At 48.9% G+C, this 58,078-nt stretch overlaps 1 protein-coding gene across 1 annotated transcript; it reads right to left on the bottom strand.

The window, feature by feature from the left end:
* Positions 1-6,747: 6,747 nt before the first annotated feature.
* On the bottom strand, positions 6,748-38,031 carry LOC139048095 (BTB/POZ domain-containing protein 6-like). The gene is made up of 4 exons (XM_070522521.1): positions 37,715-38,031; positions 26,566-26,624; positions 10,490-10,713; positions 6,748-9,342 (listed from the first exon to the last, which is right to left on the bottom strand). The coding sequence occupies exons 1-4, from the start codon at positions 37,719-37,721 to the stop codon at positions 8,757-8,759; spliced, it is 876 nt and encodes a 291-aa protein (XP_070378622.1). The 5' UTR covers positions 37,722-38,031; the 3' UTR covers positions 6,748-8,756.
* Positions 38,032-58,078: the final 20,047 nt, after the last annotated feature.

The raw sequence follows: 58,078 nt of genomic DNA, 5'->3' as shown, positions 1-58,078 counted from the left end.
TATAGATTATACCGCGCGCACATGAGTGGTCCTGGCAGCACACCAGCGATGGCCGGCACTTACCCGCATCACCTGTTGCTGTTACAGAGCATCCCCTTGGCCTGTCTTCTGACGAGTGTTTCCTGTCTGACCTCTGCTTCCGTTAACGCCACGGTACTCCTTCGCTGGGAAGCTGCAGTTAATAGACTCGCCTGTCACTTCTCTTAAAACCTAGGAAGCTCCCGGTGACCATCGCCTTCCACACCGCCAATGCTGCTAATTACTCTCACCCTATCCGCCGTATCTCATCTCCGGTACGCTAACCTCGGCACACGCCGCTGACGCGACCTTTACATCATTGTGGTTGTTTAAAAGGCCAGATGTCAACCTTGGCAGCACACCAGCGACGGCCAGCACTTACCCGCATCACCTGTTTCGATTACAGGTAAACAAATCTTACTCGCTGTACGCGCAACGTATTCGTTCATGGCATTGTTAGTGCTGCGAAGCCCCAGTTGTTGTACTCCTATATTATGCGACTGTGCATCTGTACTCCTTCAGCTCTTGCTTCACGCGGGAAATATTGAGCAGAACCCTGGTGCTTCTGCTTGATCTAACCCTCAACCAGCCGAATCATCACGAGAAATCTTAACCTCCCTACACGAACCGCAGGCCACTCAGGCGACACTTTTGAACGAATTAAAACCTATACATAACAAGCTAAGCCGAAACGACAAAGCCTTAGATGTCATCAAATAAAGGCTAACCAAAATATAATCCGATTGCTCTACTCTCATTCCGCTCCATAGCAGAACAGGAAACGTGCATGCGCTAGCGTCGCAAAATTCACACCTAATCTCTTCGCTTGCGGCCAGGATAGACGATATGGAAGACCGAGCTCGCCGACCAAATCTGTTGTTCTTCGGCCTAAAAGATCACTGAGTCGTGGGCAGAATCCGCAAAGTTAGTAATGAGCGTTTGTCAGGAATACATGAACGTATCCATCGAACATAAAGAAACTGGAAGAGCACATCGCCTAGGCCGGCCCAAACCTAGCGCGGACAGGCCTATAATCGTTAGTTTTTCGCAATTCAAAGAGAAATAGCACGGTTTGCCAAACGCGGGAAACCTATAGGAACGAACTTCCGCGTTAGCGAAACCTATTCACCCAACACACGCCTTGCGCAGAAATAGCTATCCGAATTCGCAAGCGTTCAGGGCAAGCCATTTAGACTACGTCACAACAAATTCCTTATCTATAAAGTCATATATGTGTACGATAACTGCTCACAAAAAGTCACTTCTTCGTGATAGCCACCACCGACCTGTCATCCTGCCTGCGCCCAATTAAACTCTACCCCTATTTGCGTCATCTATACAAACGGCAGGACCATCGTACCCAAGCGCTACCAAGTTAGAAGTATTATTGAATCCACTAAATGTAAACTTGCTCTCATCGAAACGTGGCTAAACTCAACAGTTTCTGATATTGAACTGTCGTATTATTTTCCCGAGTTCGACATATTCCGCGGGGACTGCAAAGGCAGGCGCGGTGGGGGCGTGTTCATAGCTACCCACATGGATTTACACTGCTTTATTAATATTCAGTCACCATTGAGGTATTACTTGTATCGTGCGGTGAACACCAGCCTCCCACACCTGTCGGTGTGGTCTGCCGGGATACCGACGTAGGTGCACATTTCGTCGAAAAACTTCACTATGTTCTGAACACACTTTCTTACTCTCACCTCTCTTACTCTCAAATCAATATTACGGGGGATTTCAACTTTCCTAATATTTTCTGCACTGATCTGGCACTAACGTTGTCCAAGTCTGATGAGGAAGCTTATTTCGCTGACAGGTGCCTCATATTTGGACTAATGAAACTTGTTTGAGCGCCTGCAACAGTGACAGAAGATTCGTCAAACATCATTGACCTTCTACTTACATCGAACCCTGATATTTTATTGTCCCTTTCATGCCTTACTGGCTCAAGCGACCATGTTGTAATGCATGCTTCATTTAATATTATGCTACTAAAAAGGAAATGAAGACACTAACGCTTTACAACAAAGGAAATTAGGAAGCTATCAATGACGAGCTTTCTACCTTTTCTGACTGGTTCTTGCTTGATTTTCCTGAACGCGATGTTGAAACTGACTGGCGTCTTTTTAAGCAGAAGGTACACGACCTAATCGAAGAACATATTCCTACCGTAAACATGCCAAAACGATCTCATTGCCTGTGGTTTATTATAACATTGAAACGACTTATGAACAAAATGAAACGTCAATTCCGGCACGCAGAACTCCTGGAAAAAACACGTGCTTGGGAAGCTTGTCGCGACATCGGAAAGCTCTTCCTTTAACTCAGTGCTGATGCTCAAATATAATTTTTACTTCAACTTTACCTGATGTGATGCGAAGTAACCCAAAGTAGTTCTGGAATTCTATGAAGCCCAACCCATTTAACACCTTATTGTTGCGTGACGAGCAAGGTTGTCAAACTCCTGCGCAGGCCGTCGCGCATGTACTTAATACCGCTTTCTGTTCAGTATTTACCCTCGAACCATCTGACACTTTGCTTCCCTGCCCCTATGCATCATCCACTGATGCCAGAAATAGCGTTCGATGCTCCTGGCATTTCTAAATTATCAATTCTCAAACACTAACATCATCCGCTCGGGTCGATGGCATAAACACGAAAATATTAAAGGACTAAGCACGTTAGAAGCACTATTTTGACGTAAATATTTCAGCAGTCCCTATCCTCTGAAGTGGTCCCATTGATTTGGAAAGTGGCCAAGGTAATTCCAGTTCGGAAAAAGGGTAACCCATTGTTACCTAAAGATTTCGGTCCAATATCCCTGACAAGTGTTTGTTCCAAACTGATGAAATTTGTTGTTTATTCTCAAATTGTAAATTTCGTCCTATCCGTAACTTTTTTTTTCACCCTAGCCAGCGTGGTTTTCAAAAAGGTGTCTCGTGCGACACCCAACTTACACTCTTAATTAACGAAATCAGTTCTAGTCTTGACACTAACACTGCCGTTGATGCGTTGTTCCTTGGCTTGAGAAGGCTTTCGATAGAGTACTTCACAGCCGATTATTGAAAAACTTATTTACTAAATCTTAACGCCCGTGCAATTGAGCTGATACGTAGCTCTCTAACCAACCGACAACAATTTTTCTATGATTAAGTCTTCAGCCATTTCCCCCGTAGATTCTGGTGTTCCAAAGGGAATTTTAATTGGCCCCCGGCTTTTCCTTGTATATATTAACGACCTACAAACTAAGCTATCCTCATAAATACGCTTATTATTTTTGCTTATGATTGCATGCTCTATCGGCGAATTAACAATAATGACCACGTACTAGAGCTTCGAACTAATATTTTCTTCATCGAAATTTCGTGCAAAAAATGGGTAGTCAGCTTCAATAGTAACAAGTCACCCACTTATCTTTCCACCACAGGCCCTCCGCTGCCATCAGTGCATATGAATCAATGGTTCCCCTATTTCCTCCGTATCAGTTTTCGTTCCGATATGTCATGGTTCACGCACAATAATCATATAATTAACGATGCCAATGAACCTAATGATTAATGAACCTCCGTCTTCCTCCCGCCAGTGTCAAACATCTAGCATATTGTGCTTTGATCAGACATAACGTCGAATACGCATGTGCTATATGAGACCCTTACCAACTAATCATATTAACATGATAGAAGGAGTTCAAGTCGCGGAGCATGCTTTACTGTATTTTTTCTGAATATTCCTTCACTTCCAGAACTACAGAACTTAAGTCACGAGCTAACCTACCGCCGAAAGGTTGCCCGTCTCTCGCTATTCCCCAAGTTCTTCTACGCATCTCCCCGGACCTCCAGCATTTCGCTAGCTTACTAGCGTTCCAACCGCACTAACCATAACAAGGCCGTGTATCCTCCTCTAGCCCGAATCACCGCTCATAGATCATTTCTTGTTCGTATACCTCAAGCGACTGGACTGACCTTTCCGCTTCAACTGTTTTTCATGAGAACCCTCTTCATTTTAGACGCATCATCGAAGAACTCACTTATGTTAACATATCCACGCCCACTCCTCATGTTAAAGCCCTTCGGGGGCCTTTGAGGTATCAGAAATAAATACATGACTGAAAAAGAGCGTAACCTTTTAAACAGACGGATAGAGAGCAGACACGTACCTCTGCTGAATGATGGTGCAGTAGGAGGTGCCCTGTAGCATAAAACTATTCCAATATGTTTTTATTCCAAACGCCTGACGACAAATTTGCGTAACTGCCAACGAAAGCATCGGGCGGTGACCCGCTGCGTTGTCTGAACAGCCCAATCAAACACTGTCCTCGTTTAGAGGAGGTCACATTTCTTTGCTTTCAAAACGAATAACATTTCGTACATTTAATTGGCTGACGATAGGCGAGGAACCCGCGCTAGTGGAGAGGGCTCCGATAGTGGGGATCCAAAGCAGTGAAAATAGATAATCGGAAGAGGAAGGTGGTCACCGCGTCTGCGATTGGTCCTCTTCCCTTACTCGGCTTGCCGTAGCTGGTCGAAAATCGCGGCGGCGTGCGGGGAAATGTTAATCATGCCACTAAAACGGGTTCTTATCACAGAAGAGTTGGCAAAGTGATGTGCTATACTCGCCGTAAAGGCTCAATAACGTTATACTGCCACGCAAGAAGTTTAATATTCGCAAATAAATCTATGCTTTCCAGCAGATGCGAATAGCAAGTGCCTGAGCGATCGTCGGGTAGATTCTTCTATTCCTTTCGGGGCGCGGCAGTCTCCTGTTCTTCACAATAAAATTCATTTTGTTCGGCTTATTAATGCATCGTTATGCCTACACCTCACTTAGAAGCGGTGAGTTTTCGCGGTTCTATGACGTCGCGTTACAGACAGGTGAAGTGGTTTGTCCAAAAGCCCAAGTGAAAAGGCGCCGAACCATAAATAATCATTCTTCTTTTGTTCGGTCTATTCATGCATAATGAGTGTGTACACGTCACCGACGACACAGACGCTCTTTTTCCAGCCAGTTTCGGTTTCCAGGAGCCTGCCAAGGGGCACTAATTGTTCGCGTAGCTCCCATATGAAATCTGCTATTCAAAATTTAATCGTTGGTACAGGTGGTGTCGAGGACGGGCCCAAAAGTACTAGTTTGCTGTAGTCACCTATTGTTGATAATTAGAAATTTAATTACCGTAACTTCGCTTATTATGCAAGTAATTGCGGAAATTGCTCTGTACCTGAGGCTGCCAATTCATACACTCAAATGGTAAACATAACGTTACAGTGCTTGATATTTGTTTAAGTTTAAATATGTGGTGCAGCTAAGAAAGACACCCTGTAGACATGATGTCAGATGTAAGTTTAATTACAAGTAGAGCTATTGATGTGTCTGGAATAATTAGAATTATTAGAAATCACTATTGCCACGCACCAAAGCACAGAATCACAGACTTTAGAGACTCGCCACGTGAGCACCTTAGCGAAATTCTTGGAAACGCGGCAGTAGAAAGCGCAAGTAACGACGTCACTAATGACGTCAGACACAAGAATGTGGCATGATATTTAACCGGCTAATTAATGGAAAATAGTTGCCTGGCATAGACCGAACACCTGCCTAGCAGAGCGCATGTGACGTCACTTCCTCCTCTCTCGCTTCGCTTCTGCCGGCGCTCGCCTGCTCGATCGCTCGCAACAGCTTCGCGCGCGCTCTCGTTGCGTGCTCTGACGTCAGCACCGGAGATGGCACGTAAGGTGCGTTTCGTACGTCATTCGCTAGGGGGCTACGCCCCGCTAGGTTGCGCGCACTGTGCTTCCTCGCCCACCATCGATCCCCGCCCGCATATCCTGCCAGGGGAAAGACGTTCGTTCGCTTAACCTAAGGAACACCAACGCCGAGGTGCGAGTGCCACTATAGACACCTTAGTGAAAGATTAGGGTCACTTACCATTTCTTTATGTGCCAAGACCAGTCCAGAGGGGTCGGAAATGTCATCGATGCGCAGCGTAGGTGAAGGAGGGGAGTTGGAAAATTTTATTGACTCGGTCCTCGTGACTCGACTTGACCGACAGCGGTCGCCCACTCCGCGGCATCCACATTTCCATAACTGGTAGATTGAAATAGCGGACACAATAGTGGCTGCGACGCATACAGTCACGAACTCACACGAATAGCCATTTGGTTGCATCCGACACCAGAACGGGACTTCACAGGCTAAAGCAAAAATTATCATTGGCCGCGCAATTCGATCAGCAGAAAAAATCGCCTTTCTTGTACAACACACGTTCCCACGCTTCTCACCAAGCCTCAAGTGAGAGCAAGCGTTACAACGCACTCTTGCATTGTCTACGTCTCGGAATGCCGTACGCGCCCTGTTTTCTGCATATATTACGGAAAATACCCTCTTCAGACTGCGTACATTGGGCACCGCCCTTCCCCTGAAGCTTCCGTAAAACAAATCCTCACCAATTGTCCACACTTATAACAAACACCGCGAGACATTTTGTTTTTGTCATGACATCTCAGGCGTTCCTCATCTGTAAAGAAATCGCTTGGTATCTGGTCCTATCCCGATATACAGGACGCTGTGGAAGCCTTAAGCAATATTATTCTGAACAGCAGGCTCATAAGTTCCATCTGAATACACAAACATGCTAGTAACCTCGCTTTTTATCTATCCCTTACATTTTAAGAGTCATCGCGCTTATTTATTTCAGTTCAGTTTATTTGCAATACAATGCTGGGGGTCCTCCTGGCACAAAAGTTGTCATAGAGAACTTGAGGGGACCTGGGGACCATGCAGACAGCAGGCATAGTGACACATTCACAAAAGAGCAATGTGAAAGACTTTACACCACAGGTTATTTTGAAATAGTGAAAATCATATACAATGCACGATAAAATCAAATACAGATATGGCAGCTACTAACACACAATGAAAACGTGGAAACATGAAAAAATAAATATGCACTCGTATTAAAGGGCTCTTCACTCCTTCAACAAAAAACACCTCATTTGCGACTTGAATTTAAAGAGTTACATGCTAAAATTCATTTGTGAATTCACACGCTTTATTAGAGCGCGTATTTGATAAGCGAGGACAGCCCTTCCATAATTTGTACGTGTTCCTGGGGTTGTTATCCGTTCGTTATGCATTCATAACGAGCTGACTTTGTGTGTGCTGAATGTAACAGGTTATGTTTATGTATGTGCAGCAGGAGTTTGTAGTCATATATTTTACTCGCTTTGGAGCAAATTGTGTTCAATATACGAAGGATTAGTTGGTAGTTCTTTGTGCTCACCATGATCACTTTCAAGGATCATCAGCACTTTCTTCTGCAATACCTCCAGTTTGTTATAATTTGTAGTCGTTGTAGTGCCCCAAACTAGTGTGCAGTAGGATATACAGGAGTAGAAGTGGGCATAATATATCGCTTTCTTTAGCTGCAGAGGAATTAGATATGACAATTTGAATGATAAACCAACTGTTCTACTTAGTTCTGAGGTTAGTTTGTTTAGGTGTGTATTCCACGACATACTTTCTTCAAACCACGCACGTAGAAATCTGACATTTTACGCGTGCTATGACGGTGGCCTGGAATGTCAACGTGAGTGCACTGTCACATGTTTTGTTGGTGTGTTTGAACAAGACATAGTTTTTTTTAGGTTCAGCGCTAATTTATTTGCATGAAGCCAACTATCAAGCTGCATTAGGTAGTCGTTAGGCGTGTTCTGAAAGTCATTAAGTGTACGCCCAGAAAAAAATATGTTTGTGTCATTCGCATAAATTACTAACTTTGGTGAGTTAGGTATATCAAATATATCGTTTATGTAAAGTATAAATAACAAGGGCCCTAGAATCGACTCCTCAGGCACTCCTTGTTTTACTTTAGTAATTGCGGAAATAGCTTCATCAATTCTTATACTGTTTTTTGTAGGAAAGATAAGATCTAATGCAACGCCACAATTGCAGTAATCATAATGTTTAACTCATCAAATCTCATGGTTAACACAATCAAATGCGTTCATAGGATCAATGAAGAGACCAACGGTATAAAGCTTATTTTCAATGTCAATCATTATTTTATCTTTAACACGTAATAACGCTAGTTCAGTTGTTCTATTTTCCTGAAAGCCGTACTGTGCGTCATTTATTACTTCGTATCTGGTTCTAGAATTCACGAGACGCGTGTTACTAACATTTTGAAAGACTTTAGATTGCACGGGCAGCACCGAGATTGGTCTGTAATTACATATATCGCTAAGAAGCCCACACTTGTGTATTGGGCATATGCGGATAAGCTTAAGAGCAGAGGGGAAGATTCCAGTTTTCAGCATTCGATTAATTATATGCGTGATATCTTTTTCAGCGTGAGCACAATATTTTCAAAGAATATACAAACATACGTATTTTGCCTCTATGTGACCAGTTCTCATTAAGTATTCGCCAGAATAATGCGTTAGATTGCCCGCACAGTTACAACCGCCAATCGGAAGTTATGAGTCAGCATATTTACATGCACATACCGGCCCGAAATTTGTTCTGGGCATTGTCACTGAGATCTTTAAAATCCACATTGGCATAATCAAAGCAACAGTTCCTTAATGACACTTTTATTCTGATGAAGCTCTGCATACTGTGAACGAATCGTACCATTAGGCAAAAGTGCCTTTTAACAAAGATGGACGAGCCACAAAAAGTTCAACAGGCATCACAGGTCGCCGAGCGAAAAGGATGTCATTTCATTGGTTCATAGCTTAGAAGCGATCGTCAGTGACGGTGCAAAATCCTTCGGGTAGCGGCTGGGATCCATTCTTTACGATATTGCGCAGTAATGCGAGGTTCTCGGCATCTTCGAGCAGACCCCAGGAACCTGGTCCTACCACAAACTCTTCAGCTGTCATGGTCAAGAATCGCAACTTCGGAAAAAAAGTGCGCATTATCGCCTTCACTTCTAGCGGACTCTCCGACTGCAGGCTCTTGACGCACTGTTCCTGGGCCCAGCCGAACACGGCCTTGGTCACGCTGTCCTCGGAAACCTTTCTGATCCTCTCCACGATGTATCGAACGGTTTCCTCAAGGGCGACGTTGAATTCCTTCGAGGTGAGGACGTCCGGGGCTTTAGGTGACGTCAGGATCGTCTCCGCAATGGTGTCTATTTCTGGCTCGCGGCTTTGCATGAAGTAGTCGATGAACGAGCACAGCCGCTCAGCTTTGAGGTTTTTCTCAATATAGAGGCCGCAAGCGTCTACTAAGTCCTGAACCAGGTACTTCTTGGCGGCGAACCTTGCGTGCAGCGCGTCGTCGATGCTCTTCATCTTAGGCTTGCCGGAATACAGGTACCTACGTGGATAAAAGAACGAGCAGACAAGCGCTGATGCACTGCTTCATCTTGTAGGCTGATTGTTCCGATGTTTACACGTCAACATGAGCCACTAATATTTTTTTTCGCTTAAAGACAAGCGGGTAAGGTGGTCGACCATCGTCATCTTCGTAAGCCTTTTACCTGCACTGCCAGAAGAAAGCACCTGCCAGAAATCCCCGATTAGCGGTGTCTTGTATTGCTGGCTCCCTTGTACGCCTGCGCGTTCTATAATCTCATCATACCATGTAATCACAATCACCATCACACCAACTCTGCCACCCTCGACCGCCACTGCCTTGCGTTGGCACTCCTTCTGATGCTTTAACAGAACCCGAGTTATCAAACCTACAGATTGCATCACCTGTCCTGTCCAAACCTTCCACAACGTACACTGATTACCATGTTTTAGCACTAGCCCGCGAAATTTCGCACTGCACCATTCACTGCATTTCATTTGCGCTAGCATATCCAAAACTAGCACATTTATTTTCGGAGCTGCATAGCAACTACAGAATCTTTCCTGTCCTCATGGTGCTCTCAATATTTTCACTACTTTTCCGCACAACATCATGTCGTGTAAATAAATTCATCAGCGCAAACAGCACATTTTCTTCTTGACTTTTGCTTATGAAACACATCTGCCACATTTCACCAAAAATTACACATTTCACCACCCTGTATATTTTTCTTATTTTGAAGCCAACAAGGAAATCCGTTGACGTTTGAAGCTTCAGTGTAGTTTTCTTTAGCTTAATTTTTTCTCGCACATGGAAGTTTTCCTGTCAACTCATGCACTTCCATAACAACAATAGCAAGGTTTGCGGGATCACTCCTGTAAAAAGGTGAACGCCATGTGCTTGTCGGAAAATACTTCAGGGATTTACTGATTGACGTAGTAATTGCGTACTAGAGGTGGCATTTAAGTGTCGTAGTGGAAGGCTTCGAATAAATTCTGACCACCTTGTCCGAACCTTAGCAAAAGTGCTTTTGGTTTAACGCCAGTCCCGCAGAAATGAGGCTGGTGCTACATTAAATCAAATGCAAGACCAGTAACTGGCTGTCCAGTAACACCAGACTGTCCAGTAAGAAATGCTCTAGCAGGGCCACTCCGACAAATCATCTCACCTGAGCAGCAAGTCGAAGCCGTCTGGGTGGACATCCGTGATAACCACCTCGCTTTTCTCGGCAAGGTTTCCGAAAAACATGGCATGAAACACTTCATTTCTCATGGCCAGGAACAGTTTGTGTGCACGGAATCTCCGCTCGGGGATGTCGGGATGGTCCTCCGGCTTCACCCGGAACTCGAAATCTGTGAACTCACCGCTGTCCAGGAAACTCTCGATGCTGAACTGCGTTCGAAAAGGAATCGGTAAAAGGGAAAGTGCGAAAGATGCCATCAGTGTGCGGTGGGTTCAACAAAGCCTGGCTCACGCAATCACAAGCTCATGCGATCGGATTTCATCGTAGTTCATTCGATTCTAGAGATCGTGTTATTTGATAGTCGCGGAGAACGCTACCTACAAAAATTATTCTGCGCATCTAGGAGGAGGAAGAGGACGCGGAAAAGAAGGAAGGAAAAAAGGGAGGGCAAACAGACGCACGTCTGGTTCACTACCTTACACGGGGGAAGAGTTTGAGGAGATGAACAGAAAGGAAGGAGAGAGAGGTGAAAATGTACTCTAAGTGGGAACATGCGGAGTTATCCATCACTTCATGCCTACAATCGGTTACTGAGCCTAGTCGATTTCACGAATCGCACCAATGCCCGCGTCGCTTTGGAAGCCTGCGACGCGTGGGGCCATGGTACAAGAATCTTTGTCTCTGTAAATGGTCTGCTGTCTAATCGGTATAATACACTCCGGAGAACGTTGCGTTCGATGTCATAAAGATCACGGAAACACAGCACGTGCTCGGTCATCTCTTTTCGGTTTCATGAGTTACACATACGTTTGTCGGACATTTCAATCACGTCACTTGTTTCTAGGATCCTTGTAAAGCGATGCAATGGAAAATAACGTGAGCGACGCATCTCGGCCATTCGGCCGTAATTAGAAACTCACCTTCTGGTCCTACTGTCTAATATACAAGGCTGTTCGTGTGCCAACTGGGAACTTGTGCTTATCATACAAGAACACGGGTTTGTGAACTGCCTTCTTTTATGAACTTGTTACAACAGTGCGAAACTTTAACGAGTGCACATTGTGGTGCTCTTCAACACCTGGGGTCGGTCCTTCATTTTCAAACTGATAACTGCAATTCAATTTGTAGCGTGGTGCATATGAACTGTGTAGATTATGTTTTTCTTGTGTGTGTTAGAAAGGGGGCGGTATGGTCATTTTCAGCGGTGAGCACAGGAATCGTACCGATCGCAGTGGGCACTTGGGCTGTTCCGACGCATCGAGGGGGAGCATGTGCTTTTAAAAGTTAAGGAAGTGAGTTCGAAAGTGCTCAAGCCGTATATGGAGCGAGGTTAGGCCCACTACAACAAGGTGTGAGCCAGTGAGTGAACGGCATGAGAACCGTTCGGACCGATGATAGGAGCCGAAGAAACTCTCTTTTTTATTCTTCCATTTTCATCTCGCAGCTCGCAGCACGAGGGACCAGACGCACTCGCCGGAGGGCGCCATATATAAAAGGCGAACGAGGAAGAGGACTATGGCTGCTAGAGGCCTCCCTGCCACTCCCACTTAAGACAGAAGAGCAGCGGTGCCCAAGAAACAGCCTTTGATGCCGTGCTATAGGGGGATCTGTCGTTTCAGTGGTTGTAAAGCAGTTGAAAGCGGAAAATGGCGGCGAGGTCCCTAGGTAGGACGTTTTAACCCTGTCTATCGTCACGACTTCTTCACGTCTATTGAGGTCGATGGTAAGTCTTTTTTTCTGTCTACTTGAGTTCCTTGAAAGGGGCGTCACGGGGATGCTTAAGAAATGGTCGGGTGCCTTCACGCCGTACGAAGACGTGGCTCTCGGTAAGCATGTCTTCTGGTGTGGTAGCCAAGGCAAACCACCAGATTCTGTGGCAGGCTCTGGAGGAACGGTTCACCCAGCAGCGGGATGTTTGCGTCCAGCCTAGTCACTCAGAAACCGCCGCATACGACGTAACAGTTCCGACAGTGGACGGTCACCGAGCTCCTCTTCATTGAGGAGCTACTGGAGGCGCCCGCACACAGACACGGACTTGCGTTGCAGCACTGTCGGTTTGAAGTGTTCATAGGGGGTGGTTGTCGTGGGGTGCGTCCACAACGTTTTGGAACTCCTGGACCACCTCTGTAGAGACAGCGTGGAGGAACCTCGTGCGCTGCGAGGTTATGCGCCGAACATCGAAGATTGCCTCTGCCTGAGTAAACCAGGCTGCAAGGTTTTGTGGCCAACAGGACGGCAGGTGAATGTGCACCGTGGCTAGCCCCTCAGCGCTGGTGGGCGGTCTCTCGTTCATGCACTTGTTCATGATGCCGTGCTCGTCGTACAATCACGTCTGAGTCACCACGTTAAAGGGACCAGGGTCAGGTCCGCTGCAGCAATGTGTGAGTCAGCGAGTGAAAGGCCTGAGAACCGTTCGGACCGATGGCAGGAGCCGAAGAAACTTTTTTTCATTCTTCGTCCATTTCTTTCTGATCTCGCAGCTCGCAGCACGATTCACGAGACACACCTGCCGGAGCGCGCCATATATAGAGGGTGCCCGAGGAAGCTGACGATGGCTGTTAAAGCCATTTAGAAAAAACTCAATTCATTCTTAGGGTTTTCTCCGTCAATTAAACTTGCTACACTCGTCTCTTGTAGTTCCTATTCATTGGAGGAATATTCATGGAAAAAAAGAATATGTGAGCAGTGCTGCCTATAGAGCTTGCATTGAACATGGTAAAAGCGCTCATGAACACATTTCTTTATAATGCAAACATCCTTAACAATAGGTCAAGCATTAGTCTAATCGCTTTACACGTTAGCGTCACGCAATCTCACGTTATGCTTTCGTGATGACTTACACCAAAAGATCATAAAAGCCTCCGAGAACCAACTCGAAATTCTTAGCAAGTGAAAGTCAGTAGTAACGGAACTCCCGATTCAATTTGTGTCTTATCCATTGTGAAATTCTCGACCCCAGACTCAGCTGCCTAACCGGGCTCTTCGTAAAAGAAATCCGCCTGCTCAACAGCGGTCGCGAATATGCCACTGCGGACGAAAAACACGACACACGAAGTAGCCCACACGCGTACACTCGCCCCAAGCGGTTCCCTCGCAAAAATGGCGCCTCGCGAACTTGGTGAAGCAAACAGGACAGCCTTACTCCTCGAAACGCAGTTTTACTCTCTACGACACAGGCTATGGAACACTTGGTCGCAAAACACGGGGTTCGAAGCGGAGATAGATGCCTGCGGTCAGCGAAGGAGTCGGACCGGGGGCGGCGGTGAGGCTGCAGGCATGCAAACCGCCCCTTGCAGGACGATGTCTTTCGGCTTTTGGTCGCGTCGTCTTCTGAGAAAAGCGGGGTCTGCTGGTGACGGCATTCGTTGCTTACACTCGATCATCCTGCGCCGATCTCCTCCCGAAAGAGTTTCATCTGTCTGGCATGGGTGATCGATAATCCTAAGTTCAAGACGCGATATGTGTCCGCGGCCAGGAGCTCCGTGACAACGTATGGGCCGCTGTGTTCAGCTTGCGTATTCGCGGGCTGGTCATGTGTCGTTAACTGTTCGTGGTTACGGTTGCGGCTGCAGTATATCCCTCTCCTGTATGCGTTATCCTTTCTTCCGCGTGAGAACAGGGCTGCTGTATTCGGAAGTACTATTACAGATTGATCTATATGGTATCAACTCATCAGTAGTCTCTTTCGATGCCCGCATATGATAGTAACAGCTACTGTATTGTGGCTGGGAAACCAGCCTGCTTCGAGGGAACTGGAAAATTTTCATATCAGCGATGCCGGTGCACCCCAGAACTTCATTTCGCAGGGCTCCGCAATTATTATGCTTGTTGAGCAACGCGGAGGGCCGCTTTTCTCCTCGTCATAGATGATCGAGCCAACTTTAATACCACCTCGTCTTATCAATTTCAGTGCATGGGCCACCTCATTGGCGGTCAGCAATACTTGCTCTGGCATGTTGCAAGGATCGGGTGGACGCACGAGCATCTCTCCATGCTTGATGTGCAACCTGACGTTACTGTACTTCGCAACCGGGACGCAGAAAACAAGAGGAAGCGTTCTCGACACAAAGAGAACCGCCTGCGGGGCAGTCTCAACGCTTTCGCGACACTTGACAAGTTCTCTCAGCCTTTCTAATTCTGCGACAATATCTGCCTTTCGCTCAGCAATTGGACATACCCACCACTACGAACCAGGAGCAGATCGGGCAAGTCGATCACGTCAGTGCCAATGATGACGCCCGGACCAGCAAAGCCGTCGTCGCTGACTGTGTAGCAGTGGACGGCAGGCAGTTCAACATCATCGACTCGCACCTTTAAATCTGGTTCGCCTAGGGATGACTCCTGCCCACCGACTCCACTTCTCGCCTCCCCGGGAGGTGCCAAAAGCTCCTTTGCTCAGCCGCAGATTGGAGCCCATATCGAGAAGGGCGAACATCACTTTGCCGTCCATGCAAACGCTTTTGCACGCCCTTTTTGAAGACATGGTGCGTACAATGTTAGTGACCCTGCCAGAGCGACCCTCATTCGGACACGATTTCGCGCTGTAGCCATCGCAGCTACACTTCGTGCAATGAAGTGGGCGCCGTGGCTTAGGGCATTGCCTCAACAGGTGGCCCGCTTGTTGGCATTTGTAGCAACGTACTCCACCCGCACGTGGCCCTCGTTCTCGCATGGTGCTGCTGCGTACAGCATCGTCTACGTGTGTTGACGAAGGACAAGTCTGATGGCCACTGTTCAATCTGCTTCGGCTGTCGAATCTTCATGCCGATTTCACGTCTCTCTATGAAGTTTTCATTGGCTCTGATAGCTTGTAGCAACTCGTTGACGCTTCCATATAGTTTCTCTTCCATGACGGGAAACTGATTTGAGTCCATCAGACGCTTTTGGCGGCCAAGATTGCTGTTGTGTAGCAGCAACCTCAGCAATTGTATCCGGCAGACTTAGACTGATCCTATCGCAAGTTGTTTTTTTTTTTCTCAGGTGTACTTCATCACACCCTCGTCCCGACTCTTAACTCGTTCTACCATTTTCCTCCATAAGTCCGGAAGGATTTCAGTCACGAAGACCGATTAAAATGCAGTCACAAACTTGCCATGAGTAACACATTGTTGCCGACGAGATCAACCAATCATTAGCGGGCCGCTGCAGCTTGAGGTGAATGGCAGTTGGTCGTCGTTGTTTAGACCAGCTGGCTGATTCCGCAACGCGAGTAAGTGTTTATATCCAATCGTCGGTACTGATTTCGGCGCTGTATCCAGTAAAGTTTGGGATTGCGGTAGCTGGGTCTGCGCTCACATGAATAAATGCAGCAGTCGATTACTGCAGGACGCACAACCCGCTCCTACTAAACGCAAGGCGCTAGACCCGCAACAGACCGAGACCACATTGCAAACGCGCGAGCAGAAACTCCGCGAGCGAGTCGACAGACTCGAAGACAAAGTAGACGCGATGATGACGCAACAAGCGCATCAAACAACGCAACTGAACCGCGCAATCGCTCAGCAAACCGCGCAAACCGAACAGCTGAGCAGTGCAATAGCACAACTCACTCAAATGGTTGCGACGCTCCAATCGCGCATAGACAATATTGAAATGCGGCTCCCGGGCGCAGCGGGTCGCCCGGTACGGACGACTGGGAAACCGTACCTTAGGCCGATACCGGACGAAGAGGTGCAGGATCAGCCGGACGGCAAATAATAATGCGGACAGTCACGATGGCTCAACACACCACACAAACACAACGCCCACGACCGCGTAACACACAGAACACGTTCACAATCTGGCAGTGGAACTGCAGGGGGTACAGGAGGAAACGGGGGCATCTTCAACAATTCCTACGCAACCGGGAACGGCCTGACGTAATCCTATTACAAGAAACCAATGACGCGGTCAAGCTGGCCGGTTACAAAGCGATCGATGAGGCCGTGACCGCGGGAGCACCGCCGGCCGCTGCAACGCTAGTGAGACGCAACCTCACCGTGGCGCAACGCGAACTCAAGAACGTTAGAATACCGCACGTGCTGATTGAGCTTATTCCGACGAAAGGGCGCGGTCTGTTTGTATTGAACGTGTACAGTAGACCTAAAGGCAAACACCGCTTTAGCACGTTACTGCGAAAGGCGTGCGAGGCAGCCGGCGACAGGCCCTTAATCATCGCGGGTGATTTCAACGCGCCTCACGCGGCGTGGGGGTACAAATACGAAACGCCGAAGGGTAAGCGCCTGTGGGAAGACGCGCAGAATGAGGGGCTGGAGCTCGTTACGGACCCTTCCGCGCCCACACGCAAGGGCAACAGCGTATGTGCGGACACTTCGCCCGACCTTACGTTTACGAAGAACGTCGCTGGCGCGCGGTGGCATAACACCCAGGAGGACTTGGGTAGCGATCATTCGGTGATCGAGATCCAGGTCGATGTGGGACCGCACTACCATCACCACGGTCATCGGGACGGCACCAAGGGCAACCACTATCGGCTGGTAGAATGGGACGCGTTTCGCAAAGCCCGGAAGGAGCATAATCGCGGCAGCGATGCTATCGACGACATCGAGAGCTGGACCGCGACGCTCAGGAGGGATGTCGAAGCGGCAACGCGGGAAGTACCGCAGGAAGCACACCTAGAGGTGATAGATAGTAAACTCCTACACATGTGGGAAGCCAAGCGCAGCTTACAGGACAGGTGGAAGCGTCAGCGACACAATCGAACGCTACGCAGACGCATAGCACGGCTAAACAGAGACATAGAAGTCCACGCATTGCAGGCATGCAAAACGCAATGGGAGGAGACGTGCAACGGTATGGAAAATCAGATAGGAATGGCCAAGACATGGCACCTCCTCCGGCACCTCTTGGATCCTGAGGAGACCAAATCAGCGCACGCTCATAAGATTAACAAGCTAGTACACGACTACGAAGGCACGTCCGCGGACTTTCTAGAAGCCGTGCGAACCCGTTACGTCAAGGCAACTAGCCCCGTCTCGCATCCGGCGTACGCGGGGAAGAGTAACGTGCAGCTAGATAAAGACTTTAGCGTAGCAGAGGTGAGGGCGGTACTGCACAAGCTCAACAGAAAATCGGCGTCGGGCCCGGACGGCGTAACCAATAAAACGCTCCGCAACTTGGACGACGAGTCGATAGAACGGCTGACGGATTACATTAACGTGTGCTGGAATGCCGGCGCGATACCGAGCTCGTGGAAAACGGCGCGCATAATTATGATCCCCAAACCGGGCAAACGGGTACAAATCGACAATCTTCGACCAATATCCCTGACGTCCTGCGTCGGCAAGGTCATGGAACACGCGGTTCTCACTCGCCTTACCAACTACCTCGAGGACCGAGACATGCTGCCGCACACGATGCTGGGGTTCCGTCGTGGCCTTTCTACGCAGGACGTCATGATTCAACTCAAACACCACATCGTAGACAATCCCACGCGATCCACAAAAGCAATACTCGGTCTTGACCTCAAAAAGGCGTTCGACAACGTAAAACACGCTGCGATACTTGAAAGCATACGAGCATTGGGACTGGGCGAGAGAACGTACGACTACGTACGGGACTTCCTTACGGGTCGCCATGCCCGCATAGTGATCGGCGGACTGGAATCGCAAGACATAGACATAGGTTGCACGGGCACACCGCAGGGCTCTGTCATCTCGCCCATGCTCTTTAACGTCGTGCTTCTCGGATTACCCCAGAAACTGGCAGAGATAGAAGGCCTCCACCACAGCTTGTACGCCGATGACATTACGCTCTGGGTTGCTGAGGGAAATGACGGCCACGTAGAGCAAACCTTACAGGCGGCCGTCGACGCGGTGCAGGAGTATCTACGTGACACGGGCCTCGAATGCTCCGCGGCCAAATCGGAGCTCCTGCTTTACAGACCCACGCGCAGGGGTCGCAAACCCAGGAGCTCCGATTCCGCAGCCGAGCACGCCGACAGAGAAATTAGAGTAGTCACATCTGACGGCACCATCATCCCGCATGTTCACAAAATTAGGGTACTGGGCTTGCACCTGTCGGCCAACGGCCACAACGGCGAAACCGTACGCAGACTAGAGCGTGCGGTCAATGAAACTATCCGGTTACTGATACGCATCACGAACAGACATAGCGGAATGAAAGAAAGCAATACGATCCGCCTGGTACAAGCGTTCGTAACCAGTCACATAAAGTACGTCGCCTCCTACCTCAAGTGGCAGGTGGCCGAACGAACTAAACTAGACCGCCTCATCCGCAAGGCGTACAAACGTGCCATAGGATTGCCGATCAATACCAGCACGGATAAATTTCTCGAACTGGGTTTACACAATACCCTAGACGAGATAATAGAAGCGCACAACATCGCGCAGTACGAGCGTTTGTCAAAAAGCAGAACCGGACGACACATTCTCGAGACGCTGGGCATCAGCTACTACACACAGCAGGGCGAAAAGGTTGCGATACCCATACCGATTCGCGAGCGCATCGCCGTTTCGCCGTTGCCCAAGAACATGCACCCGAAGCATCACGCCGGCCGGCGCAACAGGCGCGCGCGAGATTTACAAAAGAAATACGGCAGCAACAAAGAAACTGTCTACGTAGATGCGGCCCGTTACGAGCGGCAGCGTGGTTTCGCGGTTGCAGTCACGGACCATAGCGGAACTTGCGTCGCGAGCGCGACGATACGCACGGAAGAGACGGAGGCGGCCGAGGAAGCAGCGATAGCCCTCGCGGTGGCCACCACGGATGCCGAGGTGATAATCAGCGACTCGCAGGCAGCGATACGCAACTATGCTAGCGGCCGGATCTCCCGGGAAGCGGCCCACATTCTCCAAATTCAACAGGGCAATATTTGCCACAAAAACGACCGTTTCCTCGTATGGACCCCCGCCCACACGGACCCTCCGCTCTCGGGAAACGAGACGGCCCACGCCACGGCTCGAGGACTTACATGCCGAGCCGCGGCGCCCGCCGGCAATCCCGACGTCTCGCCCACCGCGAGAGCGATGCAGGAGTGGACGTGGGGGGATCGCATGACCACTTTCAGAGACATCACGCAACACTACAGATTGAACAGATGTAAATACCCACCACCGCACGCCAACCTAAACAAGAAACAGGCGGTTGCCTGGAGGCAATTGCAGACACACACATATCCTAACCCGGTGATCCTTCACCTCTGCTACCCCGACATATATCCGTCCGACGCCTGTAAAGCGTGCGGAGCCAGAGCGACGCTGCAGCACATGCTGTGGGCATGCGCCGGTAGCCAGCAGCAGGAGTCTCCGACGAACGGGATAGAAATGGCAGTCTCGGACCGAGGGGCGCGTTGGGAGGCGGCCCTGCTCAGCCACGACCTCGCCGATCAACTGTGGGCCGTCCGGCACGCCGAGGAAGCCGCCCGGGTCCAAGGACTCGAGGCCGTCACCTAGGCTGGGGTGCTTGTGGCCCCACCCCACCCAAATCGCCGGGCGTTTTCAATAAAGTTTTTCATCATCATCATCGATTACTGATTCATCCTTTTTATCGTGCGGGCCTTTGCTGAGAAGGCCTCGGTCATCTGTCCCAAGATGGCGTTATTCGTGCCTGGATACGGCTGACCTGATGGCGTTGGGGGAGCAGAAGTCGAGCCGCCGAACTCACGGATCTTCCTCCTGAAGTCGACAGAGCTGAGCAACCTTTTGTTGGAACTGGTCTGGTGCGCCGCTGTCATTGGGTCGCCTGCTGTCCCATTAGAGCTCGGTCGCGCCCGTCACGTCTTCGTCAGCACGTGTCTGGGCATCAAGACGTGTGCTATACGGGTGCTCGCCGTCCTGGCTCATCTTGACGGGCTTGTTGGGATTATCCCGCTTCTGAGCGTAATATCCTCGACCACGGACTCGGCTGTCAAACCGCGCAATTGGTAAAAAAAGTCTATCTGGTCAACAGCGGCCGCAAATGTGCCACTGTGGACCAGAAACATGCGTGCACTCGCCCTAAGCGGCTCCCACGCACTGGGGCGCCTCGCGAACTTGGGGGAGCAAGAACAGCACTCTCTGCGACAGTGGCTACAATACACAGGGTCGTAAAACGCGGGACTCGAGGCGGAAAAAGATGCCTGCAGTCAGCTAGGGGGTCCGACCGGGGGTGGCGGCAAGGCTGCAGGCATGCAGACGGGACAGTCTCCGCAATATCTTTCGGTCGCCTCGTTTTGTGAGAAAAACAGGGCCTGGTGGTGACAGCGTTCCTTTGTTGCGCATTGTTCCTAGATGATTAAGCACGGTCGTCTGCAGCTTGTATAGCTATTCCACTCGTATCTCTCCAAAAGAAAGCTCTGTATCATTTCTATAACATTGGATCAGCTTTTGGCTTGGCGTGTGTATCACTCCATTTCCTCTTAATCATGGCAGCTTTTATGGCGTAGTTTTTTTTTTATACAGCTGCACCAAGTTGTTCATTTAAACTGCCTGTGGCAAATAGCGCAACTCTAACCCTTAGTTTAATTTACTCGTTGAGGTGGCCATTATTTCTACAAGAGATTGAATACTTAACATAATTACACTAATTCACATTTGCACTCATTGTTTGCGGCACATATTTTAATCTATGAATTGCAGCTGGTGCGTTTGCAAGGCATGTCGACTTGGAACGAATCCTGAGGATAGCATTGGTTTCGAGACCTGCGCTGTCACAGTTGTGGTAAAATACATTGTTCTTCCACTTACTTCTTGGAGGAAACGCTGTTTTATGAACTGAAGCAAAGAATTAAAGCGAATGCCAATGCGTTTCGTCGGTCACTTTGCAAATACATTTCTCGAAACTAGTGGAGTCCTGAGAACTCGTTTGAGGTGGATATGCCTTGCGAACTCACCAGCTACAATTCCTCGATTGAGATATATGCCGTAACGTAATGAATTAGTGAGCTAATTCGCGTTATTAGGTTAATTATTTAATACAGTATTTTAATTTCTCGTATAAGTAATGACCCCCTCGTCGAGTAGTTTAGATGAAGGGCTAGAATTGTGCTAAGTGCTACGGCCAAATTCTTTTAATTGGGGAAGTTGAAATAAAGCGCACCCTGTATAATATTAGGATGATTAGCGGATTTACAAGACACGCGCTCGTGCATACAAGATCAATACAAACTTACACGGATGACTCTAGAAATGAATAGCCCGTAACATGCATGAGAAATATGTTAGGGCCAAAAATAAAGTCAGATCGAGTGACACTTTATTGCCGGCGTTGCTGAAACCGCAGAGTTGCATTCTAATGTCGCGGCCGCTGCGTAAAAATAAAAAATTGGAGGACGCTTAAGCTTCGCCTTCAAGAGTGGAACGCGACAGCGTTCCCGTCGACCCGCCAAGGGGTGTAAGACAATGGGCTACGGCGCAGCGACTACGCGCCCCGCATCGGACGCGGTGAGCGTCGAGCAACGCAGCGTTCGGCGCGGCAACGAAATGTGCGCCCGAGCAAGCGACGCACGCCTCAGCCTTAGAAACAGCTCGTTTCTAAGGCAACACCGCATTCACTAGAGGCGCTTTTGTACTGCTTTGAAGCATCGAACTCGTGGCTGAGTGGTAGCGCCTCCGTCTCACACTCCGGAGACCCTGGTTCGATTCCCACCCAGCCCATCTTGCAAGTTGTTTTTTATTCATGAAGTGCCTGCTAGGATTTATCGCTCACGGCCAACGCCGCCGACGCCGACGACACCGGCTTTTCTGCGACACGAGCTCCTTAACGCTGTCCCGTTAAAAGGTAACACATGCCACGTCAGGCGGGCTGCAATGGCAGCGAATGTCTCATCCATAGTTGCATTATCGGCCGCTTGGATGAGCCTAACGGCGCTAGCTGTCGGGGACGGGACGCGTTGGTTTCCACGGGCGTGCAGGCCGAAGTGCGTTCTTCACGCATTTGCTATGACGATAGCGTGTGACAGCGTTTTTGATGGACGCGGAATGTCGCACCTTTTATGCGAAGCATACTAGCCGCACAACCACGCTCTTCCTTGCTGCGCCGCGCGCGGCCGCGTAGCTACCATATGACGTCATAACAGCTGCAAAAGCGGAGGCTCAACTCGTGCGCTCGCTTGCGGCCGCGTAGCTACATAGCCGGGTCTCAGCTCGCCTGCGGTCGCACATTGATTGAACCTTTTATTAGAAGGGACGGCCAGTGGCCTAAGATAGGGGTGGGGGTTAGGTGAAAGGAAGGATGCCTGCCTCCTTCGCAAAGGAGAGCAAAGCTTCGAAGACTGGGTCGCACCTCAAGCAGATGCGGTCGCACAGATGGTACTGCGGCCTAACTCCCGCTCCTCCCGCTAGGGCACTGATGTCACAACAGCTGCAAGCCGGGCTCAACTCTTGCGCTCGCCTGCGGTCGCACAGCTGGTGCTGCGGCCTAACTCCCATTCCTCCCGCTAGGGCACTGGCGTCATAACAGCTGTATAAAAGAGCGGCGCGCTCTCGTCGAGGCCAGTTGTATAGCAACTGGCCTCGACGCAAAAGTTGTTCCTTCGTCTAGCCGAACCAAATATAGCCAAGCAACAGCAGTTCACCAGGCTAAACAGTGGTTCAACAACTAAAATAAAGGCTAGTATGCTTCGCATCCTGGGCTTAACCTTAGCTAAGCCACACCCATTTTTTTATTTCTTTTTTAGCCAGCGGCCGTGACAATGTATAACACGTCTGCCATGATAAAGGCTCCACTAGCTCCGTCAGTGAACAAACTGACGTCATAGGTCGTAAGCACTTATAAGCAATAATAAATAGCCTTCATTTTAATATATTTATGGACGGGCAAGGGAACCAGAGTTCAGGATAGCCAGTCAGCCTCTGTGAAGGAGTACGTTTACCTAGGTCAATTAATCATAGGGAACCCTGATCGAGAGAAGGAAATTCACAGAAGAATAAAAATGGGTTGGAGCGTGTACGGTAGACGTTGTCAGCTCCTGATTGGAAGCTTAGCATTCTCATTGAAAAGGAAGGCGTACAATCAATGCATTTACGTGTGCTGACATATGGGGTAGAGACTTGGAGATTTGCAAAGAAGCTTGAGAACGAGTTAAGGACCGCGTAAAGAGCGATGGAACGAAGAATGCTAGGCATAACGTTAAGAGAGAGAAAGAGAGCGGTTTGGATCAGAAAGTAAACGGGGATAGCCAATATTCTAAATGACATTAAGAGAAAAGAATGGAGCTGGGCAAGTCATGTAATGCGCAGGTTTGATAACCGTTGGACCATTAGGGTTACAGAATGGGTACCGTCAGTGACGTCACACTGCTGTTACACTGTCGCTTTGTGACGTCACTCTGGTAGGTCAGTGTGACGCCATAGTTTTAATTTATTTTCTCTAATTTCAGCTGCTGCGGCACCGTAAAGTTCCTCCAAACATCACACTGAGTTTCGTCACAGGATCCGTCAGAATTTATCACAGTCCATCAGTACCGGTACACAATATTTCGGCCTGAACAGACGCTGCCAAAATCCATGACGTCACGGCAATCTCGTGCGGAATTTTCTAGGCGGCGTTGCCACCCGACTTACCTCTTGCAACTCTTCTGGCTTATCAAGGCGCCTCTCAATGTGATGATGGTTGTTTTATGAAGGCGTATTATTGCATTATTGCACAAGTTTTTTTTTAGTATGCCTTTAGAGGATGAGAATGAGTGCCGTTCTCAGAACTGATAATTATAGGTGCCACGCCACTGTTTACGAGATGGTCGTGGTCTTCAGCACGAGGGGAATCTTGGCAAAGTGCACCAGTCAACCACTGGAGACTTGCTCCAACAACAAATTATATTATAAAGTACTCATTCTAAATCAATCCCCTCGAGCGCACAGTGGACTGTGCGCGAATCACAAAGGACCGAGCTTTTCGTAGGTGGACAAACTACAAGAGGCGTCCGCTCCCTGTCAATGCAAAACGATGACTTCCTTTATGGCCACAAAGGGACATCTGGCATTCGATGAGAAAGAAAAGGGATAAAGTTCAATGATCGCCATGCTCCTGATGGGTTTCTGAGCGATATGAGCCATGTGTTGAGGCTACAAGAAGAACTTTTTTCTATTTGTTCGCACGGCTGATGTATTTACTACCTCTCGCTTCGCACCCAACATGTGCGAGAGAGCACGATCGTGTTCTCACGTGGGGCAACCTTGCGGCGTTGCGTCGTTTAACACGCGGGCGTATACGCACCACCGTCGGCGCGAAGGCTCGGTGTCGAGTGTCAGCTTCCTGCTGCTTTTCTCTATACGGGCCGCCTGTTTAGTTGGCCGTGGGCATAGTATGGCGCCATGGGTGGTTATGTACCAACCGTGCATGAACATATCTCCTTTTTTTTTCCAGTGAGTCTGCATACCATGCGTTGGAACTTCGTCTTTCTTTTTCAACCCTGCGTGTATGTGTAACATCGCGTTATCGACTGTTTCGTTTTTCTTCGTCTTTCCGTGTCAATGAATACTTTTATTTAGTCATTTTCATCACCCGCACTGCCTTTACAGTCTACAGGGTGTTTCAGCTAACTTTAGCCAAAGTTTAAAAATACGCCGGTGCACTCTTAGATGATGCTACCAAATGCATATTGCTAAATTTTGTATGTACTGTGTCACACTATTTTTTGTAATTTTAATAAGTAGATGATTAGTCAAGATTATTTACCCACCTTCTGAAGCAACGAAGCTAGGAAAAAATCAGATAATAATGTTTCAGAGTGGTTGGCAAAACGTCCGAATAAACAGTTTCTGTATTTCTATTTATTAAGCATTAGTGTTTTTCTCCGTACTGCAAATGCCCGCGAAATAAAAGAAAACACCACGTGACATGCCCGCTTGCGCGTCGTGATTGCACTTCTCCAAAGCGTTCCGCGCACGAACGAACCGTGCATTTAGCCGGGTGTGCTGCCGCTGCGTCTGCTAATCGCTATCATAAACCGCCGCGAGGGAAGCACATCGCTGGCGTAAATCGCACAGCCAACACCTTGGTAAGTGCCCTGCCGCCTTTTAAGCGGCAGCACGCCGGGCTAGATGCTATGTTCGTTTGTACGCGAACAGTTTGGGAGCGCTGCAGTCACGGCGCGCAAGCGGCTATGTCACGTGGTATTTTTTTTTGTATTTCGTGGGCGTCCGCAGTAAGCTTACAAACACTAATGCTTAATATATAGAAAGGTTGAAACTGCCTAATCGAATGTTTTCCAAAGCGCCCTACAATTTTCTAATTGGAATTTTTTGCCTAACTTTGTTGCTTCAGAAGTTGGTTACTCAATCTTGACTAATTATCTAATTAAGCCAAATAGAGAAAATAGCATGGCATGCTACATACAGAAGTGAGCCACATGCATTTGGTCGCGTCCTCCTAGACTGCATCGGCATAATTTTAAACCCTGGCTAAAGTTAGCTGAAACAACCTGTGTATGAGAAAAATCGAGTAGAAGGACAACCGGACGGACGGACGGACGGACGGACGGACGGACGTAACCAACCAGCCAGCCAGCCAGTCAGCCAGCCAGCGGCGTTTCTCACTTGCGAACACAGGTGACCTACAACATTGTCATGTTATTCACAGTATCATATTTTCTTCCTAATTAGTTTTTATGCACATTGCTGGGCATAATTGGGCAAGTGTTTATATGTACTAGTATTATTATTTACTTAGCTGCTTCTCTTGTTTTTTAACTAGTAACCGATTGCCTTGTTGTAGGCTGACTTCGAGATATTTGTCTGTAATACACGCACAGGTTGTTTCAGCAAACGGTCAATTTTTTTTTTTTTTAATTGACGGTGCAAGATAGCACAGTTCTAGTTCATGATCTTGTCTATTTAAAGAGGCGGATATTATTTGAACAACCAACTGAAATTCATAATCGAGTAATTACCGAAAACTCACTAATTAGATGTTTAAATAATGACCTTATGGCTCATATTGCAATTTACAAATTCTAGCGGGTAAGAGTGCAAGGCATTTTTACTTAAAACGAATTTTGTGGATGACGCCATTTACAACTTACGCGGCGTCAAACTTACGGTAAAAATGCACTGCGGTTCCACTTGAAAAAGAAAAAAACACGTGAAAGCACAGCCGCAAGACAATCAAAAGGCGGGACTCACGGGATGTTGGATTTCCGAGTCCTTCGCCTCTGGCAGTTTGGCACGACAGCTCTCGCAGTCTGAATGACGAAGAGAAAAGCACAATGATATGGTTTAGTGGTGAGCTATGGTGGCTTTTGTCTTGAAGTCAATTGATCAACCCGCGACGTGCATCATAGAACTCACGCAGCGATTGTCTATCAGCTACCGTTCCTAAATGCATCACTTGAAAGCCGCCGGAAACGGATTTCCTACAAATATTTCTAGAGAGAGCTTTGGCGTTGCGATCAATCATCTACCGTAAGGACGATTACTAGTACGTCTGTGTACCCAATCTTACTGCTTGTGGCTTCAGACGTTCTCGTAACGTTAATAATTCAGCTAAATCTTCGTGATTTTTCAGGCACTAATACTTTTCTGGATACTGCAGAGAATTAGGTCTCTGCGTGTGTGCATAAACTCGTAATATATAACTCTTAACGAATTTCAGAAGTTCTCTGTCGGGGCTTCTTCCAGCATCAGTAACTACCACCGCGGTAACTACGCTGTTATCGCCGCTGAAATACGGGCCGTTATTCCTTTGATAAAATGTTTAATTGATGCAATTTAGCGGCATTAATAACACAATCAATAAAACAAAGCAGAGTGTATTTCAATATTGTGTACGATTATAGTGCTTATTCAAGGGGCGGCGCGTGGATCTCTTGACAGTGCGTTACGATGTGCGAGTCGTTTCTGGGCTTTTATTTCCACATACAGTGGTGCATATTTGATTCCAAATGTTTTTGTCCTCGGGCGACAAGCTCGAGCCTCAAATATCAAGCCAATGCCCTTTGCGTTTATCACACAGATTTTCCCGTGTGATTTATTTCTTCGGTTTTTGTAAATATCCGTGGTCTTTTGACATGCTTCGCGCCCAATTTACCGCCTCTGTTCGATCGATCGATCGATCGATCGATCCATCCATCCATCCATCCATCCATCCATCCATCCATCCATCCATCCATCCATCGATCGATCGATCAATCGATGGATGGATGGATGGATGGATGGATGGATGGATGGATGGATGGATGGATGGATGGATGGATGGATGGATGGATGGATGGATGGATGGACGGACGGACGGACGGACGGACGGACGGATGGATGGATGGATGGATGGCTGGATGGATGGATGGATGGATGGATGGATGGATGGATGGATGGATGGATGGATGGATGGATGGATGGATGGATGGATGGATGGACGGACGGACGGAGTTGTGGAAGTAAGAAGGTATGGCGCTCTTCAACGAGATAGAATCCAATACAGTCATAGGATTTGAAGAGAACTGGGCTTGGGGACTTGATGGTCGCGCAATTGCTTTTTTGAGAGGCCCACGGGCGCTCAGGAGGCCAGGGTAGGTAATGCCGAATGAGGTCCTCTAGGGGAGCCCCAGAGTAGTACAACGTCAATAATAGAAAAGGAGGAGAAGAATAAAGAGAGCCCACCGTGCAAAGCTGTCTCCGGGCTCATTGTCGATATAGCCTCATTAGCAGCCGCAACCACTCTTTATACGTTAGTGTCAGGCAAATACAATTCCGGCACCATGCGCAGCACGGCGCCCTAATTGTAAAGCGTCACCAGTCGTCAGCCCTGCAAGCGCCGTCCGCCATATCTATCAGCTGCTGTTTTTTCGCACTCGTTCTGCGATGCCGTCCCACTGCTTCGAGACGCATTGGGCGCAACGAGTCAGCCGTGACAACGTCGGGAACGAATTAACCCCGCGCTAAGCGAATGTTCCCATTACTTAAGCGAGGAAAAAATACCGACGCGAAACTGATTTCACCGACGATATCTGCATCGCGTTCTCGTGCGGAGCTTTCATCGACGCCCGTAAGAGTGTCGTTCCTCTTCGATTCTCGGGATCTTGTACGTTTGAGTTACCTTCTCTGCAGTGTATGCTAGACGTAACCAACAGTGAGTGATGCATTCTCGATGTTGCCATTTTTAAGCCCGTAGACGCACGCGTGAGGGAGCGCGATATGCATTTGCTCGTCGTGTGTTGCTCACCGACGAAAGCAAAGTACGGTAACGCGATGGCTTGTGCGCAAAAAGAAAACACGAATCTTCGTCGCTGGCATAAAACAAGCAGGAGCTTTAGGATATCCACTGCATTTCGCCTTCTTGACTCAACTGTTTCAAAGCAGCGTATTCATGGCGTGACGCTACTTGACAAACGTGCGCCACTGCAAAACCTCCTTTAACCGTGTCACTGGCGCAGTGCTTTACGTAGAAATCGTGCACTCCGTTGCTCGCCTCTACATTTATACTGGTTTTGCTTTTAATTTGAATATATGATTAGAGGCCTCAAAAGAGTTCTAGACAAGCTGCAGCAGTAAAGAGTCGCGCACTTGGACCAGCTGCGCGTCGTCAAGCGATGCCGCGAACTCCTTTATCAAGTATCCCACACAGGTGCCGCCGGTCATCGGATATCTCGCCAATGGATGTCTTTCACTGTGATCTTTGTACTACGCCCCAGGCGCACGTGCCTGGGGCGTAGTTGTGATCTTGCTTATTCAGCCCAAGGTCAGCTGAATAAGCAAGATCACAACCCAGCTGCTTGGAGAGCTGATAAGCGCAAGTGCAAAAAAGGCGACCCGACGTCGTTGCTTCCCTCTACGAAACGAGAACTGCGGAGCCTTTTGGCACACACATACGCGCTCTCCCTCTGGTGATATTCTGCTGACGGCCCTGTGCACGTAGCAGCGGTGAAATGAGAATACCGGGCTTCGGGTGTAAACTCCAGAACGTTAGAGGCTGCATTTCTTTCCCCAGAATGCGCTTGTCACTGCGTCGCACTATCTGCTAACTCCCTCCTAACAGCTTATGTATTTACGGTACCTACTCGTAACGTTCGTGGTTTTTTAAGGCAGTGTTTTCTTCAGGGACGAGCAGTAAAGTCAAATGACAGGAGAAAATCATTTTACGACCTGCAAGAAGAGGGCAGATTGACTTGCAGAAAATTAGACAAATTCAGACCGTGAGGCCATTTAATACAGCCGGCGTTGGAACAGTAATGGCAGAGCGCATAGAGTTTCGTACAACAATTACTAGAGGTCGTACAGTCACCATGGGAACGATGCGAAGTACATGGGCTTACCTGATCTTCGTACTTGTGTATTCAGAGGTTATTATTGCTCCGTTTATTACGCTTTGGTTGTCTTCATCGTCCTAAATTTCGAAGCGATCTATAATTTTTCAAGTGCAGAACACACTGCGAACACGCCCAATCTCTAATAAGCGTAGTGGATCAACCTGTCGAGGTGGCGCAATTGAAACGCGCCAAGCGACGTCGGCTTTCCCGCAGAAAATTCATAAGGGCGTTCTATGTTGCTTGTCTGTGCATGCGTCTGTGGCGTATTGATTTCAATATCGGCCTCCTGTACTAGAGTTCCTGTGCTCGAAGCCTGCCGTCGGACAATTTTAATGATCTTTAAGGAGTTATTTATTACGCGGTGCTTTGTTGCAAATGACGAAATTACTAGGTCGCGGATCCGTGTGAAGACAGAAGGACGAAGTTTAGGCAAATCCATGCACTTCCCGTAATCCCCGAGCAAATCCATGTACTTTCCAGAGACTAGCGCCAGAGTTGCCTCTAGAAATTGTAAGAAACTCTATGGCAGAGCGAGTGTCATTCAGTGTGTTAGCACACGCAGACCTTTGAGAGGCAACTGGGAGGGACAGAGAGAATGATTACGCGTGTGCACGCATCGAGCGCGCTGCACGTGCACGTGTGCGCTTTCGTTTGTGTGCGTGTCTGCGCGCACCTCAGTTCGCGTGCGAGTGCGCGTGCGCGTACATTTGCGTACCCGTGTGCACGCAACTGGGAACAGCGATAAGGATGAGCCTTCGACCCAGGTAGTCCTGAGCAACTGAACAGCGATAAGGATGACCATTCGACCCAGGTAGCTCTGAGCAACTGGTAACCGCGATAACGATGAGTCTTCGACCCAGGCAGCCCTTAGCAACAGCGAATAACGATAAGGATGAGCCTTCAATCCAGGCAGTCCTGAGCAAGCGGGAACAGCGGACAGATGAACCAGATGGCGTGGTGCTGCATCCGTGTGTGAGCGCGTAGCTTTTATCCTTTTGGTTCGCGAGACTTCAAATATTTTGTGTTTATTGTTATTGTTCGTGGGAATTGGGCATTTGTAGCATGATTTGGGTTTGCGGAATTTAAAGAAACAGTTCTAACGGCCAGTCGGGGCAGCTGCAACAGACCTTAGAAGGTTGACGAAGTCAGATTTGTTGTTGTGCGGCGAGTTGGGAGTTGAGGCGTAAAAAAAATGAAAGGGCCAGCTATCTAAAAAGCAAATAAGAAAAAGCCAATGAGGACAAGAACATTGAGATTGCTTGGCGAAGTGGTACAGGAAACGCAGAAGCGCGAGCGAGAACATTAGGAGCGCGAGAGTGAACGTGAGTGAGAAGGCAAAAGCACGACAAAGCAATGGCATCATTGAACAAAGAGATTGAAGATTTGGAGCAGTCAATCACACAATGACAATGGCAGCGTGAAATATTTGAAAGCAGTACGCAGCGAGAGTGGGAGGCAGTCGCTACCAGATTTTAGTCGAACGCCCAAGAGGATAGTAATACCCGTGAGGTTAGCAGCACGTTCATAAGTTAGCTGAAAGTGTTATCTGCTAACGATGCCTGGATGACAACAGAGGCCGTTGATGGGCCTAGTAAGATCGACAAGGTGCTGTGCCAATAAAGCACTGTAGATATAGCTAGGTAGCTCTGAATGAATTGGCACAGTCGCCATGTCAGTCGCCAGCTTCAATTCGCCGCATCTATCTGGTCTCCCTACCACAATTATTTAATTAACATGCTTGAAGCGGTTCAGAATAGGGCCGCCTGTTTCATTTGACGCAATTATGACAACCATAACAGCATAACACAAATTAAGCTCAATCTTTTAATTCAACCCCTTAGTGCTCGTCGCGACATTGCCCTTTTCTGCCTTTTTCACAAATACGCATACAGCAACAGACCATTCCCCCTTCACCTTGATGCTCCTTCCATTACATCACGTCGCTTGCATAATTACTTAAGTTTCACGCGATTATATGGGTCAACTCATGCCTTCAACTCATCTGTTCTTCCTCGTGCCATACGTTTGTGGAATGATCTTCCCGACAACATCGCATCCGAACCAGACCATGATAGTTTCCGTCAACTTCTGCACTCTTTCTTTTCGCAATAAAGACTTACCACTAGTTTTTTCCAATTTGGTTTTACTTCTTGTACCATGTCCTGTATTCCACCCATGTATTCATTTATTTGTTATTTTTACAGCTTTAAGACCAAAGACATCCGTCATTTCTTGTACCAGTGCACGTGTTTTTCTGTTGTTTTTTCAGTATGCCACTTTGTGCCCGACTGCATTTTTTTTATATTGATAAATGTTTTTATTTTGCACGCGATTCGTTCCTGCGTTTTTATCATGCCCTACAGTTGTGCGTCTTTGAAACACTGCCAACTGTTCCTGCGCCTAGAATCCGCATATTTGGCTGTCTATCTTTACTGTAGTTTTTCTTGTTACTGTCGTCATTGTGATTGGTTTACATCACATACATCACATACATCCCATATGTATAATGCCAGCCAATATTTTTTTTTATATTTTATTCGTGTTATCCTCTTTCCTGCCCAGCCTTATATTGGCCGTCATACCACATTATCATCGATTCCTCCTCTCCATTTCTTTGTGTTAAATTGCAAATTTGAGCCGTATGTTTGTACACTGTCGAGTAACTTTGCACTTTTATTACCTCCCTTACTCAATGCCCTGTCAAGGGGCGTGAAAGTATTTTCAATAAATAAATAAATAAATGTGTGGGCGTCACAGGTATTGTTAACGAGGTCGTTAACGAAGTACAGGGTGCTGACCAATCACGCCATTCACGTACGGCTACGCTAAAGCTCCTTCGAATGATCAGCCGTGACATCACGTTCTCCTTGTGGAACGCTGGAAGTTTTCACGACTACCGACTCCACAATCTTGACTCCTCTCTACGCCTTTGTATTCCAGCTGGACTATGCCGTCGCGAAGCTACCCTGCTTTGTCGACTATGGCTAGGGGTGGCTTTCACCAAGTCTTTCGCTTACCGAATTGGATGGGCCGACGACGCCTCGTGTGAGGACTGTGGTAACGAGGAGACTTTTCAACGCCTTCTTTGTGACTCTCCTCGATATAATTTACAGAGGCAATCACTCGCAACCGCGATAGCGCGCTTTGACCAAAGACCTCTCACAGAGGAATTTATTTTAAAATACCGCCATCATAAGCCATCGCAGCAGAGGGCGACGAAGGCACTGTTGCGGTTTTTGAGGGCGACAGAATTGGACAGGCGGCTGTAGCCTGAACAGATGTTTATAGTGCTGCAAGTGTCACTGTGCTGCGCGATGACAGTATTCGGCGACAGTGACCGATTGTGATTGTATGTCTATGCTCCTTCCTTTCCCTATCTCTACTTTGTTTCCACTTTACCTCCCCCTCCCCTCTCTCCCCAGTGTAGGGTAGCCAACCGGATCTTTTTCTCTGGTTAACCTCCCTGTCTTTCCCCCTTCCCCCATCTCTCTCTCTCCTTCATCACAGCTGTGACAGCATGGTGGGACTTTAGGAAATAGGAAATAAGGAAATAGGAAAGTTTATTCAAAATAGGTAAAGTACACAGGATCTATTGTACAAGACATCTGAATCCCTAGCTAAACGCTAGTTGGGATCCACGCTAGCTATTATTCACAACCACAACGGCAATGCGACAAAGTATAAATGAATCATATATGCACAAATATACACTTATTAACAAAAGGCGTGCCTCCACCCATCCGACAAAACGCGCAGCTCGCCTGTGGTTACCGGAATACCGCACACGCTCGTCGCTGCGGCAGAATGCTTGTAACGCACGCTGCTTGGACAGCTCTCGCTTGGCAGCGACTGCCAGGCAGCTGACGGAGAGGTTGGAGAAGATTCGCGCTGGCTCCAAGGCAACCGGAAGTAGACGACACGAATTCACATCATGACACAGAGCCATTTAATGCGGAGTTTAGCCCCGATTACTCGGCGAACGAGTTGAGAAGAGAACGCTTGGCTTTGGAGCAGGTTAACTGGAAATCGTCGGTAGCTCACTTAATATGTGGCACTGCACATAAATTGTGGTGCGAATGTTTTATTATTATTATTATAGCTGCACCCTGCGCGTCTACAGAATTTGTCCGAGTCGTTTCAGGGACCCAGTAATATAATTATCGGCAAAGTCACGAATTCTGTGTGCCGGTTATTATGAAATCAATTCGAGCACCTTTAACTGTTCTATGAAAGCGATGAACACCCTTTTTTGTCATCCTGCAATAGAAGAGTGCTAATGGCTCCACAACACAATGTGTCGCCACCCCCTTCCCCCAAATTTTGCAAGCGCTTCCCCTTTTTGCATCAAGCATTTCCACTCAACGGCAAAGATAGGTGCTTTCTTATTTTATAAGGAAATACACATGGGCGCTGGTGGCCAGCAGAGGCATTACAGAACGCAGAAACGATTTCTCCACAGTGACAGGACGTATGTGCGACTCGCGATAATGAACGCACATTGCGTCGCTGCTGGAGCAACCCAGACGCCAATGCGGAGTGCACAATTGACTTTTGTTTTATGCTAGAAGGAGAGCCGAAGGTTACGAGATTCCAAGTGTCACTTCCTATTGCAACAGAATGCATCATTTCGCTGCATGAGTCACATCGACGGCGTCTCCTTCTCTTGCACTAAACTGGAAATCCGTTCCCAATTATTACACTACTTGGGGCTGCGTGAAGAAGCTTGAAACAAACTAATGAGGGCGCAACGAGCAATGGAACGACAAATGTTCGGCGTAACGTCACGAGACGGGAAGAGAACGGTGTGGACCAGGCGGGGAATAACTGAGATTCTAGGGACGTATTCTTGGACGACCACTTTCGGTGATACTATCGCCTTGGCTATGAGGCGCGCGCTGATTGGCTGGTGGAGTAAAACCGGATGAGCTGATTGGCTAGTTGAGCACTACGTCACGCGAAGGCGATAGTATCGCCGAAAGTGATCGGTCGAGAATACGCCCCCTAGTAACTATCTTTGAAGAGAAAAAAATGGAACTAGGCATACAATGTAATGCGTAGGGCCTATAACGCGTGGATTGTTAGTGTTACAGGTTGGGTACTAAAGGGAGGGAAGCGGCAGGTCGAGGAATGCAGCAAATTTGGTGGTTTGACGAAATTAGGAAATTTGCAGGCGCAAGTTGGCATCTGCAAGTTCAAGACAGGGGTAATTTGAGATCGATCAAAGAGGCCTTCGTGCGGCAGTGGACATAAAAATAGTCCAATGTTACTAAAGATGGGGGGAGGGGGCTACATCGCATTTTAAAAGAGCCAAAGTCTCAACATAGAATGTTTCAAAACTATGTACTGGGTCACCACGGACCAAATACGCGAATACATTGAAAGCCGTGACGCACGTATCGGCGTTGACGATTCTGCGCAAAATTTAAAAGATATACCCATAACTAAAGTTCAGCAACACAAGTACCTAGGACAGACTCTAGCATGTGACTTGAAGTGGAACAAGCACACTACCAACATCACTTCAGCAGCCACTCGTGAGCTTTCCTTCCTTAAAAGGTCCCTGAAATCTGCTCCCAGTCATGTCAAACTGCTACGCTATAAAACCTTTGTGCGGCCAGTTCTAGAATATGCCAACACGGTTTGGTTTCCTCACACAAATACAAACATAACCGAAGTGGAAAAAGTTCAAAGGAAAGCAATAGGGTTTATTCACAAGTACAAAACCACTGACTCGCCCACAGAACTCCTGGCTTCAACCGGAATGGACACCCTGGTAAACAGAGCAAAGAAAGCTCGGCTAGAATTCATACACAACATGTTGCACAACCGCTTTAACACGCTTTAACAGATTACTTTCTCTACGTCCCGTATTTCACGCCACAAGCATAATAAAATGTTAGTTGGGTACTCTTCTAAAACGGACACATGTACATACTATTTTTCCATACTGCTGTTAGGGAGTGGAACTACCTTGACTCAACAATAGCTAATATAGAATCGCCATCAATATTTAGTAACATGATAGAAAAGAGGAAGGAATAACTGTTAGAACAACTTCAGTCTTATGCAGATTTGTTTTTTTACAATCTTTAGATCTATATCTTATGTTACGTTATGTTAGACTGTATTGTCATACACTGTTAGGTTATAGATAGTTGTATTGCATTTATATTTCACAAGATTGTATTGCATCACAATTTATATAACTTTTTTATCTTTAGAGTTGACTTCACTAATTAAATGCATGAAATGATGTCTTTTTTTTCTGCATTTGTATTTTTCCAGACTGTACTGCGTAGCTACCTGTGGCGTATCTAGTTTATTGTACTTTGTATACACATGTTCTATGAAAAACAATGCTGTATCAACGCTTACATTGTAACAATATGCCCACCTCGATAAAGAGACTAGTAGTATAGAAAACAAATAAATATGCAACTTTCACCTTCAATATTTCTTCTATATATCCATCTTTACGGCGAAATTGACGAAGACGAAAACTTCTGAATAAAGATACCTAATCAGTCTTGACTGATTTAGTGTACCCCCTTAATTTCCCTACAATTTCTCATTCTCTTCCTATATTCACAGATATTAACTTACGTAAGATCATTCGTTATTGGCCTGCGTTCGGGCTCACTTCACTCATGATAACGATAAAAGTGATAACGATATAGCCGCAATGATGGGGACAATGCGGCGAGCACTCTAGAAAAGTTTTTCGAATACGATTCTTTATCGAGCATAATCAGGCAGGCTTTGCAACTCACGGCATAAAAACACTTTCCTCAGTTCGAGTACTCGCACGACTTCTTTCACCTAAGTACCGTTTGTGGTGCCGCCAACACAGACATCGTCGTTTAATAACACCCAACCACTTGAAACAATCTCATGCAAGAGCGGTTTCATGCACACCCACCCAGGGCGAGGAATCCACTACATTTCTGCTATGATAAGCTTTTCATAAGAGAAGCAACGAAAATACTCCTTCCTTGAACATAGGGGTCGTGTTTACAAAACTTCTCCCCCAAGTCGATGCTATCATCTGTAATTGGCCACAGCTACGCCGATCGGTTCGTTACCGCGCTGATTACTTTCACGAATGGCGAGCGCGTGTACTTTGTGTACACGGAAACCGTTCTTACCCGTAGCAGGGTTATCTGAATACGAACGGAAACACTTCTCATTCGAAAGCATTATGTGTCCCATGAGGCAGAAAATTCGGTGCGATGGATCGGTGGCACCAAAAATGGCCGACGGCACAAAGAGTAAAAACGCGCCAAAAAATGCTCTGACTGACGTCACAGTTCTCAGGCTGGTTCCTGTAAGCGGAGTAAATTAACGGCTTTGAAAAGAAAATACGGTCAGTTTCCGAGTGGGTGGGAACCGAGCCCGGGCGTCCTGGGCACGAGACGTGCACGCTTCCCCACTCTACTGTGGCTCCGCGGTTCTGGATGACTGAAGGTGGGCCTAGTGAGCGCGTCGTTGGGCACGTGATGACGCAGCCAATGGGGAGGCGGCGACGACATCAGCGTATTGTATCACCTCAGTAGTAATGGAGAAGATTTTAATTGGTATAACAACGTTAATTTGTACTAATTTTGGTTAATTAATGTGAATTAAAGGGAATTAAGGTGAATTACATTGAAGCAAAGTGAACTAGAACATGTCAGAGTAAGATGACTTAAGGTGGAGTAAAGTTAACTATGCTGAAGTAAAGTGAGTGAAGGTGAATTGAAGGGAATAAAGTGGAATAAAGTGGATTAATCATTGGATGCTTTCGAATCACGTAAGGCTACGCAAGTGACTGTCAATTTTTTTTTCATCCAAAGCAAAGAAAGCAAACAGGGCGCGGATTAGTAAGAATTGCTTTCATTAATACCACTCCTTTTCACTCGCGATTCACAAAAACCGGTCGCTCCTGCCGATAACACGGGCGGAGTGCCGCTCGGACCTAAAGCGCGAGAAAGGAATATCATTAAGGTAGAGCGGTTACGTTGTCCCCGCTCAGCTGTAGACGCGGTACTCACAGGCCATGTCGATGTTTGGGAACCACAGCCCGGCGAGTATCCCAGTGGCGTCGGTTGGCGAAAAAAAAAAATAGCGCCGACCTCTTTCGAGCTGTGCAGAAAGCGAAACCACGTGCGGCTGGCGGTGGTGGGAACCGATAGAGCCGCGCTCGCTCGCTTCCTGTGGCGTCTGGCGCGGCTGCGCGCTCGGCCGTCCAAATCGACGCTGATATTCAAACCGCTTATTCCGCAGCGCGCCGATCAGACGGGCCTGTCTCCGGATACGCTCGCCGTTGGCGGTGTTTCGTAACTGCTCCTACACTGCTCGAGTACGAAGCGACGTGCTGGGCTTGCAGTCTTTGCGATAGCGTGTGCTAGCCATTATCAGAAAGAAAATGAAAAAGACAGGCAGCATGGCTACGATATCATTGATACTCATGCGCAATGAAGCGATTAGGGAACGAACAGCTAGGTTATTTGTAGCATCATTCGTTATCATTACGGCCAGAGAGGGGGAGGCACAAAAAAGGACAAAGCTGGTTAAATTAATTAAATAGGGGTGTTTTGCGTACCAAAACACCGATCTGCTTATGAGGCACGCCGTAGTGGGCGACTCCGGAATAATTTGGACCGGCTGATGGCGTTCTATAACGTGCACCCAATGCTCGGTAGACGGGCGTTTTTCCATTTTGTCCTCACTGAAATGCGGCCACTGAGCTACCGTGACGGGTACAAAGTTAATGAAGACAGCTTTGCCAGGGCAACTAAATATTTGCTCGTCAAAAAGAAAACACACGCTTGTAACGCGCGGCTTAGGTCAGACTTTTCGCGCTCTGTTTCGTAGATGTAATCGTGCGCCACCTGCCACGGGTCTTGGCCGATAGTTGTTGCCGTTTACACATAGTGTGTCCCAACTAACGTTAGCAGGGCTGTTAAAAGAAATTGAGTGGCAATTTAGCAGTAAAAGCGGGAAACTCGTTGCAATTACGTCCCACCACTTGGAGAACCCAGACCCACGATTTAAACAGCGCGCACCGCATTGTGAGGTGTTGTTCAGGAGCTGACTCGTTTTGTTAGTGAGCTTATTCCACCTCACAACGAAAGGAGCTGCATAGTAGCGATCCGCGTAACTACAGCCCCTTTGTACTCAGAGCCGCATATACTGGTGCCGCATAGGAAGCATAGTTATTTTGAAGTTTTATCCGGGATAGCTGGCACTGTTGTGAGCGGGATTTAACTGAGTGTGTATATCTTGCTTTATTTCCTTGTTCAACCACGTACTTGATTTTCTCTTTCCACTCCAACAATCCTGTGCCCTGTTTGTCTGATGTCCTGCTGCCACGGGCGGACTGTCTCATTCAGCCCACTAAGCCCATATGTATGGCCTTAGTCGGGGAACCAAGGCTGTAGTCCCGGGTCCTCGACGGCTAATGGGCCCCACAAGGAATAGATCCTTGACGGACCGTCCTACAACAATTCTGAACGGACCATCACCATGTATATATATATATATATATATATATATATATATATATATATATATATATATATATATATATATATATATATATACACGCAGGAAAGAGACGTCGTACTTTTTGGAAGACTTCTTTTACTTAACGTTTTCGGCTGGTGGACCAGCCTTCGTCAGAATACAGTTCGTCATTACTGTACTCTGACGAAGGCTGGTCCACCAGCCGAAAACGTTAAGTAAAAGAAGTCTTCCGAAAAGTTCGTCGTCCTTTTCCTGCGTATGTTACGTCGGGTCCTGCGTGCTGAACTTTGAGGAAAACCCCTACATATATATATGATGTGGGGATCGCACGCGCATCCCGATATCTCCGGAGCGGCCACGCGGTTATCACGCGATAATCACGTGCTCGCTCGCGGAGGGTAGCGGGGAGAGGGCACCTTCGTCGCTCCCGCTGCTCTTCGCGCCTGGCCGTGACGCTGCAGCCAAGGCACCCCGTTCCCTCCTTTCCCTTTCTTGGAACCGGGGAGACCCCCTCTCCGCCGCTCGGGGGAAGCGCTATTCCCCCGACGCATCTTTGTCTCACGGCGGAAGAGCTAGCGAAAGGCCGCATCTCAAATCAGCCGCTGAGACCGCCGCACGCCGTCCCCCTGTGTTGCGCCCGGCCTTTGTGTGCGACTCACCGCCCCAGGGCCCGAGCGCGGATCCACTTTTGGGTGAGCTGAACTCTTATCAGCCTCTTTTGTGGTTCCCACATTGTGCGGTTTGTGTTTCACCCCAGACGTGCGGAATGCTCCGCCGCTGCGGTTGTGTTTTGCGTTGTATTTGTGTGTGTTGTGGCTGTTGTTGTCTGTTGGAATCATTGTACACCAAGGTGAATAAACACCTTAGGTCGAGACTCACCCTGTCCCCACTGGCCTGAACCCGCCGTGGTCGCAACTCACTGCGAACCGCGGGTTAGGGGTCACAGCTCTGACTGCTAGGGCTGCTGCGAAAGTGCTAGGGAGCGACTGCCGCTCCGCCGGCGCTGTGCGATCCAGAGAAGGGTCAGGTGCGCACGCGCGAGCCTGAGTAATACCCCTATATTTGGCGCCCAACGTGGGGCCAGAGGTGTGACAGGTTGAGTCTGTTTGTGTGAGTGTCTACCACTGCACGAACGAACCATGGCAGCATACGGGGCTGATTTACAGCCGTTGTATACGCTGTCGCAGGTTGCTACCAACAGGCAACAATTCGAAGCGGCGGTAACTGCTACCGCTCAGTCATGCCCTGCGGCGAACACTAGCCCTGGGAATTTGATAAGCTTCGAAGAGGGTAGCGCGACACATGAGGCGCTCTCTCCGGCAGGATGTACCCTTGAAGGCGTGAGGCACATTACGCCGAACCCTTCGCCAGTGTTTGCGGAGAGCATGGAGCCACTGCGGCATACTTGCTCGACGCGTTCTGCTCCTGTGCCAGGCATTACTGGCCAGAGCGAGCCTCGTACCCTTGAAGGCGTGAGGCACATTACGCCGAACCCTTCGCCAGTGTTTGCGGAGAGCATGGAGCCACTGCGGCATACTTGCTCGACGCGTTCTGCTCCTGTGCCAGGCATTACTGGCCAGAGCGAGCCTCAACAGGCGCTGTTGCAGGATGCGATGCGCTTGATTGAGAGGTTGACAGGTGCCGTGCAGAACACTCTGCTGACATCTGCCGCCGCTGCTAGACCGAGAGTGAGGGTGGACTTACCCACCTACAGCGGGTATCATGATTCAGTTAGCGTCAACGAATACCTCGATCGCATGCTGACTTACCAGCGCGCAACGGGGCTGTCCGATGGCGAGATACTGGAACGCGTCGTACCAGTGTCGTTAACTGATCACGCTGCCCGCTGGTTCCGGCTTACTGGCTACCGGTCTAGCACGCTGGCTGAGTTCCGAACGGGATTACGCGAGGAATTCCTGCCCGCAGATTACGAGCGTCGTCTGCGGCGCGAGTTGGAGCTACGTACTCAGCATCCGGACGAATCCTTGCTCGAGTACGTCAGGGCGATGGACGAACTTTATCGTACCGCCGACCCTACCGCTCCGAACTGCGATAAGGTGGAGAGAGTCACACGACAAGCTCATCCCACCTTCGCAGCGTACCTAAGAGGCAGCAAGTTCAGGGATTTGGATGAGCTGGCCTCGGAGGCAAAGCGCATACAGGCGGACATACTCGCCTTGCGCTCATACCGACCTCCACCCCCAGCGTCGAGGGCACTTGAGCCGCGATGCGCGTGGAACGGGGACACTTTTCGCACTCGTTCCGGTGGAGATGGTGTGGTTGCTTTCAGTGACGGACAACTGAGAAACGGTTGGGGCTTATCTGACCGGGCTCTCGATCCGTACACTTATGCCATGCGTGCAGCATGCGCTGCCGATGGCCGAGGTATGCAGAATCGTGGTCGATATGCCGGCTCGATGATGCGAGAGCAGAGCGTGCCTGCAAGGGAGCAGTCGATACAGAGGAATAACGGTCAAACGGCGCGAGGCACTGGACGCCAAGCCCGTCAAAGGCCGGCTCTCCTCTGTTATCGGTGCAACCAGCCGGGGCACTTCGCCCGGGATTGCAGACAGCCTGCGAACCGAGAGCACGCGCTTTCGGGAAACGAGCGGGGCCGCCGGTGAGCAATGCTGCATGGCCGGCGGCGGTTACAGCGGTGCAAAGTGAGACACACGAACTCCTTGCCCCGCTGGCTTGTCGTTTTGGATTGCCCAGCGACACGCCAGTCCCGCTCATAGAGGTTACAGTCGCCCGGCGCAGGTTTTTTGCGCTGTTAGACACAGGAGCAAGCGCTTCACTATTTGGCGACGAGGTGTGTGAACATCTCCGTCGGAACGCTATCCGACTGAGAGAGAGTAAAGTGACCTTCCGACTGGCCAGCGGCACGGCACACGCGAGCTGTGCTGCTAGGCTTGTGGTGCGGTGGGAGAAGCGGGTGAGGCGACAGCGCCTAGCTCACCTTCCCGGCCTGTCGGTTCCTATAATTCTTGGTAGAGATTTCCTCGCCAAGACGGGCATTGTTATTGACGTCTGCAACGGAGGATATAGGGAGCGAGCATGTGGCACCCTGAAACCTTTCGTTTCATTTCAAAAAGCGTCAGAGACAACTTCGTTCGATGATGCTTCGCGCGCAGACCGACCAAACGATTGCCCGAAAAGGTCCCTCAGAACGGTTGCGGCCGGGTCGAAATGCCGTCCGGCCAACCGCGCTGAGAAAAGAGGCGCGGAGGGGAACTGCTCCCCTCCCGCACAGCCCGTAACCCCCGCTGCGGTGGCAGACTGTGCCGCAGTGAGGGGCGAACGATACCACCCGCTGCTGGACGACTCAAGCAGTTTGTCGGGGGAAGAAAAGGCTCGCCTCTCAGCGCTTCTGACTGAATATGATGCCGTATTCACAGAGCGGCCTGGTTGCACTACGCTATACAGGCACAAAATTGAGACAGGCGACGCCTCTCCGTGGAAGTGCAATCCTCGGCCGGTGAGTTTGGCTAAGAGGAAAGCACTAGACAGCGCTCTGGACGAACTGCTCGATACAGGCGTTGTTGAACGATCGGACAGCCCATGGGGTTTTCCTGTGGTGTTGGTTCCTAAAAAGGATGGGACGCCCCGCCTTTGTGTTGACTATCGCCGCCTGAACGAGGTGACACGCAAGGACGCATATCCGCTTCCTAGCATTCCCTCGATCGTATCCAACGTTGGCGGAGCGAAGTACTTCACTACGCTCGATGCAAGCAGAGGATACTTTCAGGTGGAGGTAGATCCCAGTGACCGAGAGAAGACTGCCTTCACTTGTCACAGGGGACTTTTCCAGTTTACCCGTATGCCATTCGGACTTGTCGGTGCGCCTGCGACTTACCAGCGCCTGATGGACCGTGTCTTGGGTGACGCAAGGTGGCACCACGCTCTTATTTACCTGGACGATGTTGTGGTATACTCGCGTACCTTTGATGGGCACTTACGCCATCTCAGGGACGTGTTGGAGCGTCTGAGGTCTGCGGGGATAACGCTAAACCCGACCAAGACCCAGATCGCAGCAACCCGAGTAACGCTACTGGGGTTTAAACTGGATAACGGACGCCTTCTACCGTGTGATGACAAGGTTCAGGCATTATTGAACTACCCGTCACCGGAAGACATAGGCGGACTGAGACGCTTTTTGGGGCTGGCGAATTTCTATCGACAGTTCATCCCAAACTGCGCTGCACTGCAAGCCCCCTTGACAATGCTGTTGAGGAAAGGTGAGCAGTGGAGGTGGGGTCCCGAGCAAGAGGAGGCACTGCGCAACCTCGTAAACGCGCTCGTGGAAACCACCGAGTTAAGGCTACCTGATTTGAACAAAGAATTTGTCATTCATACGGACGCCAGCGACCTTGGCCTAGGAGCGGTTTTGCTCCAACAGCACGAAGGTAGTTTGCGCCCGGTAGCTTTTGCCAGCCGCTCTTTGACTGCCGCAGAGAAAAATTACTCCGTGACCGAAAAGGAATGTCTGGCGATCATTTTCGCTCTCAAAAAGTTTGATTACTATATTGATGGAGTCCCATTCATAATTGAGACCGATCATATGGCATTAACTTGGCTTAGGCGCTTAGGAGAGCCGAGCGGCCGGCTCGCGCGATGGGCACTTCTCCTGCAGCGATACGATATTACCGTTCGCTACAGGAGAGGAAAGAACAACGTTGTGGCGGACGCACTTTCGCGCGCGCCCGTTGACTGTGAGAAGAGTGATATTACTACTCAACTCACCTCGCCCGAAACTGAGCTTGAGAGCGGACTAACCGCTGCGACGATTGAGGTTGTCAGGAGGGGTAATATTAATACCCATCGTGACCCCTCAGTGACTCAGCCTAAGAGCAGAGTAACTGCTACAATGCTCGACGGCGCTGGTCCCGAAGGAAGGGCGGATGAACCCCCTTCTCAGGACGAAAGCGTGAACCACTTGGACTGCGTCAGTTCAGTGGGGAGCGTGTTCGGCAGAAAGGAGCTGTTAGAGGCACAGCGGGAGGATCCGTTTTGTAAGAAAGTGTTTGAGGGGCTCCGGGAGCCCGGCGGCGCGGCCGCGGCGCACATGGACGCAGCTGGTATTGCTGCGGGTGCGCGGCGCTCCGAAACAGCTGGTAATGCTGTGAGCGCGTTGGATTCCTACCTGCTAGACTCTGACGGCGTCCTGCTGAGATATATTCCCGCGGAGAAGGATACACACGAGTCCTTCAAAGCAGTGATTCCACGCACGCTGAGAGGAGCACTTTTACGCTACTTTCACGATACGTGCCTGGCCGGGCATGCAAGTGGTCCTAAGACTTATCTAAAGTTGTGCCGCTTTGCTACCTGGCCTGGAATGAAGCGGGATGTGATGCGCTACGCCCGCTCGTGCAACGTGTGCCAACGCGTGAAGCCGCGTGGTGGACGCCCACCCGGGCTCATGCAGCCGATCAATAGCCGAACACCGTGGCAAATTGCGGCATGTGACGTCATGGGGCCTTACCCCAGGACACCGAGCGGGAACCGATTCCTTCTCGTAGTCACAGACCATTTCAGCAAGTGGGCGGAATTGTTCCCCCTACGGAAGCTGACGGCACGCGTTATCATGGGAAAGCTGATCGAGGTGTTTACACGATTCGGCTATCCTGAGCAGCTGATAACGGACAATGCGTCCTACTTCACTGCCAAACTCTTTGTGGACTCTTGTGCAGCTCTCGGCATTAAGCACAGGAGAACAACCACGTACCATGCCCAGGCGAATCCCACTGAGCGTGTGAACCGCAACATCAAGCACATGCTAGTTGCATTTGCGGGGACGCACAATGAGTGGGACGCTTGTCTTCCTGAAATTGGATTTGCTATCAGGTCGACAGTGAATCGATCGACTGGGTATACCCCCGCCACCCTCAACCTTGGGAGGGAGCTGTTGAATCCGGTAGAACTTACTCTACAGGAACGAAGCAGCACGGAACTGGTTGTTTCGTCGGCACGCGCCGATTATGCGACTGGGCTGCGCGCGAAGGTAACGGAGGCTTTACGAAAAGCGCGACGGAACCTGAGCACTGCACGTGCCGAGCAGAAAGCGCAGTACGACCGCTCTCATCGGGAAGTTCAGTACAAAGTGGGCGACCTGGTGTTGAGACGGAATCACGTCCTGAGCGACGCCAGTAAGAAATTCTCAGCTTCTCTGGCGCCAAAATGGGCAGGACCGTACCGGGTGCGAGAGACTGTCTCTTCGCTCGTGTACAGGCTGGCGGACTTGAAGCTAAGACCGATCAGCCGACCGGTGCATGTCTGCGATCTCAAACCCTACTATGACAGAGGGAACGAGTGGCCCGAGGAGAATGCTCTCCCGCGCCCGCAGGCAGCGGCATCGGGTGGCACGGCTCGACGTTCGAGCCCGGTGCGGCATTATAACTTGCGATCTCGGCAGAACTAACTCTGTCCGGTTCGCGGAGGCTATTTTATTGTGCGCGATATCGGACGGAATGCTCCTCCGATGTCTAGCATGCAGGCTTCCAGAGCGAGCACGCGCTTTCTCTTTGGAAGAAGCGAGAGGGGCTAACACAATTGTCGCAGCAGCAGACCGCCCGTCGGGAGCCGTGAAACAACCACCAAGCAAAAAGGAAAGACCATCTCCACTGCCGGTGGGGACGAGCAGGCCGCGAGCAGTCAGCAGCGCAGTGCAGGCAACAGGCGGCGAGAAAACATCCTCCGGCGGCTAACAGCGAGGTGAGAGGTGCAGCGGGCGACTTCCGGTCCGGAATGGTCGCAGCGGCGCAGAATTCGCCGAACCGCGCCGCAGAACCCCGCCACCGAGTTGCAAGCCCCGCAGCCAAGCATCCAGCCTCAAGGTCGAACGAAAGACTTCGCCCGCAAGGACAGAGTGGACCCCTGCTGCGCAGCGAGGTGCAAGCCATCGTCAGGGGTGGGTCGGCGCGCCTTTGCCGATCTTGCCTGCCGAAACCCGCGAGGGTGCGCCAATACCAGAGGGCAACGACCTCCGAGAACATCAAAAGAGCTGTCCTGCGCCATCTCGAGGCTGGTTCGGGGATCGCGTCAGCGTAATCGAGGCAGCCAAGAAAAATCCAGGGACCCTTTCGCCACCACGGACCCGGCACGTCCGACTGGGCAGGTGACGCCGCCGAGACGCAAGGTGACCCGGACCCAGCGCCCTTCTTGCCTCCCACTGCATCCCGCTGCTGTCAAGCTGCTCCGTATCATCATTCCATGTTCCGGCCTGGCTCGCGACCACCTACACGGCGACAACGACGGTCTGCAGCTAGAGCTGCTCCCTCACCAACATGGATTCAAACCGTGTTGCTGTCGGAGTAGCATGCCCCCTCTCGCAGGAAAGCCTCAGGTGACGGCGGCCTCTTAGCGGCTAAAGGGTTATTTTAAGGAGGGGGGGATGTGGGGATCGCACGCGCATCCCGATATCTCCGGAGCGGCCACGCGGTTATCACGCGATAATCACGTGCTCGCTCGCGGAGGGTAGCGGGGAGAGGGCACCTTCGTCGCTCCCGCTGCTCTTCGCGCCTGGCCGTGACGCTGCAGCCAAGGCACCCCGTTCCCTCCTTTCCCTTTCTTGGAACCGGGGAGACCCCCTCTCCGCCGCTCGGGGGAAGCGCTATTCCCCCGACGCATCTTTGTCTCACGGCGGAAGAGCTAGCGAAAGGCCGCATCTCAAATCAGCCGCTGAGACCGCCGCACGCCGTCCCCCTGTGTTGCGCCCGGCCTTTGTGTGCGACTCACCGCCCCAGGGCCCGAGCGCGGATCCACTTTTGGGTGAGCTGAACTCTTATCAGCCTCTTTTGTGGTTCCCACATTGTGCGGTTTGTGTTTCACCCCAGACGTGCGGAATGCTCCGCCGCTGCGGTTGTGTTTTGCGTTGTATTTGTGTGTGTTGTGGCTGTTGTTGTCTGTTGGAATCATTGTACACCAAGGTGAATAAACACCTTAGGTCGAGACTCACCCTGTCCCCACTGGCCTGAACCCGCCGTGGTCGCAACTCACTGCGAACCGCGGGTTAGGGGTCACAGCTCTGACTGCTAGGGCTGCTGCGAAAGTGCTAGGGAGCGACTGCCGCTCCGCCGGCGCTGTGCGATCCAGAGAAGGGTCAGGTGCGCACGCGCGAGCCTGAGTAATACCCCTATAATATATATATATATATATATATATATATATATATATATATATATATATATATATATATATATATATATATATATATATATATAGTCTTATCACGAGAAGCCAACAAACACTGAAACCAATGACGACATAGGGGAAACCACTTGCGCTTAATAAATGAAATAAAGATACGATAAATAAATGGAAATTAAAGGGGATGAAAAAACAACGTGCCGCAGGTGGGAACCGAACCCACAACCTTCGCATTTCGCGCGCGATGCTCTACCAGTTGAGCTACCGCGGCGCTGTTTCCCCATCCACTTTCTTGGGTATTTATGTGCCCTAGGAGAACCCTGCGAGTGTTAGCCAGCGCCACCACTCAGAGACCTTAGCGGCGGACGTAGAACGTCCTTTTTGCCGCAGGCGTCACTGGAACGTGATCTTTTTTGGTGAAGGCAACTGGTCAATAAACCCACATTTGCTACCTGAAGCCGTCAATGTAGCCGGATTCGAGACCGTCGTTATGTAATGAACGAGAAGAAAAGGGATTACCGAGGGGCCCGATTTTTATTATTCATATCATGAGAAGCCAACAAACACTGACACCAAGGACAACATAGGGGAAACCACTTGTGCTTAATAAATGAAGTAAAGAAATGAAAAAGGATACACATACATAGAAACCGCGTTTATGTGGTAATGTTTAAGCCGGCCTTCGGTGTATCACGTAACTGACATAAGAACAACTTCTTTGGAGGGGGTGACGCGCGAGCACGCTGAATGAAGCACCACCCGTTGACGTACAATCGTCAAACATCATTAAAAGGGAAATGTCTAGGGCCTCTAAAATCTTTCAGTATACAGGTTACTTCTTCCTAAACATCGCTCACCGTACCACTTACACTTGAGCAGGCTGAGCAGGATTCAACTGCAGGAAACCTTTCTTTAAGACGAATTCAAGAGCGCCTTGTTGAAATAAGCTGCTGATTTTTTGGTACGCACTTTATCTTACGGGAAGTGCGATTGCAGCCGACCTCCTTCCACGGGTCTTCACGACGTGTTCCGCGGCGAAGCACGGTACCGACGCAAGATTCAGCTGCAGATCGTGGAATGTTGCTATCATCTGCTTTGTTGTCAAAATTTTTGGTTCGTTTCCTGGCTCTTAATCGCTGTTGCCTTCGTTGACATTCGCGTTCTTTCCGCCGTTGATGACTTGAAAGGTGTCGGTCGTCATTTCCGTTAACATCATCACGTCTTCATCAATTGCGACATGTTCATCAGCCATCGCACCCCGTGTGCCGCACCACGTGTGACACTGGTGGCAGGATTTCCCCGCGACGAAGGGCCGCTCTCGTTGTAGGTGGAACGAAAGCGTGACAAAAAAAAGCGTAGTGCAGCGCAAGACGGGCTGTGCGGAAACGATGGCTACGATATGGCGCAAGAGTAGCGCGTGTCGTCTCTGGAAATAATGCGCTGCATGAGCGCAGGTCCGTCTGCGGCGGCTGCTGTAAATCGCCCCCACGCGTCACCCACGGGCTGTCCCTCGCGATATCCTGATTAGCGAGGCACTAGAGCCACACTTCGCTCCGTTTGTAATGTACCGCTCGAGACAGTTAGTCCGCGCCAGCTACGCTGCTCACAGCGTTCTCTTCCTAATATAAACCCTGTACATTGTGGGATCGCACTCGCATCCCGATATCTCCGGAGCACCCACGCGGTTATCACATGATAATCACATGCTCGCTCTCGGAGGGTGGCTGGGAGAGGGCAAGTTCGCCACTCGCGCTGCTCTTCGCGCCTGGCCGCGACGCTGCAGCCAAGGCCTTCCCTAAATTCGCTCCTTTCCCTAAATTTCTTGGAACCGGGAAGACTCACCCCCTCTCCGCCGCTCGGGGAGAAGCGCGATTGCCCCGATGCACTTTTGTCTTTCGGCTGAGGAGCTTGCGACTGGCCGCATCTCAATTCAGCCGCTGAAACAGCCGCACGCCGTCCCTTAGCTGCGCTCGGCCTTCGTGAGCAACTGACCACCCCAGGGCCCGAGCGCGGATCCATTCTGGGTGAGCTGAACTCTGATCAGCCTCTTTTGTGGTTTCCAACATTGTGCGGTTTCTGTCGCCTCAGACGTGCGCAACACTCCGGCGCTGTGGTTTTGTTTTGTATTGTTGTTGTACAGTTGGTATTGCACTCTAAAGAGAATAAACACCTTAGGTCGAGGCTCACCCTGCCTCCCCCCCCCCCCCTGGCCTGAACCTGCCGTGGTCGCAACTCACTGCGAACCGCGGGTTTGGGGTTAGAGCTCTGAGTATTAGGGCTGCTGCGAAAGCGCTAGCGAGCGACTGCCGCTCCGCCGGCGCTGCGCGATCCAGAGAAGGGTCAGGTGCGCACGCGCGAACTTGAGTAATACCCCCATAACCTATATAATCATAATACAAAATACTGACATGCGAAATTAAGACACGTGTAGAACTGCGCTCAAATTTCGCATGAGGGAATGTAATCGTCAGTGAATTTTTTTTTTATTGGTGACTCGCACAATGGTAAGTTCGGCTTAAAATTCAGTCAGTAAACAGTGGACCGACCAGGGAAACCTCAGCGTGGAAACGTGCCTTCGTTATTACCCTCACAAATATGTTTGCTTCTTGAACGTTGGCTCTAGGCTGAGGTTTCCCCTTGCTTACCTCTGTTACTCAATTGAAGTGTTCATCTCCTTTCCAACCTCTTTGCCTTGATTGAATACAAAAATTTGGATCCTTTTTCCTCATAAACCCCTAAATTCTGTTTACCAAGGATCTGCAAGCATTAATTGGGCTTGCTTATATGTTTATTAAGTAACCATGTTTATTCACACAATCGTTGCAGAAGTCCCTGTGAGCATTGTTGTCTCCTTAACGTTCCTTGATTTCCTTTGAGTATGCCACTTGTGGGAAAGCCTTCACTGCCGTACGTCAAAACTAAACGGGCAGCAGAAATATCAAGGTCGGGCAATCTATGCTGTAAAATTTAGCATGACATTTTTTTTCCTACACTCCGTACCTATCGCCAGTGTGTTATGAAAAGAATGGAACGCTTCAGTTCGAGCTGATCTGGCTCACACTATAAGCTTGCTGAGCACATTTCTTTAAAAATCTAGCTGAAGTCATCGAACGCAGACAATAAAGTATTGTGTAAAACCCGTGAAGCAGCACTGTACGCAACGGCAGGACAAGGGTATTCCAGCATAAATATCGCTGTCTGATTCTTTGTTCCCCTGCTTTAAGCACACCTACCACGGTGGGGAAAATTCGCTCAATTTCAGCATTCATTTCCGTTAAATAGGCAGCTATCTGTGTCCCTGTATGTTTCAAACTCAGTAACTCACAGCATTACGTCCACCTAACCTGTACTAAAATTGCAGGAACGCACGGCTTCATTCACCATTGGCAATAAACAATGTAAGCATACTTGTTTGAAGCGTTTTCTTGCCTGTTGAGGCTTCTCGGTCACTTGGCTACATTATAAAGATACCTGTAGTCATGTTCGAGTACCGTACACACGAGTACCGCCCCGAAAGCGGTAACAAAACATCCGATGGTGATTATGATATTAGTTCTGATCTTCACAACGTCATCTCTTGGTCGTATACCTTAGTTCACGACGCCACCGCTACTGTTATTTTCGTTGCACTGTGGAGCGTACAGTCTCACTTATCTGAGTATTATAGGTGTTCCGCGCAAGGGGAGGGGGGTGGGGTGGGCTCCGGAAAGGCTCAGGGAAGTAAGCAGTGGCGCATGCGCAACAAGAATGTGAAGGGAGACACTCTCTTTCTAGAGAGCGCGTCAATACGCCGCTGTGTCACACGCAATATAACTCCTAAGTGCGGCGAAACCCCTTCGGCTGCCATTCGAGGTTATGTTACCGCTGCTACTTGCATACTGTTGAAAACACGTCGGATATTTTCAGGCAAAGTACAGCAGATGGAGTGCGCTGTGTCATCTCTGCCCCTGGTATTCGTGCCTGGGGGCTGACATCATTACTAAGGTTTAATTTTCTTGCTTGTCGATCTGTCTTCTAAAGACTTTAAGCGTACCGCACCATGGAGGAAAGCAATAAACTATGAAAGAAAATTACGCCACGATGATTTATTTAGGTCACTTTTTCGCTCGCAGAATCAGCCCGACACGTGAGTTTCCAATTAAAATAAAATTGTGGGATTTACGTGCCAAAACCACGATTTGATTATGGGGCTCTAGAACAATTTTTACCACCTGGGGTTCTCTTACGCCGACCTAAATGTAAGTACACAGGACTGGTGTTTTCGCATTTCGCCCCCATCGAGTTGCGGCACCAAGTAGGACTCGCTCCCGCGTCCTCCTACTTGGTAGCCCGACACCATAGCCACTAAGCAACCACGGCGGGTACGTGACTTTTGAAACTCAGCGTATTGGCCAGGAACGTATGTTTCCCGGTACTGTTCAACTGATGCGCACTTGTTCCGCTGCCCTGCTCTGCCTTCAGAACGGGAGCACTAAATCCTACCGCACGCACTGACGTGGCGATCACGTGTTAAGTCGATACGTTTGGCTTCCATCGTGTTGGGCAACATTCTCTCCTAATTATTCGTTCCTCCCTGTAGCACACGCTATAGGGGGGCAAAAGACCATAACACACAGTGCTAACTTTCGGCACGGTTATTGCCGGAGTCGGAGCGTACAAACGCCCCGCACTAGGTGCGTAACAGAACACGTGCACGGAGCATATTGACTATACCATATCGCAACATGCATGGGACCTATTCTATGGTGAATGTTATGGCATGCGCGACAATTCCAACTATTTTGTTGCTAATGAGACTGATGGTTTACTGATACACGTGCTGCCATAAACTGCTGTGTGTTGCGCTGCAGTGATTAGTCTGGCCAAATCGTTCAGGCTTTTCCCCAGAATCACAGTATCGCTGAGAAGAGGTGGACGTGCACATTTCTTGCTGTAAAATGCAAAACCGTTGCGCTTTTGTTTTTACTTTGCTGTGAAGTTCACGTAGTCTATTGATAAGGCCAGCTTTGTCAGGATCAGCTTTTTCACATTTGCCAACTTTGTCGATGTTGCTAAGTCCGCATGTCATTGGGGAGCGCTGTTACCATGCATACAAAAAGCTTTTCCTGCTGACATCAAATACTTATATTACTCGCTACTACAAACTGAACTAATTTCTTGCGTGAAAGGCAGCACTGGTGCCTTTCAATTTCACACTGAAGAAGGTATTTCTGCGTAAATCTTCATAAACCTTCTTGTTTTTTTATTTGCCGTCTACTTTTCTAACGTACAAAGGACACCTGTAACTGCGGGAAAACGGCGTGTGTTGGGCTCTGCTTAGCTCCAGTCGTCAGTAATTTGTTTTCGTAGCCATGTTAGACAGATGTCGTGACGACCGGTTCAATGTCTCAAAACTACCTGAAGTAGTTTGCTATGTCGTCGATCTCTTATCTTTACTTAGTCGTGCATATGGATATTTCGAGCAGGAATTTACCAGTGCCGTTCGTGTCGTACGAGAGTGTCTCTGCCCGCTCGAAATCCCTTTTTAAATGCCAAGTGACAGCGCCATTTGGCGTTTTAGACTTGGAGTTTGTTCTAGCTGACCAGCAGAAAGGCTGGGTTTGCCATCCTCGCCCTAACAAGCCATTTTTCTCCTTTCGTCCAGGCGAACTCTAAACTTGTGACGAGGTGCATTGTGAATATTTACTTGAGTAATGCTCTAAAAATATCATCCCAACATCTCGGCAACGTAAGTTTTAAGCAACGAGTGAACATCTATACAATTGCACGTATCCGAATCATACTTATCTACGGGTAGCGGAAGGAATGCGTAAGGAGATTCCGCCAAAATTAGGCACGTCAGCGTGCTCCAGGGCTGGGCAACGATACTTTCCCACTGTATACGTGTCGTCATAGAGATACAGGATACTGAGTCGATAAGTATTTGAGGTTTAGATACAAGATATTGGCAGAGTAATCGTATCTGATACGATTGTCATTTTTTAAAGATACTTGAACACGTGAGTTCATTCCTCATTATGGCTTCTTTATAGGGCTGCTGCAAGTTTACAAGTGTAAGTTATAAGTTTCTTATCTCCACTAGCAGACTTCACCCTTTTTAAAGTTCTTCCGCTGACAGATGTGATTTTTTCAACTTTCTAATCAGGTTTTTATATCGCCATATAACGCGGGTACGCTTCACAATGAGCGACTTTTTCCATGAAGCCTCCTCAATTCATAGGATGCACCGCTTTGTGTTCGAATTTGGGGGCGGGTCAGTGTCTTATTTTACTGCCTCCTCAGTTGTGCACATTCGTAATTATGCCCCACTGTAAGCTCGAGTACGTAATCTGCATAATACGGAGAAACACCAGAAAGTTAAAACAAAAACCCAACTTGGTGGCAAATAGCAGAACCTGTTTCAAACCAAGTGCTCAAACCTTCTTCTCATCAGCATAACAACATCATAGTGAGCTTCTTTTTCACTGTTCAAAGTACGCGAAAAATGTAAGTGAACGTTAAAGTTTCAACCCGCCGTGGTTGCTCAGTGGCTATGGAATTGGGCTGCTGAGCACGAGGTCGCGGGATCGAATCCCGGCAACGGCGGGCGCATTTCGATAGGGCCTTAAAACACCCGTGTACATACATTTATGTGCACGGTAAAGAACCACAGGTGGTCGAAATTTCGGGAGTCCTCCACTACGGCGTGCCTCATAATCAGGAAGTGGTTTTGGCACGTAAAACCCCATAATTTTTTTTAATGTGGGGTAGTACGCGCCGCTGGTCATATAATCTTGCAAAACACGCGTCTTTATTTGACTTTGTATTAGAGACGGTGTAACAGGAGATTGTGTTCCATTAGGAAAGCATGCCGACTGTCATTAGCCGCGTGTGCGCGGAATTTTATTTTAATATGTTCGTCAATGCTATTGGATACTTCGGCGATCGCCCGCATTTGACAACAAACTCGCGTTTCGCATTCTTATCAGGGGCGCTGAAAAAATTAAAGTTCAGAAAGTTTTGGCAACTTTCGATAAACGTTGACTCACGGAGGACAATATGTGTAACTGTGCCACGCATATGGCTCGTTATTATTATGTTCAAGGACGCGTGTTCATCGGAATATGATCAACGCGGCCGGAACTCGTGTTCAGCTGCTCAAGGCCACAGATATCGAGCCACCGCGCCCGGCGCAGTAGAAATGAAATAATATCATGGCTATAAAAGGCAGATGAGCCGTCCGGATACTCAACTATATTAGGGAAGCTACTCGTCAAGATGAAGAAGATTCTCTGTAGGATCTAAGTGCAGTGAAAAAAAAGATCAGGCCGCGTGAGTTCATGATTTGCATGACGTAGGGGGGACTCCGGATTATTGTTTACCGCCTGGGGGTTCTTTAATGTGCACCGACTGTTCAGTACACCAGCGTTTTTGGAGGGAGTTACTCATTGCAGGTTTCTTTTCCATTGTCATCACCCATGAGATTGTCTCGGCCTCTATCCCTTTGCGTTTGACGTTCTTTGTTGCCATGTTACTTACTATACCAGTCGGATACTTGCTGGTAAGATTTCTAGTTCTTTTCCTCCACTGTCAGTCCATATTTTTCCAGCACAAACACTTGAACACTATCGCAGCCATTCATTTTTTTTCATATCTCTCAATCGTTCTTCGAAATGAATGTTACTCTGAGCCTCCCTCACTTCAAAAGTTGTCCAGCCCATTTCACCCTGTACGGCTTCAGTTGTAGTCTTCCCGTGAGCGCCCAGTGCGACGCATCCCACTGACCGTTTATTGTGATCGAGCCCTGACTTCAAGCAAACAACAGAATTTCCAAATGTAAGTCCTTGAATAATTTCCCCTCTCCACAAAATCTGGAGGAATTAGGACACACTCCGCATACACTGGGAATTATGGAGCGAGAGAGATTTTCCATGTACGCTCATAGGATGGCACTTTATTTAAACTGCCACTTTATATATGCCCCCTTTCGCCTCTTCTATATATCTGAGGCACAGAATATGCAACACAACGTTTCCAATTTTACTGTGTTTGTTAAGTGCGTCGTCTATTAGCGAGCGTTTGTTCGTAGCCTCGACGCCAAGTTTTTGCTGTAGAAAACTTCTACGCAACATTTCTTTAAATTCTTGTTTCTTATTTGGTGCGGCCATGACTCTGTTGCTCCTATAAACTTTGGTGACTGGTACCTGTTGCAGTTTAAGCCGGTGAACGGCTGGCTGGCTAGCACGCAATTTTCGTTGGCACTGTGTTGTTTCATGCCCGATTCTTGTTGATGGAATATTAAACAGCAGCGACAGTCTGGTTTATTTATTGCCTCGTGTGAAGACGGGAAGCAGAAAATAAACTTCTCGGCAAACACACTCTAAAAGAAACGGTCAAAAGTGGGTCACAGCAACTTCGCCCACAGCAACTGGTCACAGCAATTTGATTTTGCATTGCTAACACCCCTTTTTGCGTGAGTAGAGTCACAAAATAATGGTCAACCCTTCCATATGAGTCAATTGACTCCCGATGGCTTGCGAAGAGTCGCTGTGAAAGATCGCAACTCCTTTCGTTCTCGATAGGAGTCTTGGAGATAGAAAGATTATAATGTTGGAGGAGAAATACCAGATAATTTCTTCTTGCTTTATGTTGCTTCTCGCTTACTCCGACCCTCTAGGTTTATGTCCTGGATGTAACGCAATGTCTCACTCTTTCGTTCTTGTCATCTTCCGCAATGACTTCGAACTCTGAATACTCATTTTCTTTTACCTTATTTGTTGATATCTCACGCGCTTAAGCGATAGCCGGTTTCCTGCGCTAAGGAAAACCTGGATTTGTCAGACTGGAGTCTGATCATAAGTAAATCTAAAAAAAAGGAAAAATAAATTAGCCATTAAAATAAAGCGCAGCAATGAGGTAACAAGTTATATCCAGTAAACGCACTCAACAGTGCCGATTGTAAATTTAGTTCCTCGACGTAAACCTAAATTTTGTGGATTTACGTGCCAAAATCAAGATCTTATTATCAAGCACACACCAATTGCAAATTGCAGATTAAATTTCAGCAGCTCCGGTTCTTTAACGTGCACGAACTGCACGGCACACGAGCGTTTCTGCATTCTGCCCCCATACGAGTGTGGCCGCCGCGGCTGTGATCGGACCCGTGACCTCGAGCTCAGCAGCGCAACGCCATGGCCACCGGGCTACCGCCTTAAGGCTGTTTCACATGGCGCGATTGGGGCGAAAAGAATCGCTCTGTCGCGCACGTCGCAGAGCAATTTTCGCTGACAGCTTTCACATGCGACTGCGACAGTGCGATTTCCGTCGCAGCGACGCCCAAGGTTTCCATCTGCTCACGAAGTAACCATGCCTGCATCGTTAAGTAAAAACAACATAGAAATTAGTCAAATATTAGAATTTTCTTATTATTATTTCAAAATAGAATAACCACACTATTTTTCAATGTTAAAAGCGTTAAGAACTTACGTCTGCAGTCTGCAGCTGCGGCGAGTGGAACGTTGTACACACCGCAAGTGTGAGCATGCGGCTAGTGCGGCGTCGGTGGAGTGGTTTCGTTTTCTGCAGTCTGGTTTCGTTGTTGCGGTACTATGGAAGGCACAGCTCTTCTCTTGGAGGAGTATTTGCTTCTGCAAAGGAAGAAGCTACTAACGAGTTTGCAAGCGCCTGGCAAAACCTGTAGCGATGAAGTTGACGACGGTGACGAGCGAGTGGGTACGTGCCGAATGTTAAATTCGTCTGCTCCCGCCCTGGATACCGTGAAGCTTCTTCTTTTAAATGAACTGTGTGAGCTGGAGAAAAAGAAATTGTTCGTGAAGCTCCTAAGCCACCGGCGCTGGTGGGTACGCCCTATTTGGCAGAACCGGAAGCAGGATTCGGAATTCCACACAACGGTGAGTTCGAACTTCTACAGGAAGCTTTCGCTCCGGGGCTCCTATAGATAAACATGCAGAAGGATAAATCGTTTCTGTTGTGCAGCTGCCCTTGCTGATGTCGGGAGACAAGGAATACTTCAAAAAGTATTACAGAATGTCACCGGAGACTTTTGAAGCCCTGCACTCACTTGTCGAAGTAGGTTTCACAAAGCTTCACGTCGTGCGCGAACCACTGCCCTCAAGTGCACGGCTCGCTATTGCACTCAGGTAAGCATGCTATACCTAAGCAGCATTAGTCTCAGTCAGTGCTTGGCACCACTTGCGAGGTAGTTATCTCACCTTACTATTTTTAACCGTTTTGACGCTCTAACTGATACTATAGTGACCTTCAGGAAAGAACACTGGAAGCTGATTCTGGTATATCTGTATAAATATTGTTTCATTTCGGGAAGACGGCTTGAAAAGCTGCATAAAATAAAATTTTACGCTTATATATCTCTTAGAGTGTTGCATTTATAGGCAAAGGAAATGCTATGCCATTTCTGCATGCAGTTAACTTTACATACACAATTCTTGTCAGGTCAAAATAGTACAACGATGCAGAACACGAGATGTTGCTCAAACCTTGCATTTTTGTGTTCTTGTATTTATTTAACCGCACGTGCGCACTCAAGAAGCCATGACTAGAACATCGGCGGTGCTTATAAAAAGCGAAATGGATCCTTGTCTGGCCGGAATGGAGACTGGAGACGGCATCACCTCGATGGAGGCAGCCTTTGCCCTCGGTGATTGCGAAAGACAGGGCGTCGCTCATGTGTTCTTGTATTTACTTTGACCGCACGTGCGCACTCAAGAAGCCTTGCCTAGAGCATC

This window comes from Dermacentor albipictus, chromosome 7 (genome assembly GCF_038994185.2).
Source record: "Dermacentor albipictus isolate Rhodes 1998 colony chromosome 7, USDA_Dalb.pri_finalv2, whole genome shotgun sequence".
NCBI classification, from domain to species: domain Eukaryota; kingdom Metazoa; phylum Arthropoda; class Arachnida; order Ixodida; family Ixodidae; genus Dermacentor; species Dermacentor albipictus.
The sequence above is the reverse complement of the archived record's forward strand: the minus strand, read 5'-3'. Positions and strand labels throughout refer to the sequence as shown.

Excerpts from the sequence above, each read along its gene's own strand:
- LOC139048095 (XM_070522521.1), bottom strand. Across the intron at positions 10,714-26,565 it reads ACTCGGAAATCCAACATCCC|TTCAGCATCGAGAGTTTCCT; the intron begins GTGAGTCCCGCC and ends TTTCGAACGCAG. Across the intron at positions 9,343-10,489 it reads GGCTTCGACTTGCTGCTCAG|GTACCTGTATTCCGGCAAGC; the intron begins GTGAGATGATTT and ends TTATCCACGTAG.